At 37.2% G+C, this 72,089-nt stretch overlaps 2 protein-coding genes and 1 pseudogene across 2 annotated transcripts; all 3 read right to left on the bottom strand.

Moving 5' to 3' along the window:
- Window positions 1–17,889: 17,889 nt before the first annotated feature.
- LOC124373259 lies at window positions 17,890–21,818 on the bottom strand. The gene is made up of 2 exons (XM_046831644.1): window positions 21,372–21,818; window positions 17,890–19,285 (listed from the first exon to the last, which is right to left on the bottom strand). The coding sequence occupies exons 1-2, from the start codon at window positions 21,541–21,543 to the stop codon at window positions 18,468–18,470; spliced, it is 990 nt and encodes a 329-aa protein (XP_046687600.1). The 5' UTR covers window positions 21,544–21,818; the 3' UTR covers window positions 17,890–18,467.
- A 2,123-nt stretch (window positions 21,819–23,941) lies between these two features.
- LOC124373261 (keratin-associated protein 10-8-like) lies at window positions 23,942–25,989 on the bottom strand. The gene is made up of 2 exons (XM_046831645.1): window positions 25,925–25,989; window positions 23,942–24,899 (listed from the first exon to the last, which is right to left on the bottom strand). The coding sequence occupies exons 1-2, from the start codon at window positions 25,987–25,989 to the stop codon at window positions 23,942–23,944; spliced, it is 1,023 nt and encodes a 340-aa protein (XP_046687601.1).
- A 7,596-nt stretch (window positions 25,990–33,585) lies between these two features.
- On the bottom strand, window positions 33,586–65,398 carry LOC124373260 (annotated as a pseudogene).
- Between the last annotated feature and the right edge of the window lie 6,691 nt (window positions 65,399–72,089).

Raw genomic sequence — 72,089 nt, 5'->3', positions numbered from 1 at the left:
ACGATGACTCTCTCTTTCACATTGGCAAATCAAAATTTGAAGTTGAAGTTCAAGCTTTCGAAGAATTAAATTATGTACAACAATACTTTGAAAACATAAACTTTGAAAACTTAATTGTTCGAAAAACAAAATTACATAGTTTTTGGTGGAATGCCACTGACACCATTTCAGTAACCAGACCTACTGTTGATCGTTGGACGCCAAAGGTCCTGGATGAAGTTGACTGTACGAAACTCCTGGGAATACACCTCGATAGAGGGTTGACTTGGCGGGGGGGGGAACCATGTGGACAGTGTTTGTGCGAAAACTATCAAGTTAATATATTGTATCTCTTGGAGAGGGTCTTGCCGAATACTGTTTCAGGATCAAATAATAAAAAATTGCAAAATTACGGTTTGGTCCACCCACGTTTATCCTTCGGTATTATATTGTGGGGTGGCTGTTCAAATGGCGACTTCCACAAAACTTTTTGGTCTTACAGAAGAGAGCTATTCAGAATTGTTGCTAATATATTAAACTTTAGTGAGTCGTGTAGAAAATTAATTTAGGGAGCTCAAATATTACTAACAATTGCCATGTTTGTATATTACTGGATAACTTACTGGACATTGTCGGTTTTAAGAGCCAAATGGTTTCCAGATCGTGACAAACTACGATACAAGGGTATCGAGAAAAATGTCAGAACCTGCTCAGCATAGATTGGAGAAGATACGAGCAACTTCCTTCTCAAGCCGGCATAAAGTTTCTAAATGGGCTCCCTGAACAGAAATAAAATTAATAAATGATCTAAATCGGTTCAAAATTTTACATTGCAAACACTTTTTTAGTGTATTATTCATTTTATACAGTTGGCGAATTCGTGGGGACTCATCTCACTAGCTTCGCATGTTGCGGTAGTACAGGGGCGATGACATCCAAAGTTTTTTTTATTATATATTAATTTTACTGGCTTGACAACTTTTATTTGTTAACTAAAATCGAATATTGTTTACGATATTTTAAAACCTAAATCGGGTTGGCATAAGAGCATTTTATTATTTTAATGAAAATATACAATTATTATTATGTTGACGCATGCTATGCAAATGTTAAAATTGTTTATAGGCAATAAAAAGTATTATATTGTGATTGATGGAAATGTTCATTTACTACGCAATAATATTGCGATGCACGAAAACAGGATAGGTAGTAGGTATTTTAGAATGGTAAATATGATTTTCGTTTTGAATTAAAAATGGATTTCGCTCAAAGGTCTAGTTTCATGTATTTTGTTGACAAGTGGGCGGAAATATTGACAGAATTGTGATGGGCAAATAATGGTAAGGCAGCAGTCCGAAATCTTTGGGGCGGAAATGAATTCAAATCTGTTGAAATTCGAATAAAAATTCATGTGAATTTCAAATTGGAATTTTAAATGATTGTGTTTGAGGATGGTGGCGCCAGCCGGACTGTCTTCTGAAGTGGCCTTCGTGTTTTCCACGGGAACAAATGGTTGTCTCAGCATTGTGGTCCATGGACTTTACGAGATAAAAGCTGGAATTTTGCGAGATTACATTGTAATTGTTAAGATGTATTGGTATAGTTTACTATTTTGAAGTGAAATATTGACCAGGAGTTAATAATGTATGGACAGATAATGGTAAGCAGCAGTGTTGTTGAACTAATCTTTGGACGGAAAATGGAATTCAAAAAAATTGTGAATTCGAATAAAATTCATGTCCATTTCAAATTTGGGATTCACAAATGAGTGTTTGTGGATTTGGTGACGATGGCGTGGGGTCCGTCAATGCTGATCCTAGGGTTGCTAGGTCAACGGGCCAGCCAAACTGTCTCATGAAGTATTGGACCTTGTGTTTTCCCCGAGAACAATGTTATGTCTCAGCATTGTGCTTCGTTATTTACGAGATGTCTGGTGGCATTTGCCGAGGATTACAATTGTATATTGTTCAACTATTGTTACATTTGATTAGATCAGTGTCCATAAACACTAAGGGACGGTCTAGGGATAAAGAGGGGTAGGCCCCCTGAAAAAAGTACTACAAATTTATAAAAAGATCGTGAATGAAAATATATATATATATATATATATATATTTTAATAAGATAAATTGAAAAATAAGGAATTTTCGAAAAATTCTTACAGTTCAACTACAAGGGGAGTTAAACTTAGTAGTTAGTAGCGTGTATTGTTATGAGTACATATCCTGGAAATATTAGCATGGAAAACCGTTTTATTCTACTACTTCAAGTCTAGGGGCAGATTAGTAAATTTGTTATAGAGGGTGGATTGAGCTCTGGGCTGTGAACACGGTTCTAAACCGGATTCGAAACGGATCTTACTAGATTAGTTCGCTCTCCAGTTATCGCGGTTGGAAAAAAAAAAGACATAGTGAAACAAAACAGGACAGAGATTCATTATTTTTCCAGTCCCCTCAACGTGATAGGGCTGCCTGTTGCGCTAACCTACTAAGCCAGTAATGGGGAATCTATAAGCTTAATCTTGGACTGAAGTGGAATTTATTTTGATCTTGGCAAATACAATATTTACAAAAGTCTTTAAAACTAAAACAGTTGTAATTGTACACGTGAACGCGTAACTAAGGTGGGAGAGGTGTTGATTTCAAATGCTATGTTTGAGTTCAGCTCCAGTTCACCTTCCTCTTAGTGCAGCGTCTGGGAATCTGACACTGTCACAGACTTGATCCTGGGAATCTGTGGAAGTCATGTTTTCATCCGAGAGGACGTTAGTGATGAAAGAAGCTCAAAATGAACTATTTATATCTTTTCGACATTTATACATAAACCAGAGACTAAAAATATAGCTGTAATCTATGATTAGAAGATTGTATTCTCAGATTTAGTTGTCTCTTCAGGTTGCACTACGATGATTTTAGACACGAGCTTTACAAGTAACCGAGTTTTCAAACACAACGGAAGATATCAAATTGTTTGAAACCTAACGAGTTAACAAGAATACCTACATTAAACCTATATTTGTGTAGTCTGGGTGCCTCTGATGTTGAAACGATTGTAAAAGTTTATTTTTGGAGCTTCTTTGCGGCAGAGTTTCTTTTAAGTTTCTTTCACACCGAGCATGACTCTGAGAGACACGATATGAATTGTGATACACGTACGTTGTTCTTATGCCTCTCAACAGACAAATTACTACTCTACTACTTCTTCCGGGTCTACTTCCGGTCTAAAATTATGTGAAACTTGGGTACCGGTTTGTCTTATTTATTTATTTATTTACTTTAACTGTCCAACGGTCATCGAAAGACCCAATTTACCAAACGGGTTACAGGTTTTTTATATAGTCTCTCAAGATGAGTCCAGTACTTATCTAAACACAGAGGGGCCAAGCCAAAACATGCAATTGGGACTTTAAACTTAAATTGGTGTTAAAAGCCCTTTAGCTCCAAGCACCAAGCCAAACATGCAGGGAACAATACAGCCATACACTATGCAACAATAAACAATAATAAAGCTAATATGATTTACAATAAATATAACATATACTAGTAAAGGTAAAATAAAATCTACCATTTATTGTAAATAAATATTAACAGTATTAGAGTAACAAAATAGAATCTATAGAAATAACATAACAAAATTTTAACAAAACGATAAAAAAAAATAATATAACAATAAATTTCATAAATCAAAATATTTGAGGGATCATGATAAGTAAATAGAATTAGGAAAAAAAACACTAGATGAAACATGCACCATATGTTTATACTAATAAACTTACAGTTTTGATTGCCGAATACAGATTCCAATGGCAGTGCCCTTCCAGTCCAACAACTTCTTTTTGAAGGCCTCACTCACCTGTTAGCAAACAAAATTCAATGTCGTCCGGCTAATGCTGTTGGCCAGCCCGCTGGAGGCGATGGAAAGGTGCTGTGGAAACAAGTACTGGGTCGAATACCTGACGTCTAGCGAAAGGATGGGTGTGGCGCCAGGTGTCGAGGAAGTGTGCGGAAGTCCAGCTTGGACAAGTAGATCAGGGGCATCAATGTTCGAGTTAATCAGTCTTCCTCAGGAACAGTAGCGTCATTGATTATTCGTCTTGTGTTGAAGAGTGGCCATCAAGTTTAACTGAAGTCGCAGATCTTGAAATGGAGCAGTTGCGGTTTAGTCGAAGCCTGCAGCAGCACCCAACAAAAACGGTACGAAACGGGTCTTCGAACGTTCTCAAGGTCCATCCAATCTGGCCAATCAAGTAAGGGCTCCAAACAGGTGAAGAATATCTTCCTAGTAAGGGTGTTTGGTAGTCTGCCAGAAAGCATTACGGCACGGTTATATTTCATATTTCATCGTTCTAGGCCTATCAGGGATATTGAAAAACAAAAATATAGTTTATCTAGGGGATCACAACAACTCTATTTCCAATGCTCTAAGGAATAGGACGATCTGCATTAAAAGTATTTTTTGTCTTGTTGAGACAGTTAAGAGTTATAAAAGCACATTTTTTGTCAAATATCGTCCGTTGAAGCGGATATCAGGGAAGGTTTTACTCATTGTAGTGATTGCATCTCCATTTCAACCCCTTCGAGTGGTTGACCTTCATTAACATTTAATTTGTCTGTTGAGAGCATAAGACACGTACGTGTATCACAATTCATATCGTGTCTCAGAGTCATGCTCGTGTGAAGAAACTTAAAGAAACTCTGCCGCAAAGAAGCTCAAAATAAACTTTTACATCGTTTCAACATCAGAGGCACCCAGACTACAAAATATAGGTTAATGTAGGTATTCTTGTTAACTCGTTAGGTTCACAATTTGATATCTTCGTTGTGTTGAAAACTCGGTTACTTAAAGATCGTGTCTAAATCATCGTAGTGCACTGAAGAGACAACGAGAATACATCTTAATCTAGATTACACTATATTTTATAGTCTGGTTATGTATAATGTCGAAAAGATATAAATAGTTCATTTTGAGCTTCTTCATCACTAACGTCTCTTCGGATGAACATGACTCCAGATTCCAGGAGTCAAGTCTGTGACAGTGTCAGATTCCAGACGCTGCACTAAGAGGAAGGTGAACTGGAGCTGAACTCAACATAGCATTGAATCAACCCTTCCCACCTTAGTTACGTCACGTGTACAATACAACTGTTGTAGTTTTAAGACTTTTGTAAATTGTATTTGCCAAGATCAAATAAATTCCACTTCAGTCAGATTAGCTTATAATTCCCATTACTGGCTTAGTGTTAGCGCACGCAGCCTATCACGTGAGGGGCTGGAAAAATATGATCTCTGTCTGTTTGTTTCACTATGTCTTTTTTTCCACGCGATAACTGGAGAGCGAACTAATCTATAGACCGTTCGAATCCGGTTTAGAACCGTGTTCACACCCTCTAACAAATTACTATCTGCCCCTAGACTGAAGTAGTATAATAAACGGTTCCATGCTAATATTTCCAGATATGTACTCATAACAATACTGCTACTACTACTAATTTTACTCCCTTGTAGTTGACGTAGAATTTTTCAAAATTCCTTATTTTCAATTTATCTTATTAAAATATATATATATATATATATATATATATATATTATATATATATATATTTTCACGATCTTTTTATAAATTTGTAGTACTTTTCAGGGGGCCTACCCCTCTTATCCCCTCCTTAGTGTTATGGCACTGATCTAATAAATGTTTACAATTACAATGTAATCTCGCAAAATGCCACATACATCTCGTAAATAACGAAGCACAATGCTGAGACAACATTGTTCTCGGGGAAAACACAAGGCCACTTCAGAGACAGTTGGCTGGCCCACCATCCACAAACACTCATTTGAATCCCAATTTGAAATGGACATGAATTTTATTCGAATTCACAATTTGAATTCATTTCCGTCCAAAGATTTCACACTGCTGCTTACCATTATCTGTCCATACATCCTGTCAATATTTCACTTCAAAATAGTAAACTATACCAATACATCTTACAATTACAATGTAATCTCGCAAAATTCCACGTTTATCTCGTAAATCATGGACCACAATGCTGAGACAACATTGTTCCCGTGGAAAACACAAGGCCACTTCAGAGACAGTCGGCTGGCCCACCATCCTCAAACACTCATTTGAATTCCAATTTGAAATTCACATGAATTTTATTCGAATTCACAGATTTGAATTCATTTCCGCCCAAAGATTTCGGACTGCTGCTTACCATTATCTGCCCATACATTCTGTCAATATTTCACTTGTCAACAAAATAATAAACTAGACCTTTGACGAAATCATTTTTATTCAAAACGAAAATCATATTTACATTCTAAAATACCTACTACCAGCTGTTTCGCACGCAATATTATTGCGTAGTAAATGAACATTTCATCAATACAATATAATACTTTTTATTGCCAGAAACAATTTTAACATTGCATAGCATGCGTCACATAATAATAATTGTATATTCATTAAAATAATAAAATGTCTTATGCCAACGATTTAGTTTTTAAAATATCGTAAACAATATCGATTTTAGTTAACAATAAAAGTTGTCAAGCAGTAAAATTAATATATAATAAAAAATAACTTTGGATGTCAGCGCCCCTGTACTACCGCACATCGAAGCTAGTGAGATGGTCCACGAATTCGCCAACTGTATAAAATGAATAAGACACTAAAAAGTGTTGCAATGTAATTTTGAACCGATTTAGATCATTTATTAATTTTATTTCTTCAGGGAGCCCATTTAGAAACTTTATGCCGGCTTGAGAAGGAAGTTGCTCGTATCTTCTCAATCTATGCTGAGCAGGTCTGACATTTTCTCGATACCTTGTATCGTAGTTGTCACGATCTGGAAACCATTTGGCTCTTAAACCGACAATGTACAGTAGTATCCAGTATATACAAACATGGCAATGTTAGTATTTTGAGCTCCCTAAATTAATTTCTACACGACTCTCTAAAGTTTAATTTAGCAACAATTCTGATAGCTCTCTTCTGTAAGACAAAAAGTTTGTGGAAGTCGCCATTTGAACAGCCACCCCACAATATAATACCGAAGGATAAACGTGGGTGGACCAAACCGTAATTTGCAATTTTTATTATTTGATCTGAACAGTATTCGGCAAGACCTCTCAAGAGATAAATATTACTTGATAGTTTCGCACAAACACTGTCCACATGGTTCCTCCAAGTCAACCCTCTATCGAGGTGTATTCCCAGGAGTTTTCGTACAGTCAACTTCATCCAGGACCTTGTCGTCCAACATCACAGTAGGTCTGTACTGAAATGGTGCAGTGCTTCCACCAAAAACTATGTAATTTGTTTTCGAACAATTAAGTTTCAAGTTTATGTTTTCAAAGTATTGTGTACATAATTTAATTCTTCGTAAGCTTGAACTTCAACTTCAAATTTTGATTTGCATGTGAAAGAGAGAGTCATGTCATCTGCACATCTGCATATTGGACTATGTGTCCTTTATGAATCTTTGAATTCAAATTGTTTACGTACACCAGGAACAAAACTGGTCCGAGGATGGATCCCTGAGGGACCCTATATCTAAGACTGGCTGTACGTGAAAATGAATTTTGAACTGATACTTGTTGTTTTCTATCAGAGAGTTATGACTGAAGCCACTTCAGCCGCAAACCTCTAATACCGTTACTGTGCAATTTGTTGAGGAGAATGGTGTGATCCACACAATCGAAAGCCTTAGTCAAGTCAAGGAAAACCCTGGTGTGATCCACACAATCGAAAGCCTTAGTCAAGTCAAGGAAAACGTTGATCGTTACTGTTTTCTTGTCCAAGCTATCAACAATCAGCTCAATTAAGTGCGTGATTCCATCGATTGTGGATTTACCTTGTCTAAAGCCAAACTGATTTGGAGATAATATATTATTCTTCTCAAAGAAATTTAGCATCCTACTTAAGAAAAGTATTTCAAAATCCTTACTTAGCACTGGTAGGATTGAGATTGGCCGATAATTATTTACTTTCAACGGATCATGTTTCTTAAAAATTGGAATTACTACAGCTCTTTTCAGTGCTGTAGGAAACATGCCTTCTTGGAAAGATGTATTGATTATCATTGTCAGTGGTTTCAGCAGAGACATGTAAAATTGCTTGAAAAGCCTTGTCGACACGCCATTTACGTCAGTTGACTTCAACACCCTTAGAGAACGCATCACGCCAGCCACTTCCTCCTCTGTTACAGGAGTTAACGCCATTGATATGACGGGACTTGCTGTTTGACTCGTTTCAAAAGAACAGCTAAGATTTTGATTTGAAACATTAGAAAAATAGTCATTAAAAATGTTTGCCACATCTGAATGGTCCTTAATAATTTCCCGATTGATTTCAATTTCTATAGGTTTATTGGGTGCCTTAGGTTTGTGCTTATTAATTATACCCCAAGCGGATTTTTGAACATGTTTTGTTTCCTTAATTGCTTTATTAAATTCATAGGCTTTGGCCGCTTTAATAACCTTTCGATAGATTAATTTATACTTGTTTACAAAATCTCTGAATTCTACACTTGTTGATAGTTTTGATTGTTCCCAATACAACCGTAAATTATTTCTAGAAACAATTATTCCTGGAGTAATCCAATTAGTTTTTCTCTTTTCTCTTTATAATTAATTTTTTTAAATGGAAAATATACATTTTGATTGTAAACGAAGTAATAATTTAAATAATCGAACATTTCCCACGAGTTTTGGGTTTTTTTGAATTGCCAAAGTTCTCGACTCAACCGTTTGTTTAACAGGTTAATGTTAGAAGGACGTGTCTTCTATATAAAGTGACGTCTTGTGTTTTTTTAACCTGTTGACTGATTTTAATTAATTGCGCATCGTGGTCAGATATGGCAGTGGCTATAACGGACACGAACGTCCCGGGTATGTCGGTCACAACGTTATCTATAGCTGTCTGAGAACCACCAAACACTCTCGTTGGTGAATTCCACAACCAGCCCAGATTGAAGCTAGCCAGTAAATCTCGGAACTTTCTGGCACATCCTTTAAAAATGGAATATAAAACATTTATGTGATAAATTACAGCTCTAATTCGTTTCTGTTACTTATTGAACAACCGAATACTAAAGTAAAACGAACTCTTCTCAAACCTGGTTGTTTTATGCTGGAGAAAGCATAGTTTGTTTATTTCTTGTAATAATATCATGGAAGTCTGTTGTTTTAGGAATTCCACCAAGATTTTTACAAGTAGGAATGAGAACATCGTATATGAATCCAATCAACTAAAGTGGTGCAAACTATTTTTGTTGGGGGAGTACTTAGTTTATCTTAAACTCATAGACCTTTGAGATAACTTCTCGCAAGGCAGAGAAGTAGGCACACCACGAGCAATAACGTACATACAAAATAAGAAAATTATCAAAGTTTGTGATCATAGCCAAAGAAAATGGCTTAATAAAAAATAAGAAATTTTTAAAATACGTCCACGCGTTTACAAGTTATAACACCAGGAAACATTAGGCGCTATTTTTTTATTTAAAATTTAAGACATTTTTTCGATAAAAATTCAAGTTATTAAGTAAATGGCACATTTTTAATAATTATTTCCTTAAGAAAATAACATTGAATGTTAATTTAAATAAATTCATTCATAAAGTCACTCCTTCCAGTAATGTTTTTGTATTTAGTTACTGTCAAAAGTTCATTTTTTTAGCTACAAGCGTTACTGAGTGTTTTTTGTGCTTCAATACGAAATGTTCCAAAACTCTTAATTCCTACTACTAATAGTGGATTAGTAAAAAAGATTCAATTTTTCATGTCTTCAGAAATGATATCTTAAAGAGAAGTGAACAAAATTGTCTTTTCAAAATTCGAAAAATTCCAACTGAAAACCAGTTGGGTCACCTTAAAAATTCAGTTGTCAACCATGTCAAAGACCTTAAAAACCACTTAAAATACATGTAGGAATACCCATCATGCAATGAATTAAAGCACAATGCTTGAATTTGACCGTTAACCACAAAGTAACTAAGTTTTTATGTCGGTAGGAACGAAAAATGATACCGGACTACAGCGTTTTTCAACCAAACGGCATCTTTGAAAATTCATAACGATGACCACATTGAGTGTTGATCCCGTTAGGTTGTGGTTAAAATTCGAACAGAAAAATATGTACTTTTTAATCCGAGAGTAGTTCAAGCTGGTTGTCCAAACCTGTCTAAAACATGCGAGAAAGGAGACAGCTCACAAATTCTTGATTGATGCAGAGGCGACCTTGAGACCTTGCATAAGCTGCTGGAGAAGGTCATGGTTCGCCACGTGGCGCAAAGCTGCACTGATACAGTGTCTAGTGCGGCCTTGTGTGCTGGCAAGGTACTACCAGGGCAACAAACATGGGTTAGGTGAGTCAACACTCAGCTACGTACCACATGCATAAGCTGCTGGAGAAGGTCACGGTTCACCACGTGGCGCAAAGCTGCACTAATACAGTGGCTAAGCGGCCTTGTATGGTGGCAAGGTACTACCAGGACAATAAACATGGGTTAGGTGAGTCAACGCTCAGCTACGTACCACATGCATAAGCTGCTGGAGAAGGTCACGGTTCACCACGTGGCGCAAAGCTGCACTGATACAGTGTCTAGTGCGGCCTTGTGTGCTGGAAATGTACTACCAGGACAACAAACATGGGTTAGGTGAGTCAACGCTCAGCTACGTACCACATGCATAAGCTGCTGGAGAAGGTCACGGTTCACCACGTGGAGCAAAGCTGCACTGATACAGTGGCTAAGCGGCCTTGTGTGGTGGCAAGGTACTAACAGGACAACAAACATGGGTTAGGTGAGTCAACGCTCAGCTACGTACCACATGCATAAGCTGCTGGAGAAGGTCACGGTTCACCACGTGGAGCAAAGCTGCACTGATACAGTGGCTAAGCGGCCTTGTGTGGTGGCAAGGTACTAACAGGACAACAAACATGGGTTAGGTGAGTCAACGCTCAGCTACGTACCACATGCATAAGCTGCTGGAGAAGGTCACGGTTCACCACGTGGAGCAAAGCTGCACTGATACAGTGGCTAAGCGGCCTTGTATTGTGGCAAGGTACTACCAGGACAATAAACATGGGTTAGGTGAGTCAACACTCAGCTACGTACCACATGCATAAGCTTCTGGAGAAGGTCACGGTTCACCACGCGGCGCAAAGCTGCACTGATACAGTGGCTAAGCGGCCTTGTGTGGTGGCAAGGTACTACCAGGGCAACAAACATGGGTTAGGTGAGTCAACGCTCAGCTACGTACCACATGCATAAGCTGCTGGAGAAGTCAGTCACGGTTCACCACGCGGCGCAAAGCTGCACTGATACAGTGGCTAAGCGGCCTTGTGTGGTGGCAAGGTACTACCAGGGCAACAAACATGGGTTAGGTGAGTCAACGCTCAGCTACGTACCACATGCATAACCTGCTGGAGAAGTCAGTCACGGTTCACCACGCGGCGCAAAGCTGCACTGATACAGTGGCTAAGCGGCCTTGTGTGGTGGCAAGGTACTACCAGGACAACAAACATGGGTTAGGTGAGTCAACGCTCAGCTACGTACCACATGCATAAGCTGCTGGAGGTCACGGTTCACCACGTGGCGCAAAGCTGCACTGATACAGTGTCTATTGCGGCCTTGTTTGGCCTTCATTGTTTGATTGGTGCTTACTATCTGATCAAAATATTTATGCAATAGCACGCAGTTAAAACTGTCATTAGATGTTGTAAACTCTTCAAATGACGGGAAATTGGCTACTTGTTATTACACATCCATGATACTTTTAGAATCGGTAAACATTGGTTTACCTAAACCACACTACACTTTTAAGGTAGGTGTAAAATAATTATCCTTGCCGTGAAGTTCTGCAAAATGAAACAAAATTTCTGGATTTAAGAAATCTTTTGATTTTGGGTCACAAGCTTAGATACAAGCCATTTGGATGTCATTATCGGTAAACCTTATGTCCATTTCACATAATATGTTATCTAGAACATTAAAATACCCTGCTTTCAATGTTGTCATCACTTTTACTCTCTGAGTCAGATCTTCCTTTGCCAGTTGTCTTCATGAAGAAATAATCATCAAGATCAAGGCTTGTCGTGACTTCTGTTTCCGGCCGCTAGTGTCCTTTTTGTGACCAATCTCTCAGTTTTTGCATACTTGTACTGTTTCTTGGATAAATTCTTTAATTTCTTATCCGTTTGTGACTAGCCTAATGAACCTATTGTTACTCTTATGAGCTTAAGACATTTTCCTACATCTTTGGTGGAGGACTGAAGTTGTTTTGATAGGATATTAACAATCTGTAAGATACCTTCAAGGCTTACTGGAGTGAAAGCCAAGTCAACAGACTTTAATTGCATCAAAAGCTCCCTAGTCTCAGCAGCTTCTTTTAGCGTTGCCAAGCATTTATTACGGAGCCAATTTGGTTTCTAAATAACTGCACCCCTGTATACTTTGCTACCCCTCTAGTTTCGCTGTGTTGAGGTACTGTTATGACTTTTATCCCCGTTTTAGTCTACTTGGAAAATATGAACCTTTTCATTTCGAAGCGTAGATCAATATTGGGAAGCATAAATTGTCTCTAAAGAACCCGTACTTTCCCCATCCATTTGTACATTCTTAGCTACGTCAACCAAGACCAAGTTCTGTCAATGTGCATGACAATGCACGTACGAGCAAGGATTTTTAGTCATTTCTCTGTTTAATGACTGGAACCCATTAAATCCTTCCGATATAAAAGACACACCACCATATGACAGGCTTACACAATTCTCCAATACATAAATTGATGATATTATATACTCATTTGCTCCTTTCGTCCTTCATCTCGAGCTTCATCAACTATATGGATATATATTAAATCTAATATAGGGATAATATAAAATATATATATATATATATATATATATATATATATATATATATATAAATCTTCAATATAAATAGGAAGATATTAATAAACAATGTCTATATTTCGGCTTATACCGTCTTCAGGAAATTAGACATGATAAACAGGGCTATAAGATTACAACAAAAATCAACACGGAAAATGAAAATAAGGAATGAATTATGTAGAATGGTAAACATATAATTTTATTTTATAAATTAAATTTGTTGACTTAGTCATCTTAAATTTAATACATTTGGAAATTTAGATTTGGTGACGAGCTGATGGGCTTGTTCCATGGTTCTAAAACTGTTTGTACTTAAACTTTCTGATATTTTACTAATTGGTTTCACCGAATATGTTTCTTCAAAATTTAAATTATGTTTTAACCCATGGGCCACTACAGTTTGCTGTCTTTTTATGCTTATATGCATACCTGTGCCCTATCATCCTTGTTCTAAGAGAATGTATTATTGAGCCAATATAATCTTTAGGGAATAACTTACACTGAATTTGATAAACAATATTTTTTTATTCTCATAATGTCTTCAAATATACTGTACGAATTTTGTGTAGAACTACTTGTAAATGTTTTTGAAGTAGAGCACATGTCGCATACTAAACACCTGGGTTTATTGCAAGAATGTGATCCAACTGTCACGTTTTCTTATTCTGTGTGCTTAGGTAATTTGGGCGAACTAAAAATAATATCTTTCAAAACTGGTGGTTTTATAAATCTTATTTTGGGAATGTATTTTAAAATGTTAGTTGCAGCAGAGCTGTCCAATAAACCGCATGCTACTCGAAGAATACTGTTAATTTTATACAGTCCTAGGTGGTATTTGGTTAAAAACTTTGGACCATTATTGTCAAATTTAGTTTTATTTGTTCCAATTGATAGTGATTTAGTGTTCAGTTTGTTGTTTAGAAGTTTGCGAGGATAACCCCTTTTAAAAAACGCTGATAATAAATTATCAATATATTGTTTTAAGTGATATTTTTCACTGCATAAATTTTGGGCTCTTTTTCCTAAACTCTTTGGAATGGCTTTTTTGACACGGGACGGATGACAACTGTCATAATGCAGGTATTGAAATGTGTTTGTGCTTTTTTATTGATTTTAGTTTTTAACTTCTGATTTTCAATAAAAATATCTATATCCAGAAATCTCACAATTGAATCAGATATCTCCCACGTAAACTTTAAGTTGCGAAAGTGTTTAGTGATTGTTAAAAATTGTGTAAATGTTAATTACTATATGTTCATATCATGGAGATATCGTCAATGTAACGTTTCCAAAATATTGGTTTTTTTGTGGTTTTTCATTTTTTATACCTTTAGCTGTATGCTTGGTATATCCCGGCATGTTTTTGATATTGGCATTAAACTGGCTATTTTCCAAACAAAGTAAATTCGTCAATTCTTTAAAATTGTCACGATTACTACGTTACCTACTTTCTGGGTATTGCTCATTTACACCATCTAAGTCGTTATTATCACCTAAATTGTCATCTTGATTTCGTTCTTAAATTGAACCTCCCTGTGTCCTCTCAAAGCAATGTCTTGACGAGCACAAAATATCACGGTACTTATAAGTGTTTTAAATGTGTTTCTATATTTTTGAGTCGTATGTTCATCGATTTTAATGGAAACAGGTCCAGTTTTCTGTGAATCCAACCACCCCTTGTACTAGGATAGTTAAGTTTATGAGAGTTGGAGTGTTGTACGTGTTTGTCTACCATTTTAGCTACGAGTATATTTTCCCAGTAATCCTTTCCTGTGAGAGTAATGTCGGCAGAATAAACTAAATAAAGCGTCTTTTCCACCCGAGTATTCTATCTATCCACTAATGTTTATCATACCAGTTGCTCTGGAAAGACCGATTTCGTCTAGGAAAATTAAGCTTTAGTTGATTTTGTCCATTATTAGCATGTACACTAAGGCCATTTGGTCGTTTCAGTTGATTTTGATTAGATGTGGAAGGTTCATCTTCGTTAAGTTTTTTTACGAATATTAGTGTCTTCTAATTTAGAGTTATCAACACTAAAACTACTGGAAGACTCACCATTATCACAAGTATATGATTATTCGTTGTTTGTCTTTGAAGAATCCTTTTTAAACTTTTCCATGACACAGAACTTTAGACTAATTTATAGAAGAAATAAACATAACCAAGACGAGAAGCGTATATTTACGTAACAGTAGTTTTAGGTTATGAAACTCCGATCTCCTGTCACTGTTCTTGTACTAACAGCTGTTTCCCGCTAGGCATTAAGTTTCTATCACTGACTGTTGCCAGACGTTACTACAAGCAGTGTTGCCACCCTGTTTCAAACAGTTTAAATGAATCACTCAAAACTCGCACATGAAAATGTTGCACACTTTTATAACAAGGATTTGACATAAATTGGGTAAAAAATCAAAAAAGTTGGGTAAGCCCGGGCCTCGTAGCAAAACAAACCAAAACGTGAAGGTCATGCGTCATCTAGACTAGTTTTTAAAGCTAGACTAGTTAAGGAGGAAGTTAGGGTTGAATTAATTAATTTCAGGTATTACAATTTAAAAATTTATTATTGTTTAGCCTCAGTAGTAATGTGTCGAACTTTGCTTGCTTTACCTTTTTAATGACGTGGTTTTCAATACAACCACTCAAATAAGTTTTTTTTCTTGACATAAAGCAAATGTTATAGATTTTCATAATTCCCTCTGTCTACCTCAAATTGCTGTAAATCGTGATTTTTATCGTTTTAAATTCTCATAATGAGCACCAAAATAAAACATACACAAACAATACTGAAGTGCGTGTTTGTAAAGTCAATTTAATCTATATATGAGTTATGCATCAAAAGCTCTCAAAGATACTCAAAACGTAATGGAAATCACAGAAAATATTAGTTTATTAATTAAACGTCAAATTTGGACTGAACAGCCAGTCTGGTAGGTACTTAAAGATGCACTACCTTCGAAAATGTTTTTTTATTTATAAGTAAAAAGGAATAAATAATTTCGTTCAGTAAGTGATCTTCAGCCTTTTTCATACGGACGTGATTGCAAAATTGCATAAGCTTTCTACTTTCAATGCCTGTGTCGTAAAGTGCTATGGATTTAATACAATAAATAATTTTCTAAACTCAAAACCACACTTCCTTAATCACTCTGAATATGAACTCTAATTGTATATTTACGCAAATAACAAATATTTAAAAACTCGGCGGCCACCTTCTATTTTACCTTTCTAGTTAGATGTAATAATAGTTTCTTTCATCACTATTTACTCTAATGGCTAGATTAGTTTTCCGTAAATGTGGAAATGTATGTGGTTTCCCAAAGAAGTGAGAAAAAAACTTGCTCACACACTGAAATTTAACGTTATTAACCCTAATAACCCGATAACATTAGCATTTAAATTATTATGTCCGCTGAATTGTGCTTTTAAACTGTGATTAAATTGTCAGGCATTAGAACCGATCTTGATTCTTCGCCTTCAGGCGCATCTGATCGATTTGCAAGGTCGTCAAAGGGGATCTGATGGGAAAGTTTTCCGAAGTTTCTGAAGACCTAATCGTTATCGATTTTACTGCAGAATCATCATTGCTTTAGTAAACTTTTTGCTGTAGTTAGTTAAGTGTATAGTCTATCGTGATGTGTTATTTTTATATATATATATATATATATATATATATATAATATATATATATATATATATATATATTATTTCTTAGGCACGACTATAGACTAAATAATGGTTCTTAATCACTGCAAGAAGTCTATTTTTATTTCATACATTAGTTTAAATTCGGTTAGACATATTTTTTTACAGGTGTTGTTTGATTATTACAGCATACGAGAAAGGTTCATCGAGTAACGGCAGTAGACGCATTCTGGGAGCAATTCTGTGAACTACGTTAAAGTATGAGACATATCATTGCAAGACTGGCCTTGTGGGCAGTCACCGCACCCCAATTCCTAACTTCGCCTATAATAAAGACATTTTTCATTTTATTTCATAGTGTAAACACGTGTTAACTTCAATCGTGAAAGTAAAGGATTGAGTAAATACAATTGAGTAGTGAAGATGAGCAATACCGATGGCTCGATTGTTGAATTCAATCGATTATTCAACCTCTAGTTATTCTTCTGTAACAGCTGGCAACGCATTTAGGCTGGTACTATACGGACGCTAAATGCGTCGCGTTAATGCGTCGCGTTAACGCCAAAGTTCGGCGCATAAGTTGGACTACTAGTCCAGACTATACGGACGCAAAATGCGTCGCGCTGTTTTTGCGTCAACGCCCCGCTGGCCAGACTATACAAGCGCAGAAACCGCCACGTTGCTTCCCAGATCACTTTATTCCAAGTTGCCAATATGGATGCAGTGCAGATCGGTGCTGTAGGGTTTCAGTGTCTACTAGAGATGTATTTGGAAAAGACCAAAAGGCAGGATAGACGTTGGGGTACCCATCCCGTTCTAAGCAGCAGATTGACAACAGGTGCGTTTCATTTGATGTTTGAGAAGCACAGACAATATGAAGACAAATTTTACCAATATTACAGGATGTCTGTTAGCTCATTTGATGAACTTTTACATCTTGTCAGTGACGGTCTGATGAAGAAAGATACCAACATGAAAAGGAGTATTGAGCCAGCTGAAAGACTTGCTATAACCATCAGGTAAGCCGTTTATGGGTTAAATCGAAGGGTAGATCCATGTCAAGTGTTCCAGCAGTGGTTGCTTGACATTTTCAGAAACATTAATATTTGGTAGATCCATTTTGAAATGGGGACCCTATTTGTTTTGCCCGCTAGCTGTTTTTCGCCTTTGCAAGCATCCCCCCAAATATAAGGAACTGACCTACCAAATAAAATTTTTTCTGAGATTATCAAGCAACCAATATTGTTTTCCTGGACCTTGGGATGGATTGACCCTGAAGTGGTTTTAAACATTTAGTGTATATTATTATTTTTTCCTTCTAGAATAATGTTTGTTTGAAGTAAGGGTTATATAAAAAACGCAAAAACAGTTCTGGAATATGTATTAGTTTTAGTTTAATGATTCTTTTAACATAGTATTATAAATATTTCTATCAGGTGTACAATATGTAACATCGGATATTGATAAAAAATACAAATAAGAGCCTCGTTCAGTTTAAATTGCAGTCAGACACTTACAAACACAATAGGTACGTTGTAATCATTTTGTGATACATTATAATCACTAGGTTAACATATTTTGGTAAACTTAATGTAACTGATTTTTATGTATTGATTACGGAACAACATTAAATTTCATTTACCTCAAATTGCTCTGAAAGTTAGCAGACCAATTTTGACCGAGTTATAAAATACAACCTTTTTCTATATATTTGTAATGAAGGAACAATGTAAGCCTATAACATTTTCCAATAGTTATATTAGGTTAGTCTTTTGTAAACAGATAACCTACAAACAATAGTAAACTAACCACATATTACAAAATATGAACTACTATTAAGTAAGTAAAGAATTGTATGACCAAGAAGTTTCAGTTCTGCACAAACACACTGGGAAGTTAATTACAAAATTGTCATTATTCCACAGTTAATCGGAATACTACTTCTTACTACTTCTTCTTACTAGAAGATGGTTCAATTCCCGGGTTCACGGAAAAATGTACAAATTCTGATATGTTAAATGGTTGGTTTTGAGTGTTGTCACTGGAAGTGGCATTAGAGCATTCGGTGTTTTCGTCATAGTCACCGATTATTGATGGTGTGGTCGGAGTCGGAGTTGTGTATGGTGAATTTAGGCCCGAGAACATTAATGGTGACGCAGATGTGTAGTCCATCATTTGGGTACGCACTGGCACTGGTTCCTGAACTCGTGTTTGGTTCATAATAGCATTTCGGAACACTTCAGTTAGTTGCATCCTAACATCAAAGGCAGCAAGTGGTGGTAGGCTGTCCATAACAGGAAGAAAGGACATTAAAAATGCCTTGTTCCCAGATTTATCTGAGCTGTTAGCTGAGGAAGTGTACGCTCTTTGAATGGCGATGCTTTCTTGCATCAATGATGTAATGTTTTTTGAAGCTGATGTCAAAGTTCTCTCAATATTAGTTCTTTTTGACACACGTTCTTGTCTCTTCTGACGTTCAACTAGTGACGAATTTGAAACGCTGTCAGCACGGTCATTGTCATCTGCATTAGTTGTTTCTACTGTTTCTACTGCTTCTTGTTCAGATATAATGTGTTCAAGGGGTGGAATATTTGATACGTTCTTGTCATTGGGCTTCATGTAAGGTGTCAAAAAAGACAGTTGGTCAAAGAAAATGTATTTCTTTTTTTTTGTTGCTGGAGCTCCAGTCTCATTTTTCTTTAAAATACGTAGTTCCCGAACGAAATTGTCACGCAAAGTCTTCCATTTTTTCATCATATCTTTGCCTAAAACAAACGGAGCACTTTTAGAATCATATAACTGTATACTTGTCACAGGTTTAAAGCAGGTAATTATAATATAACATTTCTTGTTTGATTATAGTGTATTAGGGACATATTAGGGTCATTCCTTGTAAAATCATCAGAGTGTGGTTTCTTGACTGTTTTATTTTATTTTAATATTTTTATCACGACTTCTACCGCACTTCAGGAGATCAACACAATTAAAGAAAAGATTATACTATACTAAAAGGTTATACTAAAATCCCCTTCTGTTCTGACGTTATTTTACAAGAATTAAGTAAATTGTTTTATAATGTAAGACTTAAAAGCGTGTAAATCTACACATCTACAAAGACGGCAGTATCAATGTCTTATATTAGATAGTTATATTATGTTTCGCTTATATTTACGTTATATATTTTAGGTATTTGGGCTGTGGAATGAACTTCAGTGACCTTGAATTCGAATATCAAGTATCAAGAAAAACAATACGTCTCGTTGTTGAGGAGACCTGTGAAACAATTTCGGGAAAACTGCAGTCAACTGAAATGCCAATCCCTACAAGTGATGAATGGCTTTTGAAGGCAACGGAATATGAGAAGTTAACCAACTTCCCAAATTGTGTTGGTGCCATTGACGGCAAACACGTGCGGATACAATGTCCACCAAGTTCAGGTTCACTATACTACAACTTCAGGAAGTATTTTTCACTTGTATTGTTTGCAGTCAGCGACGCACAGTGCAACTTCACTGCAATAGATATTGGTGCATATGGCCGGGAGGGCGATTCCACAATCTTCAAAAACTCAAACTTTTACAAAAGACTGAATGCCGGCCAACTGAACCTCCCAACAGAGAAACCGCTTTCACCAGAAGGCCCCACAGTACCTTTCGTATTTCTTGGCGATGAAGCTTTTGGTTTAACTACACGTGTGATGCGCCCTTACCCACAGAAGAAACTCACAAAAGAGAGAAGTGTATATAACTATAGGCACTGCAGAGCCAGACGTACAGTTGAATGCGCATTTGGAATTATGAGCAACAAATGGCGAGTAATGCATTCCTGTATCCTGGTGAACCCGATCTTTGCAACGAAAATCATTCAGTCTTGCTGTGTATTGCATAATTATGTAAAAAGGCGGGATGGTTACATTTTTGAAGAATCGCTTACATGTGACATGGATTGCTTGGTCGGAGCAGCAGTAGGAAGTGGTCGTAGTAACGGACTTGTAGTAAGGGACTTGTTCTGTGAGTATTTCAATGGACCAGGAGCCTTAAACTGGCAAAATCAATATGCCTAAGCACAATCACTTGAAAAAGTAGGACTTAGTAAAAAGAAGAAAAAGTAAACTTAGAAAAAGTATAACAATATTATTTCCTATGTAATAAAATTTAAAATAAAAAGTTTTGTAATTGACTACTTTGAATACATCCTGTTATGTTATTGTAGCTCCTCTCAAATTAGACATTTGTATCATAATCTAGTGTCAGTTCTATAAACAGTATTGATCAACTCGTGAATAGGTTTAGTGAAGGTTGGCAAGGAAGAACAGTGACCTTGGACGACTCATAGCGCAGAAATAGACTTTTCACCCCTCCCCTTTCTACCAACCTACCGCCGGCGCGACGGCGACGCCGGCGCCGGTGCCGTCTGGGCTAGCCATGCGTCGTAACTTCGATATCTACAGCAGTAGATTTTTAAGTGCCAAAAACTGTGATCATGTACGCAATGGCACAATTAAATTACTAATGTTCTTTACAATACGTTACAAATAACATACGTTTAACATACATTTCAATATTTAAACCTTTTACGTCAAATAACCACACAATTAAACAAATAACCATATAATCAAACCGTAATTTAAGGAAAGAGATGATTTCAAAACGGTGTTAAGTTATTATCACAACAAAGTTGTAATTTCATTTTTGTCTTAATATACTTCCCATATTTATGTGCGGTACTATTATTAATTATTGTCTTCGTTACTATTGTAAAACAACAAAGATAGTTAGTTGTACTTGGTGCTTAGAAAAAATATGTTTACATCATTACACCTTTGTTTATAAATATATCAAACTTAGTTACCTGCTTCGTCCTTCATTTGGGGAGTCATTTCCTCCCAGTTGTCGTGCACAGCTGCTCCTACCTCCATCCAGCACTGAGCTTTAACATTTCTGTTTGAATATTCTTTTGACTGGACGTCATAAAGTGGAGGTCGCTTCTCTACTTCTAAGATGAACTTCTCAGTATCAAACATGTTGATGACTCTCACACAGAAGCACAATAACTACTCACTCAAGACTGCGACTGCGGGCCACGCATCTAGCGTCCGTATAGTCCGGCCCTAGCGTTGCGCAGCGCTATCTACGTCGCGCTGCTAACGTTTTTCCAGGGCTGGTCGCGTAAAAATGCGTCGACGCCGAGTTGGAGGGCAGCGTGCCGCGTAGACTGCGCTCGTATAGTCGCTCAAATTGACTTGCATTGCCATCCAAAATTAAAAATAGCGCAGCGTATTTAACGCGACGCATTTAGCGTCCGTATAGTACCAGCCTTAGGCTGGTACTATAGTACGACGCATGTCTCGTACTATCATACTATGTTAGATGTCCTGACATTGACGTACATAGGTGGAACTGACTTAGTTATTAGAGTTTAACTGTTATTTCTTCTTAACTGTTATTGCCAGTGGCGCAACGAGGAGTATGGGGGTAGGGTTAAACCCCCTCCCGAGCACAGAAAAAAAATCTATATAAAGAGTATTGCGCAATCAATGCCTGTATCTGGTTGGTTAACTTCTGATTTTCGGTAAAAGTTATTAGTAATCCTATAAACAAGGCTAAATAAATGTGTTATTTTACGTCAAATTAAGTACAATTTCAGCGTATTTTATTTTCTTTAGTATTGTTCTTCTTATGTTTACAGTCTTTATATACAATTTACCTTGGGTTAAAACTACAAATCCATAAAATATAGGTTGTGCAGGAGATGGCCGACAGGGTTGAAATACTGCCGATCCTAACCCTATGCACAGGTGTGAAACTACCTTGACCACCCTTGTGGTTTAATTTACACATAACATGACAGTCTTGTAAAGATAGAGTGGTGTGCTACTCTAGTATCTTGAACGCCTTACTTCATTATACACTCATTAATTGGCTAACCACACATGCTATTGTAGGCTTTTGCGGCCCTGCTAAGTTTACTTCATTTAAATATTAGAGTAGCAGAAAATGGCATTTAATTTTTTATTTCATTCTTCTTCATTTCATTTTTTTCTTTCATCCACCGATAGTTAGATGGCCAAATCTCTTCTAGAAGAAATTTCTGGCAGCGCTCCTGTTTTAAACTGACACTGTGACCTCTTCAAAGTTCACAACCTGGTTACAATTTATTGAATCTGAAAGGAATTGCAATTTATAACATATGCATTTATCAGATTTTAATTATGATTTGTTATACCGATTTTCGTTTCCTATTATTATTTTTCAATGTGGTGATGAAACCAATCATTATATTAATTTACATCCATGAATAAGAGTTTCTACCGACTGTACTGTACGATATTAATTTTCTAAGGTAAATTAATTATTTTTTATGATTATTAATACAAATCCTGGGATAGCAAGCTACAACTGGCTTTCTTTTGAGTGTTGGACTAAAGGTTACAAGGCTCTTTTTGCAAAAAAGGACCAATACTTTTTTATTTAACACAGTTGGAGTACACCACATGTCATGTAACAGGCTCGTGAAGCTCAATGTAAAATTTCAAGTCTTTAGCTCATTTCATTATAGGCAGATAGAATGAAAAAAAACACACACCAATGAAATCTTTACATCCCGCAGCAAATAAAATAAAAATTGTGTCAGCCTCCAGAGTGATAGGCTTCAATGATGCTCAGCCAAATTGCATGGTTTACATCCACCATCATAGAACTCATTCTTGTCAAGATGAATGAAACAACTTCTATAGAAATGAAGTTTCATGTAAAGTTTCAAGTGTACATATGAAATGCGAGTATTTCTTTAGTTATCTTGCCACATGATACATTTACATTTTTTATTAAATTTGGTTTAATATTACTACTTAAATAATAAAAGTTTACACATCAAGTCAACACAAAATTATGTTAGATGAATTGGATTAATAAAGCTACATGTGTCACTGTTAAAATCTCCTATATACTGAGCTTGTTTACAAATGTATTTATTCTGGTATATACTTGTTGCCATCCTAATTACCCTTAACATCGATAAAAATATATTCACTGAAGTCCAGCCAAATCCCATGACGTGAAATTCACCATAATCAAACTCAAATGCACAACTGCGTCTATAGTCTATAGTCCAGCCAAATCCCATGACGTGAAATTCACCATAATCAAACTCAAATGCAGAACTGCGTCTATAGTTCAGTTCGTTTTCAAGATATTGCTAAAGCTCAGCCAATGATTGTCTCCAATAAAGAATTTATAACCAGTTGATAAGTTTTACTTGATAAAACAGGGTTGTTTTATTACATTCGTGCACAGCCAATAAAAAACTACGATAAACCATAAACCTACCAGCAGTGATTGACAACAAGATCTATAGCTGAAGCATTGAGAACAATTCCAAGAACCACTTCTCAGATTCATACTCGAATTATAGTTCGAGAACTACTGCTGACACAATGCTGAACTCTTTGAAACACATACGACAAGTGGACGTACTGCTGACTTCTTAGAGACAGATGGGACAGGTGGACACACTGCTGACTTCTTAGAGACACATGGGACAGGTGGACACAATGCTGACTTCTTAGAGACACATGGGACAGGTGGACACAATGCTGACTTCTTAGAGACACATGGGACAGGTGGACACAACGCTGACTTCTTAGAGACACATGGGACAGATGGACACAATGCTGACTTCTTAGAGACACATGGGGCAGGTGGACACAATGCTGACTTCTTAGAGACACATGGGACTGGTGGACACACTGCTGACTTCTTAGAGACACATGGGACAGGTGGACACAATGCTGACTTCTTAGAGACACATGGGACTGGTGGACACAATGCTGACTTCTTAGAGACACATGGGACTGGTGGACACACTGCTGACTTCTTAGAGACACATGGGACTGGTGGACACAATGCTGACTTCTTAGAGACACATGGGACTGGTGGACACAATGCTGACTTCTTAGACACATGGGACTGGTGGACACACTGCTGACTTCTTAGAGACACATGGGACTGGTGGACACACTGCTGACTTCTTAGAGACACATGGGACTGGTGGACACACTGCTGACTTCTTAGAGACACATGGGACTGGTGGACACACTGCTGACTTCTTAGAGACACATGGGACTGGTGGACACACTGCTGACTTCTTAGAGACACATGGGACTGGTGGACACACTGCTGACTTCTTAGAGACACATGGGACTGGTGGACACACTGCTGACTTCTTAGAGACACATGGGACTGGTGGACACACTGCTGACTTCTTAGAGACACATGGGACTGGTGGACACACTGCTGACTTCTTAGAGACACATGGGACTGGTGGACACACTGCTGACTTCTTAGAGACACATGGGACTGGTGGACACACTGCTGACTTCTTAGAGACACATGGGACTAGTGGACACACTGCTGACCTCGAGAGACACATGGGACTAGTGGACACACTGCTGACCTCGAGAGACACATGGGACTAGTGGACACACTGCTGACCTCGAGAGACACATGGGACTAGTGGACACACTGCTGACCTCGAGAGACACATGGGACTAGTGGACACACTGCTGACCTCGAGAGACACATGGGACTAGTGGACACACTGCTGACCTCGAGAGACACATGGGACTAGTGGACACACTGCTGATCTTGAGAGACACATGGGACTAGTGGACACACTGCTGACCTCGAGAGACACATGGGACTAGTGGACACACTGCTGACCTCGAGAGACACATGGGACTAGTGGACACACTGCTGACCTCGAGAGACACATGGGACTAGTGGACACACTGCTGACCTCGAGAGACACATGGGACTAGTGGACACACTGCTGACCTCGAGAGACACATGGGACTAGTGGACACACTGCTGACCTCGAGAGACACATGGGACTAGTGGACACACTGCTGACCTCGAGAGACACATGGGACTAGTGGACACACTGCTGACCTCGAGAGACACATGGGACTAGTGGACACACTGCTGACCTCGAGAGACACATGGGACTAGTGGACACACTGCTGACCTCGAGAGACACATGGGACTAGTGGACACACTGCTGACCTCGAGAGACACATGGGACTAGTGGACACACTGCTGACCTCGAGAGACACATGGGACTAGTGGACACACTGCTGATCTCGAGAGACACATGGGACTAGTAGACACACTGCTGACCTCGAGAGACACATGGGACTAGTGGACACACTGCTGATCTCGAGAGACACATGGGACTAGTGGACTCACTGCTGACCTCGAGAGACACATGGGACTAGTGGACACACTGCTGACCTCGAGAGACACATGGGACTAGTGGACACACTGCTGACCTCGAGAGACACATGGGACTAGTGGACACACTGCTGACCTCGAGAGACACATGGGACTAGTGGACACACTGCTGACCTCGAGAGACACATGGGACTAGTGAACACACTGCTGACCTCGAGACACATGGGACTGGTGGACATACTGCTGACCTCTATTAACGTATATGTGACACAATACTGTCCTCTAAACGTGGAATAGGTACGGTTAATTTTTTTGACTGGTTTTTGTGTATATTTTAATAATTTAATACTGTTCTACTCTCTTCATTGTTATTGACAACACAGTAGTTTTTAGAGAGATACAAATTAAACTGTAATTTTTTAACAATAATTTTGAATTTATGATGTCTATTCAAAAGGTATTTTGATAAAGGACTGGCACCACAATATCTAATCACACATCTTTCATCATGAGTTCACCTTATGTTTCTAATAGTTACTAAATATCAAATTACATAGGGCCAACAATGCGCCTAATATGCTCTTTGAGACTTTTATTTATTCCCAATAATAAACTGAATGGACGCCGATTTCATGGGCGGAGGACAATTTTTGAGGTTCAAAACGCGACTAAAACTAAGGGCATAAAATGCATGAGGTTTAAAATATTAATCCGGGGGGAAAGCCAACATTGTTTCCCTACAGCCAGTTTGTTGGCCATCCACCCATCACTTCTATAATAATTGTAATAATTTCCTATAGTTTCTAAAGCTTATCTACCTGTTTTTCTTTACCTTCATTGAATTATGCAGGTGCATTGATGTATGATACAAAATACGAGTTGTATTCCTCGTCTGGGGAGGGAGGGTAACAAAGTCTCCGGTGAGGTGGACTTCTTCAGCACCACTCCGGCTGCCTTCAAGAAGTGCCTAAGACTAATAATCTTTCCACCACAGACATAATGTGAATACTCCTATAACTTTATTTAATAGTTCTTGTTGTTCCTACTTAATATTTTTGTTTATTGCCATTTGTTATTTATTACTAGTGTTGTTAAGCTCGACTGTTTGATTTTTCTTTAATATGTTCAGTTCTCATATCGTAATTGCACTGTTAATCTATTGTTATCTTACTTCATACTTTATTATCTGTTACTTGTTACTGTCTATAGTTTATATTGTTACCCTACTCATGTTATTATTAGTATCTTTGTTATTTATGAAAACATTGTTAACTCTTTTATTTATATGGTGACTTTTACAGCTATTCTGGCCGTTTGTCGCAGTCAATACGCCATTGTCTCTTGCATAGCCATGCATCCTCTTCAATGTTTCTTCTTTGCATGGCTTTCTCTATTCCATCTTTCCACCTTAACCTAGGTCTTCCTCTTTTCCTATTCCTTGTTGGTCTCCAATTCCATACTTTTATATTTAACTCTTTTATATTATTATATTTTGTTCAAGCACGCTATCTTTACCATAATATAATCAATTGTAAAAATGGGTTTCCATTAGAAATAAAATAAATAAATAAAAATAAAATTCATGTTATTGATTCATATACTGTTTAGCAGGAGCATGAACTAAATAAAGACATCATAGAAGGCAATCATTTTTTATAGTTGAATTGATTACAAAATAGGACTGGGACCGGTGGAGGGGGGCGCAGTCGACGGCTGAGAGCAGCCAATCAGCTTCGAGTAAACCGCACAGCGTTGCCGTTTTCATATCCGCACGTCACTCAGTCTCAGTCTCTGCCTAGTAACAGACTCGTGCGTTTCACTTTGTAGTCTAGTGTTCTGTGCAACTGTAGTGGTGTTACCGTTGTTTAACAGTCCTTTTCAGGACTTAGCTGTGACTTAGACCTACAGTAGTGTAACAAACTATTTTGTACTTTCATAACCTTCGTACTGGTAGTTAATGATTATATTTACATCATGAATGCAGAAAACCAAACTGTGAAACGTCGTGGGCGTTCGCGCATTCATCTTAAGCGTTTACATTATCAGAACGTAGGACGTGGTGTACCTCTGCGCACTCAAGCCAGAAAACTTGTTTTCACTGCCAAAGAATATTTCCAGCAGGAAAAAACAAACAATGGGCCACTCTTACCCGTTGCCAAAGTTGTAGAACGAACTGCAGCGGCCCTGGGCATAAATAAAAATACCGTTGTAAAAATGTGTTCAAAGGAGAAGAAAAACATTGATGAGGGAGGAAGTGGAGAAGTACATACCCCAAACAAAAAGAAACTTCCACGTCAGAAACGAGTTACAAACCTGGATAATTTCCAAAAAGATGCAATCCGTCGTCATGTGTATGCATACTATAGGAGAAAGCAATATCCAACTTTAAAAAAACTAATTCAATCATTGAAGGATGCCGATTTATTTAACAGCTGCAAATCTTCTCTTTCACTTGTTTTAAAACAACTTGGCTTCAAGTACAAGTCAGTTGGGAACGGAAAGTACTTTTTGAAAGACCAGATGTAGGTTTCTTCGTCAAATGAAGAACTTAAATTTAGATGAAGTAGTCTGGATTGACAAGACATGGGTTAACACAAACCTCTCCCCAACAAACGCTTGGACAGATGACTCTGTTCATTTTTGATGGTGGAATGGCTACAGAAATCCAACATCCCATTTGAAGCAGACATGAAGAAAGAAAAAATAAACCGAATATATTTTGAATTCTATTTCCGCATGCAAATACGACAAAACTATACACTTAAAAATCATATTCTAAATCATTTTTATGAATACTGGTTTAAAATTACATCACAATTATTATCTACCCAATTGTAATGATATTTAAAATAAAATTTGCAACCAAATATTTATGTCATTATTTAAATAAATATTTACGTGAGTTTGTTTCATTTATGAACACCAAAACGAAAAGTATGAGCACAACAAGTTCATACAAGGTCATGAGTGAACTTGATCATAATTTCGTGTAAATGACCAAAAGTTACTCAAAAATATTAACCATAATGAAGAAATTAATAGAATAATAATATAATCAATTGAAGACTCAATAAAGGGTCAGTGAAACGCGCGTGGCTACCAGATCTGCTGTACCCTGTAACGCCAAGCGATATCAACGTGGCAACGCCGCTCCCTCTCCTATGCCGAGCGCCAGTCCTATTTTGTAATCAATTCAACTATAGTAATTTTTGTATATACCATAAAACCTTTCTATTTCCTTCTGTCTTTTATGTATACACCATGTATCTAATCTCAATTTATTGTATATTGAGTTCTTTAAAGATATATTTCATTTAATACACTACAGTGATAATTTTTAAGTTTATACTAGCTGTTACCCGTGGCTTTGCACGCAATCTTCAGAACCGAAGTCCTTATATTACTTAGTAAAAATAATTATGATGTAATATGATGGGAGTCCTATAAAAATTTAAAAACGTAAGTAGGCATACATCAGGTAGATATTATTTAAGTTCATGGTAAATAGTATCAGAGTTTAACTTAATTATTATATCATGTTTGGCACGTGTAGGAGCTTTTCTGGTTCTAATTAATTATATTCATAATGTCACAACTGAATCTGTCTTGTCATCCCGAACAAGAAAACACAAATCTCGGATCACACAGGTCTCCTCGGAAACTTACTTCAGTCAAAAAGCGTATATTTCCAGTCCATGTCATATATTTCAGGTTAAGATATTTCCAGTACCATAGTATAGTTTGCCTTGTTGTTCTGACGAAGTAAAAATATATATACTTACGTAGGACCGAAATGCCTACTTCTGTTGAAGACCGTTTAAATTCACTTACCTACTATGTCACAGTTTAGCTTGCCATATTGCCTCGATCAAAATACTATATACGTTCGATTATCTAGTTCTCAGAAATCTATTTTGGTCAATATTGTGTAGACATAATTGAGTTTGCCTTGTACTGATGAAGAAAATACACACATAAGTAGGACTGAAAAGCCTATTACAACCTAGGAGGAAGTCCTACCTACTTCTTATGTACTTTCGGTATTAGGGGGAAATCCTTATCAAGGTTATGCAACATTCCAAAATAATCGTTATTAACGCTTTGCGTTACACTTGTTTTTTGGACTGTAGCCAAGGAAAGAATGAATCTTTGAGTCATGTTAGTATTCATTTCTCTGTTTTTCCATAAACCAATGTTAAAATGTAATATCATATTGTCAAAGGAGCCCACCAGTTTATAGTAACTTATGTGAAAACATTCATAACTTTGTTCATTAAGGTTAGTTTTATAACAGTATTTAATGCATCAGATGATTTTAATTCGTCACTGGCGCAATCTGGAGTAAAATTTATATATTAATGTTTTATTTACTATCTGCATTACACTACCGATCAAGCACTGTTTACTTATCTTATATATATAAAAATGAATGTTTGTATGTTTGTCCTTTATGGAATCGTGAACTATTGGACCGATCATGATGAAAATTTGTACGTATATGTATTTTTCCACGGAGAAGGTTTATAAGCTATGCCCATCCCTTTCCCGATTCAGGATTCCGCCCCACTGGTTACAGAAATACCCATAAGAAATGCATTGCAGCAAACATATGTTAACGTCTTTTCAAATTTTTAATCAGCTGTTCTTTGTAAACATATATTACACTTATAGTTTTAAAGCATAGAGTAAGCTTAAGAGAAACGACAAATTTTGTTTAAACTGTTTTTGCAATCACTGTTAAACATAGACTTTACTATCCAGATAATACAATTCAAATTTGACGTAAAAATTCACCTTTAACTGCAATATTTATTTAATATAAACCATGCTCATGCTTGATCAGAAGAGTAATGCAGATATCATAATTACTATCTTACGTTGGCTACAAATATAAAGAATGTTATAAAATCAACCTTAGTTGTTTTTTTTGACAGAAGTATGGTTCTCAAAACTCCGTGTGTACATATTCTCTCGATCGAGACAACAAAGCAAGCTCAATCGTGGCATCGGAGATATAACTAATTTAATCTAAAATTTATTATAGTAAAAAAAAAAATTTACTAAGTAATATAAGGACTTCGGTTCTTAAGATTTGCGTGCGAAGCCGTGGGTAACAGCTAGATAGAGGCAGGAATATGGTACATACCTTCATAATACGCCCAAGAGGCTCACGATGGAACGACTATCAATTATCTCAGCAATGTTTAGAATGTGATAGAAAAAGAATAAGTGAATATAGTGTACTGTTTTCAACGGGAAATTGCGTGCGAAGCCGCGGGCAACTTTTGCAAAAAATTATTGAAATGCGCAGCAAAGCGCGCCGGGCCCGCTAGTTATTGATAAAATTTAAATGTAAACAAATGTTTCAGAAATTTTGTCGAACTATAGCTGTCAACAGCTGTTAAGTGCCAGTTTAATTTGAATTATGAAACATTAAACTACAATTTTTTCTGAATTCCAAAATATCCCAGGTAACTTTTTCTTCATACAAACCTTCCTGGGATTTCAATGGACACTTTACAAAAAGGATTAACCGAATCGGTCCAGCCGTTATCGAGATTAGCGCTTACCAACACATTTCGCCATTTATTTTTATTTATAAGATAAGAAGATTATGGCCCAACAACTGTTATTTCAAATGTTTTCTCATTAAAAAACCCTGTTTTTGAAATTACACTGTTTTTGGTTACTGCCTCCCTAAACTGATATTGTAGTACTTTACTTCATTCCATCTTCAGTTTGATTCAGTTGTAAAAGCTACAACCTGGTTATAACGTTGTGATACGTCATGATAAGTGTTTGTCAATAAATATAAGATACAAGCTGAATTACTTGGTTTAGTACACATCATCATGCATTTAAAATGACACTGCACACACATTTCCAATTTACACACAAGATCACGCATTACAGTGAACATTTTCACTATTGAGATAGTTCAATTGCGGTAGCCGACTTATGTGCACTGTTCTAGCCCAATCACTCCGTAACAATATCTACTCGAAAAAGAAATTCAGCTTGTATCTTTTATTTTTTATGACATGATCATAGTTTTTTGTTTAAAGTTTGTTTTTGACGATGGAAGGATTGTGAAGAAATTAAGATTATTCTGGATATTTTCCATCTTTGAGTGATACAATATCAATATTGTATTACTGAATGATGTCCAATATCCGGAATAATCCTTTTTCCTTTTCATGTTCTCTTCCTTCAATGTTCTCATCAACATTATAAATTTAATCTGCTAATAAATTCTCCAACTTTTACAAAATCTTCAAACTCTTCCTTGAATTTATCGGCTGCCTCAACATTGCCAGACAAGCTTTTGCCAGTTACAGTAAGTTGGTGAATACCATGGTATTTTTTCCACCTTTCGAGGCAGTAATAAATATTGGATCAAACCTGGCAAATTCAAACTAAGAACCTTTCGCTGTACAATGAGACCTGATAATGGTAAACCACCTTACCTTTCTGCACAAAACCAAACGAGTAATGCTTCATTCAGCGGTTCATTTTTAGCTATCTCTGCTTTGCACTTATTATCCAAACTGTCTTTAGACAAAATTTTAAAACAAAACTCTCCAATGTTTTTCTATTTTTCTTCCAGGCTAAGACCGTAAAGTTCCAACTCCGTAATCAGATGCAATTAATTTTGATGGCTCACCTTTATCAATTTGTCCAAAAATTTCCGAGCCGTTTTTCTATAGTTACAACATTTTGCATTTTGTTGCTACTGCTTAAAAACACAGAACTGCAACAAAAGTTGTAGTTGTTATCTGCAGTTCATTTATAACAGATAAAAGCTACTGGCGTTATAAATGAACGCACACACACAAACTGAACTGGCACAATATTTTAGTGAAAAGAATCAGGACACGTAAACTGTAAAGTGACAACTTGAACTGAGCAGGTAGGCTATTCCTTCCCTCACCCCACGTTGTTGTGCTTCCGGCTGACTCATTGACTTCCTCGTCTACTGATAAACAAACATCCGACCTCCCGCGTTTTCAGTCTGGGCGGACAATAAAACCTAATTTACAATTTTCCTGAACTGATCTGGGTTACCCAGAGACCCGACAAAAGGAGGTCCGACTTAACGATGTTGCACTATACTTGGAAAGACAGACGAAGACACTATACAGAAAAGACGATTGGGGGCTGTTGGTAAATTACATATTTATATAATTCACCAACAGGAAAGAATTCAGATTAGCGGTAATTACTTATAGTATGTGGTAACCAAAGTACACATTTTGAAAGAACTTACTTAGAAATTACAATAAATGTTAAGCACTAATGACCCAAACTGATAAAACATATAATACATGTTTCTATGATTTTGTTGATTTTATGAAAATGTACAGAAAAAAAGCAATGCTTAGATTAGTAAAGCTTAGATAAGCATTGTATACATTTATATGCATTGTAGCCAATGATTCAAAATGTGATAATATAAAGAATCAGTATCTGGTTTGGAGAAAAGTAGACTAATGATCAATGGTTTAGTGCAATTTTCAGTGTTTTTCACAATCGTTGGAATTCTACACCAAACCAGCAAAATCTGTTTTTAGACTTGACGTGAATCAAACTGGGCAGTTATCAAAAATAATGTAACTCACAAACGCCATAATCAATTTGTAATCAAACTTACCTACATTTCTACTACTTTAAAAAACATTGAAAAACTCATATAAAAAAAACTTTAAAACATCAAAATTCATTATTCTACCAATGAGTGCTTTCAAGAATGTGTTCTTAAGTGTATCAAGTTTTGTATCTAAATATACTTAAAGCAATAAAGTACAATAGACATTTTAAGAACCCAGTAACACAAGTTTCATCAAGTATATTTATTTAATAAGAACAATAATAAAATATAAAAAACAATAACAATTAATAGTTTGACTTTAACAAAGTTTATCATCTGAGGTAGTACTGCCAAGAATATGAAACCGTTCACAGATCCAGTTTTCCAGTCAACATTTTCATTAGGCATTTAACCCTTTAACATAGGGCAAGGGTAGCATCTGCTACAGCAGGACATTTTTGGACAAAATTAGTATGAACACTCAAAGGTATAGTAAAGCCTCAATATTTTACCTGGCTAGTTTTGGTCAGATCTCATGATTTTTTCACCACATTCTCATAATGAAATTTGCAATAAATCTAATACAATAGTTTTGTTACATAATTATTTTGAATGCTTTTAATAAAATTGTCCATCCAGCAATCAATTTCACTATCCTGAGCTGTTTTTGACAAATTATCTTAGCTTTCAGATGACATATCACAATATAAAACACTTAGAAAAAATAAATAAATAAATTTTATTATCATAAATAATCTAGAAATACATCTCAGTAAGACAATATCACCGCTTTGTTTACTCACGCCATCATAACTGCATGTTATATGGACGCCAAACCACATAAAGCATCCATATAACGCCATAACGTTGACCTAAGAGGTTAAGTACTTATGTTGATATAACTGCTTTATTTAATAATGATGTAAAGATAAAATTAGAAAAATAACAAATATTCTACCAGTTTTAAATATCACAAACTTCTCTTACAGTACATTTCAACCATCCTGTTTTATGAAAAATTCCACAATTTTAATTCTTAGCTTGGATGGAATAGCCTACCATAAGTGTAATAAATACCTCCAGTTTCTAAGTAATTAGCAACATAACAACAATCTATCACAGATAGTTTTTAAGAGGAACAATCCTTGAAGGTTCTACTCTTTCTCTACAAAGAGGACACTGGTTTTGTGTCTGGAGCCACTCGAGGATGCATGACCAACAGAAGAGGTGTCCGCAAGGTGTGGCACTCACATTTCTCCTTTCTTCGAGGCACAAGGGGCATTTCCGTGCCGAAGCACACTGGGACGCAGGTTCCTCCACAGCGGCGAACTCACTCGTCTTCGGTGTGAAGAACCACTTCCAGCTTGCATGCATGGACGTGCCTATCAGATGAATAGCTGTAACGATGCCGAGTAGTTTGAACCCGTACATTGACTGGTAATCTTTCAACCATCTGCGTACAAGTACCTATAGGAGAATCCAGATTATTTGTAAAGCATGTTTGATGAGAAAGTACATGCTTAAAATAATATTTTTAACATTTTTATTTTATTAACTAGCAAATTCAAACTAACAAAAAAAAGTATAAATTTGTGAGAAAACCCTTTTTCTTACAATAAAAATGCAATTTAGCTTAAATGTGTAAAAATTCACCTATATTAGTGGGATTTGCAGAAATTTACTTGTTGAAACAAACCGTTATTCACCATTTATGACTAACTACAATAAAATTTCCTTTTCTCTGTCTAACTGTTTTGAACCCATACAAACAGCAACCAGTTGTTCGTAACATCTCAGTTCAACATGCTTTGTTGATGTTTTCAACTAAACTACAAAAATCTTACATTACTGTTCAAATTAACTACTGATTTTATATTGTGAAGAATAGTTACAGTTCCATGAAGTTAATTGTTTGGTCTGAAAAGAACTGCAAGTGTGACCAGAATAAATAACGTAGGCTTATGAACAACTTATCATGAGATATTTGTATCTAAAAACTTTGGCGTTAGGTTAATTTCTTTAAAATCGTTCCAGATAAAAAAAACCTAAAGCTTTCACAACCACAAATAAAAAATGACAATCAATTTTATACATCCCTCTCATTGACCTTAAAACTATAATACAAATGACGATAATAAACCAAGCAGTAATGAAGATAAAAATGTGTTTGAGGGATCTGCCGGAGGACCTTTGAGTATGGAATAATCCCCAGATAAAGAAAAATCCAAGGACACATCTCCAGAAAATTTATTAAAATAATGCACTAAAAACAGCCATTTCATCTATTAAAAAATTTTAATAGTTCTATGGAAACAGCTATTAGTACTATTACATTGCTAATGTTAAGACAATTTATATGATATATCTTAAAAGATTTGTTACTGTGTTATTATATAGAGTTAGTATATGAACCGGCGATACTGAATAATGTTCTTACAAAACCAAGAGGCTTATATCAATCCAAATATTTTAACGTTTTAATTGTCTATTTTCATGTTATCTATATACATAAAAGCTAAATGCCTTTGACTGATTCATTAGGAAATATCCAAAAGTATATTTGTGCTCGCTAAGAAACAGAGCTAAAAATCTTGTAGCCTAATCAGGGAAATATGTGAAAAACTATGTTTTTAATTCGAAATTTTGTTTACATTCACAGTTGTTAGAATATTAAAATTAACATTTGGGTTCCAAACAGATTCTATAGATAAGGTCAAGTTGAGATTTTGCTAGTATATATATAGTAATAATACGCCAAGAATTTGCAGAACTAGATTTGTATGAATCTCACGTAAACAAACTTGAACAGGTTATTTTAAGTCAGCTTCGCTCTCTAGCATTATATATATTCCAGTGAAACTGCGCGATCAAAACATAAGCAAACTGAACGAAAACGGGCAAAAAGGGGAGGAAGTATGTAAAAATACTTTTAAGTTTGCTCAAAATGTTAAAGAAAAACAAATGAAGCGTCTAACTAAAATGTATCGTGACCTGGCATTGTATGTAGACTGGTGGGCCTCATGGTGTGTTTCCGGGGTGCACAAAAAGCCCTTGAGGCTTAAGTGCATGGCAATAGGCCGCCCCAAAGGGGAAAAAAAACATGGCAATGCTGGAAAAGTAGCAAAAAACGTTACGAGTTTTTCAGTCAGCACAATTTGTTGTCCAATTTCTCCAAAATTTTTCAGAACAGAATGCAATTTTGTTGCTTTGTAGAGCAAGCACTGTTTAATGCTAATCTCCAGTTGTTGCCTTCCAACGAAACTAAACGTTCTGTGTACGACAAATACACTGCGTCTTTTACCAATGATATGAATGAAAACCCAGTTTCCTATAGAATTTTTTTAAATATTTGGAGGGAGGCCTGTGGATACATTGTTGTGATGAAACCAAGATCTGATATATGTGAGGCGTGTAAAAAACAATACACATCAGGTGCACAAATGGTACAAGCAACAGTTCAGGAGAAAATGCAGAACTTGCAAAAAATGAGTAGTCACCTTGAACTTGTGTTGCAAGAAAGAGGGTTTTACCACAAAACTATTAAAGAGTCACGTGGTAGTTTTGAGACAGATGTGAATCTAAGATGTGAACCTAATAGTGCTGCTCTTAAGAAATTGAAATGTTTGAATTCTAACAGACCAGATTTTTGATATAACTCAGAATCAAAAGGATCTTCGTAAACAGGTTACCGATCTGTTGGCCGAGAACGCTAGACTAACCTCAATTTTGACCGATCATTCAGAAGTGATTAGCAATATCTTAACTAGTAATAGTAGTCGGACCTCTTATTCTAGTGCTTTAAAATCAATCTCCTAAAAACACAAGTTCATTATATTTGGTAAATAATTCAAATAGGACTGATGATGAAACTAACATTAGTGAGGTTATTAATGATGAATTTGATTTGACTCCAGTGGTCAACTCTGACATCTCTTCATGCATAAGCAGACGAAATTCTGTTCCGTCAAACAGCTTTTTGAGGGAAATAACTATTCCAAAGAGGAAGGAAAAAGTTTCTAAGCCTGCAGAAGATCCAATTGGTCGTGTTAATGGGCAAACACCTGTGAGGCTTCATGACAATACTCAGTCTCCTAACTCTAAGCAAGGCAGTTCTGTTCCAGTCCCCAATTCCTATTCTACTGTTGTTTGGGGTAAACGGTCACTATCAGAATCAGGGACAATTACGAAGATGAGTAAAGTTGAATCCGATCGTACGGATTTCAAAGTAGTTCAAGCCAAAAGAAAGCGTGGTGTAAATATTGGTTTCAATAAACTGCAAAAACCGAAATCGCGCTGATTTTATTATTACGGGTCGTGCAACAAGAAATGACCAACTCAAAGTTGTCGAGAAGAGTAGGTTTCTGTTTGTATCCAGGTTTGATGAGGATGTTGACTGTATGGCCGTGAAAAGATATATTAATGAAGGTGCAAACGGTAACTATGAAGTTACGAAACTTAAGAACAGGTACCCTGGTTATAGTTCTTTTAAGGTTAGTGTTTCCCGTTACCCTCTGGGATAAAGTGTACAATGCAGATTTCTGGCCAGTTGGGACTTATGTGGCTCGTTTTCGATATAATCAGAAGAATAATTCTCATAATGTTCCTAGTGAGTCTTTTTTGGAATCAAACCATGGTGCGAGTTTGGTAACTTAGGCCTACCAAAGTTTGCAGTTAAGGTGAGTGATCCTAGTCCTTCTCAATCTATATCTGGTTTGAAATTGGATGTAAATTTTGTGCACATAAACACTCAGTCAATTAAAAATAAAGTTAACGAGCTGGATGCTTTCCTTGAGGATGTCAATTGTGACATACTTTGCATTAATGAACACTGGTGTGTAGACGATGAAATATTGCTCTATCAACCAGCAGGTTTTTCTACTAGCTGCTAGTTATTGTAGGCCTACTTCATTTGGCGGAGTGGCAATATTTGTTAAAAACACTTTTTTTACATGCGTTTGAAGTTGTTGACATCCATTGCCTGTGTGAAATTAAGCAATTTGAAGTGGCTGTGATAGTTTTTTTTTCCTACTTTGAGCTTACTGGACTGTGTCTGTATATCGTACACCCGATTCGTCAGTCGACATCTTTACGGAGAAGCTGGCTAATCTTATTGACTTTTTTAAATAAATACAGAAATTTCAAGATGATAATTGCTGGCGATATAAACATGGATCCAAAAAGTGACGACCCTAAAGTGCAAAACTTTGTTAATATTCTACGATCTCTTGATTTTGTCTGTTTAAATTTCCAGCCCACCCGTCCTATAACCTCCTGTCTTGATAATTTTATCACTAAACCTACACCCCTCAATGCTCACCTGTGAAATTATCCAACCTCATCTTTCTGACCATTGTGCACTACTTTTAAATTATAATATGCAACACCTAACCTCATCTTCTGAACCTTTTCAAAATATTCACTGTACATTTGATACACATAGGCTTTTGAGCAAACCTTGTCTAGATAGACTTAAGCATAGGTTAAGATCTGTAACCTGGGATAGCATTTTTTTAACAGTAACTAATATTGAGTTAGCTTTTCAAACTTTTCTGCAAGTTTTATCTGATTGTTTAAATGAATCATGCCCTCTAAAAAAGAAAAGTCTTGTCAACCATAGTAGGCCTAGATATAAGTCTAAAAGCTTAAAGTTGAACTGGTACACTCCTCTGCTAAGGGAAATAAGGCTATTGCTAGACTTAAGTCATGAAAAAGGAAGGACTGATCCTCAGTGTATGGCAATTCATGGTAGGCTTAAGAAAATGTATAGGCAGGAAATTATTTTGGCTAAAAAAAGAGCAAATGAAAAGTTTATTTTTGAGTCACACAATAAATGTAAAGCTGCATGGAAAGTTATAAACGCTGAAACAGGTCGTGTGCCTAACAAAGCCAAAGAAAAAATCCCAATAACAGCTGATGATTTTAATAGCTTTTTTATTAATGTTGTTAATGTGTTAAAAAATAACTGTGATATTTTAGATGTAGCAAGTTCTGTTGATATGTTGAAATCGTCAGGTATTAAAACCCCCTGGCTTATCTAGTTTTAAGTGGACAGTTGTAAATAGTAGAGATGTATATAGTTCTTGTGTGTAGGTTAAGTAATTCCAGATCAGAAGATGTCTATGGACTTTCTAACTTTGTGTTAAAGGAAATATTAGATGCTATAATCTATCCTTTAACACAGCTGATAAACTGGGTGCTTACTGATGGAATATATTATCCACAGTGCCTTAAAATAACAATAACAGTACCTATACATAAGAAGGGTGACAAAATGAATTTAAACAATTACCGGCCTATTGCCCTAGTACCCGTTATATCAAAGTTAATAGAGACTATTGTGAAAAACCAATTGGAATATTACTTTGAGTACAATAATTTGATTTCTTCATCTCAGTATGGGTTTAGGAAAAATCTTTCAACTGTTAAAGCTGTAGAAAATATTTGTATCTTATGTATTGAATAGCTTTGAAAATAAGGAAGAAACAGCTGCTGTGTTATTGGATTTAAGTAAGGCATTTGACGTTGTACCTCATGATGAACTCATTCAAAAATTGAAATATTATGGTCTGGAGAACAATGCTTTGTCTTTGATTATGTCTTATTTGAGCAATAGACTTCAGCTTGTCAAAGTAGGTGACCAGAGATCAGGACTTAAGAGGGTGGCAAGCGGGGTTCCCCAGGGCTCAGTCTTGGGCCCCTTCTTGTTTACTGTCTTCATTAATGATCTCCCTAAATTTGTCCCTGGTAAGGTTGTCTTGTATGCTGATGATACTACTCTGTTATCATCAGACAGAGACTCAAAATTAAATGATGTCGTTATGGGCTATATGAGGGAAAGGTCCTATCTCTGGTTCTCTGCTAATAAATTAACTGTGAATAATAACAAGACCGAGGAAATTGTCTTTAGTTTACGTAATTCTGTAAATAAGTCTGTAAAACTACTTGGTATCAATTTAGACTCAAAGCTTAGCTGGGGAATCCATACAAACCATTTATGTATTAGATTGGCAAGAGTAATATTTCTACTAAAAAAACTAAAATTGTATACAAGTCTTAATCTTGTCATTAGTGCATATTACGCTTTCTTTAATGTACACCTTCTGTATGGGGTTTTACTGTGGGGCAACTCTAGTGGAGCCAAGACTGTGTTTAAGTGGCAAAAGAAAGCCATACGCTGCATAGTAGGAATTAGCGACAATGAGTCCTGTAGGCCATTTTTTGAAGAACTGGGTATACTTACGCTTCCATGTATATATATATTACACAGTTTAGTTTTTGTTAAGGAAAAATCTCGACTCTTTCAATGTTAGAAGCTTTAACCATGAACACAACACTAGAATTAAAAATACAATTGATGTGCAATATGCTAGGTTAAGTAAAACTCAACAGAACTATGCAATAACCGGAGCTAGGCTATTCAATAAGTTACCATTAAGTGCTAGATCAATTTCTGTTGGTAGGTTTAAGAATGTTGTTGCAGAGTGGCTCAAGAGAAAAACATTTTATTCTGTAGATGAGATTTTTTATGCTAATTTTAGTGACTTACAATTTTTAAACTTTTAACATAGATATAGATTGTATTTATTTTAGGCTCTGTAGGCCTACTTAGTGATATTTTTAATATCATATTTGACTTTGTCAATACAATTTTGTAATTGTTGGACGACAATAAAATGATTCTGATTCTGATTCTGAAAGTAGTGCACTACAGTTTTGATATGGCACAGCAAGTCCATATTCCAAGTGTCCCGATGCAACCAGGTCCTTGCACCTTTTTCATGACTACCTTAGTAAATTCAGCCATGGTAAGGATACAATGTATGTTCACGCAGACAATTGTGTGGGACGAAATAAAAACAATATAATGATAGGTTACCTAACCTGGAGAGTTTTTCATGATATGAATAAGAATATTGTTCTGTCAGTCATGCCAGTTGGACACACCAAATTTTCTTGCCACTGGGGATTTGGCCTTCTGAAGAAAATGTTCAGAACGTGTCATGTATCTTCAGTGAGTGATTTAACTGAAACCATTGAACAGTCAACGCCAATATCAAAATTTAATTCAGCTGTGTCTGTTTGTAATAAAGCTGGTATGTCTCATGTCCCGATACTTGACTGGTTAAGTTTTCTTGCAGAGTAAGGATGTAAAAAAGTCCCTCGTTTAACAAGTTACAATCACTTTGAATTTCTAAATTCAAAGAAAGGAGTAGTGAATTGCAAAACTACTCTTGATGGAAATATTTGTTGTACACAATATATTTCCAACTACAACTGATGAGACAGAACTTCGTACACTGGAAGGTTTCCCAAATGGATTGACTCTGCAGAGGAAACAATACCTTTTCAAAAATATCCGTCAGTATTGCGGAAAGAACAGTTTCAGTATATTATTTGCCCAGAAGTTCCTGACAATGCCAGTCAAGAAGAGGAAGGGAATCCAAATGGGCCGGCAGAAAATGCAGCACAAGTGAAGGAGACTACAAAAGCCAGACGCAACAAGCGGAAGCGCTCAGTCTAAGCAATATAAGAGTAAATTTGCCAAAACATTGTAATTGTCTTAAAGTTAAGTATTTTTTCAACGTTATTTCGTTGGATTAAGTAACTATATGTTTTATTTTCCTTATTCTATAAAGTATAAAAAAATAATTTGTGTGTCTGAGCTCTTAAATATGGAAATTAAAGATTTTGTAAAAGATTGAACTTTTAAATGAGTTTTTCTCAATAACCTAGTTTCCGAGTGTTTATATAACAACTTGCCATAACTTTGTCAAATTGCATCGTATCAAAATATGTTTAGTGTCAAAAATGTTCAGAATTTTTGCTGTATTCGGATATAACAATTACTCAATTTTTAATTTTACTGCTTTTTATTTTACTTTTTCTGCAACAGACTGCCCAATTCAATCAAAGATGCTCCAACACCAAAGGCATTTAAGACTCGCCTAAAACACTTCTTGGTGTCTCAAGCATTTTATAATGAGTTTTTTGGCTTTCAACTGGGAGGCTGCCTAACTAGAAGACTGACCCCGCTGTTCAAAGTGGGTTGCATTGGCGATGAATGAAAGAGGTGTGATTGTAAAGATTGTATGTCTGTATGTAAATTATAGCATGAATGACTGAAATTTTAGGATATCATTATTAATTGACGTTTGCCATACGATGTAATTATTATCTCAGCAATAAAACAGATTTGATTTGAAAATTTCCAACATAAGGGCCCTTTTCGCTTTCCGCATCACATATAAACAGTGTGTTATTTATTCAAAATATTTTACATCAAACTAAAAGTAACAAATTTTACTATTTCTCTAGAGTCTAGGTAAATGTGGACCCTCTAGACCTCCTTAACCACACTGAAACCAAGTACTAGTAAACAAATTAATGCAATTAACTACATTTGATACTTTACAAAAATATATTCAATGTATGGAGCACAATACTGTCTGGGGCTAGTTGATGATTTGAAGTCATGTTCTTCAAGTGCTCCCATTCTTCCTCCCATCGTTGGCATAGAAAGAAGGTGTGGTATACTGAGTCCACCTCTCCACAGTACCAGCAACCATCGTCATCTATCAGGTGAAATCTCTTCAGATAGCTGCCATGTAGTAAAAACGGAGTCATGTAAAAGTCGATTTCTCCATGCTTTCTCTCTGTCCAACTTCTTGTGTCCTTGATGAGAGTTTTGTGTCCTGTGCGCCGTTCCTGCAGTATTCCCTTGCCATCTTTCCTGCCATGCGCTGAAAAGATCATCTCTGTTTCCTTGCCTATTATGGTTCTTATAATTCCTATTTCGTTCTTCAGCTTTTAGGTCGATGGGTGCAATTCCTTCAATACTTGTGCTGCCTCAGCTGATACTGTTCGGTGTGTACTGGAGACTCGTAAGGCATTGGTTACTTATGGGAGGTAGAAAACGAACTGATTGTTATAATGACATTTTTAATTTTTACAGTCAATCAAATAAAGTCTGTTATTTCTCATCATATAGTTATTTTAAGTCCCTGATGAGAAAACTCTTTCAAAAATAGTTGCCCCCGAATAATAACAAAGTACCATACTTTGCATGACACTTCATTTCTATATAGATAACAAAGAATTTGATGGAGGTATATATCCCTCCATGGAATTTAGATGAACACCAGTGTAGCCTAACTATCTGCAAGATATCTCTAGAAAGAATTGAGCTATAGACGATCTTTCCATAACTTCATTTCTGCATAGACAAGATTGAGTTCAATGATGATATATTTCCCTCCAAGGGGTTTGGTTGAGTGCCAGTGTAGCCTAACTATCTGCAAGAAATCTCTAGAAAGAATTGAGCTATAGACGATATTTCCATAACTTCATTTTCTGCATAGACAAGATTGAGTTCAATGATGATATATTTCCCTCCAAGGGGTTTGGTTGAGTGCCAGTGTAGCCTAACTATCTGCAAGATATCTCTAGAAAGAATTGAGCTATAGACGATCTTTACATAACCTCATTTCTGCATAGACAAGATTGAGTTCAATGATGATATATTTCCCCCCAAGGGGTTTGGTTGAGTGCCAGTGTAGCCTAACTATCCGCACGATATCTCTAGAAAGAATTGAGCTATAGACGATCTTTACATAACCTCATTTCTGCATAGACAAGATTGAGTTCAATGATGATATATTTCCCTCCAAGGGGTTTGGTTGAGTGCCAGTGTAGCCTAACTATCCGCACGATATCTCTAGAAAGAATTGAGCTATAGACGATCTTTACATAACCTCATTTCTGCATAGACAAGATTGAGTTCAATGATGATATATTTCCCTCCAAGGGGTTTGGTTGAGTGCCAGTGTAGCCTAACTATCCGCACGATATCTCTAGAAAGAATTGAGCTATAGACGATCTTTACATAACCTCATTTCTGCATAGACAAGATTGAGTTCAATGATGATATATTTCCCTCCAAGGGGTTTGGTTGAGTGCCAGTGTAGCCTAACTATCCGCAAGATATCTCTAGAAAGAATTGAGCTATAGACGATCTTTACATAACCTCATTTCTGCATAGACAAGATTGAGTTCAATGATGATATATTTCCCTCCAAGGGGTTTGGTTGAGTGCCAGTGTAGCCTAACTATCTGCAAGATATCTCTAGAAAGAATTGAGCTATAGACGATCTTTACATAACCTCATTTCTGCATAGACAAGATTGAGTTCAATGATGATATATTTCCCTCCAAGGGGTTTGGTTGAGTGCCAGTGTAGCCTAACTATCTGCAAGATATCTCTAGAAAGAATTGAGCTATAGACGATCTTTACATAACCTCATTTCTGCATAGACAAGATTGAGTTCAATGATGATATATTTCCCTCCAAGGGGTTTGGTTGAGTGCCAGTGTAGCCTAACTATCTGCAAGATATCTCTAGAAAGAATTGAGCTATAGACGATCTTTACATAACCTCATTTCTGCATAGACAAGATTGAGTTCAATGATGATATATTTCCCTCCAAGGGGTTTGGTTGAGTGCCAGTGTAGCCTAACTATCTGCAAGATATCTCTAGAAAGAATTGAGCTATAGACGATCTTTACATAACCTCATTTCTGCATAGACAAGATTGAGTTCAATGATGATATATTTCCCTCCAAGGGGTTTGGTTGAGTGCCAGTGTAGCCTAACTATCCGCACGATATCTCTAGAAAGAATTGAGCTATAGACGATCTTTACATAACCTCATTTCTGCATAGACAAGATTGAGTTCAATGATGATATATTTCCCTCCAGGGGGTTTGGTTGAGTGCCAGTGTAGCCTAACTATCTGCAAGATATCTCTAGAAAGAATTGAGCTATAGACGATCTTTACATAACCTCATTTCTGCATAGACAAGATTGAGTTCAATGATGATATATTTCCCTCCAAGGGGTTTGGTTGAGTGCCAGTGTAGCCTAACTATCTGCAAGATATCTCTAGAAAGAATTGAGCTATAGACGATCTTTACATAACCTCATTTCTGCATAGACAAGATTGAGTTCAATGATGATATATTTCCCTCCAAGGGGTTTGGTTGAGTGCCAGTGTAGCCTAACTATCTGCAAGATATCTCTAGAAAGAATTGAGCTATAGACGATCTTTACATGACCTCATTTCTGCATAGACAAGATTGAGTTCAATGATGATATATTTCCCTCCAAGGGGTTTGGTTGAGTGCCAGTGTAGCCTAACTATCCACACGATATCTCTAGAAAGAATTGAGCTATAGACGATATTTACATAACCTCATTTCTGCATAGACAAGATTGAGTTCAATGATGATGTATTTCCCTCCAAGGGGTTTGGTTGAGTGCCAGTGTAGCCTAACTATCTGCAAGATATCTCTAGAAAGAATTGAGCTATAGACGATATTTACATAACCTCATTTCTGCATAAACAAGATTGAGTTCAATGATGATATATTTCCCTCTAAGGGGTTTGGTTGAGTGCCAGTGTAGCCTAACTATCCGCAAGACACATGAAGAAAAAGAATTGAGTTCTTTAATTAAAATATTGCATGTAACTTACCAAAAGCTTATATTATTATCCTATACACAACACTCTGAATTGACATGATGAACAATGCACATATGTTTTCTTTGATGATACAAACTGCTTAGCTTGTTATAAGTACCTAGTCTTTTATCATTTGAGAAATAAATTCAGACTTCTCTGTAAAAACATATATTGTTTGGGTCTGAAGGCACGAAAAATCACAATTTAAATATGTAGATTTCGTTATATTGTATTGAAATATAAATATACTACTGCTTATTTAAATATATACGACACAATGCTTCTTTAAGTAATAGTCAAAAGAAAATTATGGATCACATGATTAAGAAATCTGTTATTCTTCTTATTCACTTATTAATAGAGGTATCTATAAATTTGAACTTTATGTAATCAAGTAGATATACTGCTGCTCTCAGCAATCTACTTCCAACACCCTTCAGGTTTATGAAGAATCAACGTGAAATTACAAGCAAGCATCTCTTAAACAAACAAACCTGCTTAAACAATATTATGGCTGCCCAGGACTGAATCTTATCTACTTTTATAGTATTCAGTTTAAACCAAGTACGTCCCGTACTCACATATTGTATACTGGTGAAGCGCTTGCTAATCTGGTAGTAAAGGCCACCGCAGTAGAACAGCGCTCTGTGGCAGCGCTCCAGAAATGGCAATATGGCTTTCAATGTTCTGATTGTCTCAGAAATTTCCTTCTTTGCTTGTGGTTGAAGATTCGGATTCGACTGAACAAACTTGTCCAACTTGTTCAGTCCGAAAAGTGAGAAGTACGCTCCCAAAATTATCCAGGACCAACATAAGTAACCGGTTCTGAAAACAAGCAACGTCTTTAAATTGTAACGTATAGTCAATAACATAGGAATAACCTGTTAGTAGGCTGTTGTTATGCTATGTGATTGTACATTATTGTAGTATCACTGGGCGTAAATGTAGCTACATAAATCAGTTTAGTTAACTGCAACATGATTTGGAGTACACTCATTGTTCCCATAACAGGATTTGGAGTACACTCATTGTTCCCATAACAGGATTTGGAGTACACTCATTGTTCCCATAACAGGATGAGTAAGTAAATGTACAAAATTACACGATACGTTTGAACGTTTTCCATAAGCAAATTATACAAACATACCAAACACTCATGTAATAAGTGGTGGCCACAGGAAGATATTCCAATCCTCTGATTCATTTTCAAATAAATAATTGGACTTTTGGAAAAGTTTAAAGAGCAGTATTTAACCTAACAAATCCAAAGAATAAAACTGTTTTTATAAGTATCAATTATATAAATCGGGTTTCTCTGCAACATTCCACGATATTTTTTAGAATATCTCTGTTGATTTTAGTAACACTTGAAATATTGCAGGCAGATTGAAGGAATAATAAATTAAAAGTCCGGAACTTTTATAGTAACAACTTTTAGAATGTAATATGATGGAGCCTTATGATGATTTAAAGCCGAAATAGGCATGTTTTAGGTATATATTATTCTAGTGTTAATAATATCAGAGTGTAAAAGAAATTAGGCTCGGTCGAAGGAAAAGAAACCTTTTCCACCAGCGGAGCTTGAATGGTATACAGAAGACTCTAAAACAAAAAGTGGCACAGGTGCCAGAATTGTGGTAGTGAGACCATGTAGGGAGCTGATGGTCCCTATGGGTCGTTATTCCAGTCTTTCAGGCAGAAGTCACAGCCATTACGGAATGTGCACTTGAGAAGCTTCGTCTGCAGTATATGAGCAAGACAATTAGCATTTTCACAGATAGACAGGCAGCATTAAAGACGTTGGACTCTTGTATGTTCACCTCCAAACTTGTCTAAGATTGCTATCAAATCGTTTCTTCCCTTGGCAGAATCAACAATGTGACTGTTTTTTTTTGGGGGGGGGTTTCTGAACATGAGGGGGATCTCTGGGAATGAACGAGCTAATACCCTGGCCAACTTGGACTCAGTGTCCAACACGACGGGACTACAACTGTTCTGTGGTATTTCTAGGTGTAAATTCTTTGGGGCTGTCTCGAATTGGGTTCACGCTGAACATCAGAGAAAATGAAGACTGCATCCGGGTCTGAGAATGAGCGGAATGGTCCTGCAGTCACCTTCCCCTAAAGTGGTATCGGGCCTTCTCTCCTTAAGTAGATCTGTGTGTTCTCAGGTTTTGGGTCCAATTACGGGACACGGTCACCTGAGGAAGCATATTCACAGAGTCAGCATTCTTCGAGAGGATCCGCTCTGCAGAATGTGTGACAAACAGGAGGAGACTGATTGTCCTGCAATTGCAAGGGAGTAGTACGCCACCTTTGGTAGTCTGGACAAGGGTGGTGAATTTCTCCACGAGGACCTGATCAGTTGTTTACAGCGGTTTGTAGAACTGCTGAAACCATAGACTGGTCGGCCTCATGGTATACTTCCGGGGTGTGCAAAGGCCCCTTGAGACTTGGCATAGCAATAGGCCGCCCCTTAGAAGAAGAAAAAGATCAGGTAATAAAGAATGAATGGTAAAAATAAACGTCACGTGGTGCATTTGAAAAAGCACTGGACTTCAGTACACGTTGTCTGTAAGAAGATTTATCTCCTGTGTAACTAATACGAGGGGTATCCAAAAAGTAAGTTTTCCATTAATTATGAAAAAGTTAAAAAGACTCAAAAAAATATAACTGAAACACATTTATTCAACTTTTTACATCATACCTTATTTTTCTACATAGTTACCATCCCTTTCTAAGCACTCTTGGTATCTAGGAAGTAGTTTTTTTATTCCAGCATCACAAAATTCACCCGCCAAATTTTTAAGCCAAGTATCCACCTCATTTTGAAGGTCATCGCTGTTTGCAAATCGCCGACCGCCAAGGTGTCTTCAGCTCCGGAAACAGATGAAAATCGCTAGGCGCAAGATCTGGTGAGTATGTAGGATGACCAAAAACATCCCACTTAAATTTCCTCAAAAGTTCCATTGTTGCACGAGCAGCGTGTGGTCGGGCGTTATCTTGAATAAGCAGAACCGTGTGCGACAAAAGTCCGCGCCGTTTATTCTGTATTGCCCGCCAAAGTCTGGTGAGAACTTCACAATACCTTTCTGCATTTATGGTTTCGCCACGAGGAAGATAGTCAATCAATAACACTCCACGGCAGTCCCAAAAAACTGTAGCCATTACCTTTCCTGCCGACTCAAAAACTTTGGCTTTTTGAGGAGCTGCCTCTCCTTTTTTTTGCCACACCATACTCTGGCGTTTGGTCTCTGGAGTTGAGTGGTGAATCCATGTTTCATCACCAGTGACTATTCTACTAAAAAGGTTTTCATCTTCATCGTCAAACAATCGCAAGAAAGACTGGGCAGCAGCCATTCGTTGTTGTTTATGGGCATTGCTCAATAAGCGAGGCACCCATCTTGCACACACTTTTGCAAGCTGAAGATCTTCTGTCATGATATTGTGCACAGATGACCGGCTAACTTCAACACTTGACGGCAGTTTATCCATAATTTCTCGAGAGTCACTCGCTTATCATTGTCAATAACTGCTCGTACAGCATTAATGAAGTCAGGTTGCCGAGAATTGGCCGGTCGGCCACTACGCTCATCGTCATGAACATTTTCTCTTCCTTCCAAAAACATTGCACGCCAACGACAGACCATCTGAACGGACATAACATGTTCACCATACACTTGACACAACTGACGATGAATTTCAACGGCAGTTTCGTTTTTGGCGGTCAAGAAACGAATAACACTACGGACTTCGCAACTGGCGGCAGAACGCAGTGGAGTCTCCATGATGTTTGGGCAGCAACTGACTGAGAAGCGTGACAATGGGCCAGTGACCGGCGCACCTGTTGCCAACCGAACCGCGCTACATATCCCCGCCCACAGCTGCACGCTGTGTTTTTTTTTTTTTTTTTTTTTTTTCCCCTGGGGCGGCCTACTGCCATGCACTTAAGCCTCAAGGGCCTTTTGCGCACACCCCGGAAACACAATGAGGACTACCAGTCTACAACTTCAGCAGTTCAACAAATCGCCGAAAACAACCTATCAAGTCCTCCTGGGAAAACTCGCCACCCCTGTTCAAACTACCAAAGATGGCATACCGCTCTCTTGCTATTGCTGGGCAATCAAAGAGCAGGTGCTCAGCAGTCTCCTCCTGCTCATTACACCTTCCACAGAGCGGATCCTCCTGAAGGATGCCAACTCTGTGTAGGGTGCTTCTTCAGGTGACCATGCCCCGTAATGAGACCAATGACCTTAGAAGACATTGATCTGTTTAATGAGAGAAGGTCCGAGGCCACCTTGGGGGAAGGTGACTGTAATACCATTCTACTCACTCTCAAACCCGGATGCAACCTCCACCTTCTCCCATGCTCCGCGCGAATCCATTTCGAGACAACCCTAGAGGATTCACACCCTGGAACACCGCAGAATGGTTGAGGGCCCGTCATAATTGTTGCTGAGCCCTGGTTGGCCAGGGCATCAGCTCTTTCGTTCCCAAGAATCCCCTCATGACCAGGAACCCAACAGACGGTTACATTGTTGATTCTGGCAAGGGAGGAAACGGTCTGATAGCAATCCCAAACCAGTTTGGATTTGATTGCAGAGGAATCCAGCGCCTTCAGTGCTGCCTGACTGTCTGTGAAAATGTTTAATCGCCTTGCCCCTTGTTACGTACGCGTCTTACACGCTGTGTTACAGAACAGGGAAACTTACTTTTTGGATACCCCTCGTACAATGAGATAATATTAATTATTGGAGGAGCTCTTAACCGGGTGACGTAAACACCAACATTATTGAAAAAGTCGCAGGGAATTTCAACTTAGATCAAGAATTAGCTGGATGTGAAGAGACGTTTGTGAAAGTAAAGATTTTGGTTGAAGAATTTTCCAAAAACTTAAGGGCAGTGAATATCTCACATCACTAGTTGCTTACTGTGTTTACATGGAGGGCTTGAAACAATCACATTACTTCAGGGCAATAATGAAACTTTAGCATCTATGAGAAGTATCCGAGATAAAAAGTTGTCAGTAAAGGACCCCACTACTCCTGCTGACAACCAAATTGTTATATTTATAAATGATATAACTGCTGAAGCTATGACCATTTTGCGATGCCCTTGCATGAGTTTATTTATTACTGCCAGGTGAGATTTTATTTAGAGTAGATTGATTCTCCAATATGGTCCTTACATACTAAACCGGTAACAGGGTGGCATGCATTAAACTTTACAATGTACAGTAGAGTCCCGTTAATCCGACCTAATTGGGACCGAGCCCTATTCGGATTATGTGATTGTTCGGATTAGCCAGAATTACAGAAAAATACGGTTTTAAACTTGAGAATGGGTCTATTTTGTTATAGAATTATCAACATTGTTTATTAGAACATGTTTTCTGACTGTTGCATTGTATTTCTTGACAAATAAACGTGTTTGCGAATACTAAGCACATTTACCGTATTTAGTGTGAGAGTACTTACTGTTAAGCAATGTGAGCGTACTGGATATTGTACGGGTCCACGCGCTACGGGACGATGAGAACCTGGGTGATAAAGGAGAGTTGGTGCCACACGCAGACGGTGCAGCAGCGCTTAACCTTGCACTACGATACTTAGAGCAACATGCTACTGTTACACCTGCCGATATCATGTTTATGACACAATGGCGAAACTACCCGTCATCCAATAGACTCTCTTCAGTGCGACAGAAGACAATAACTTAATTTATGTCATTTTAAAAATTAATATTGTAATCAGTATATCAGTACTGTACGTCCAATTTCTTTTTTTTATTTCACTTCTTAATACAGTAATTTAACTCATACTATTAACCTATAAGTTTCAATTTGGTACTGTATTTAACTTCATTATTTATGTACTGTACCGTACACAATTTGTCCTTAATAAAAATACTGTATGTCTATTTAATTGAAGTTTTCTTTGTTTATGTACGAAATAATGCACCCATTTTCATTTTTTTAAGTAATTAGTTCCTATAACTATTCATTATCGTTATAAATAATTTCTCCTGGACCTGTTCGGATTAACCGACGTTCGGATTACACGTGTTCGGATTAGCGGGACTCCACTGTACTTATACTTATACTACACACATATATATATTAATTCTGAGTTACACAAATTAATTACTTACAAGAAATCTGGGCACAGCAGTTTTAGTAGAGTCTACTTGAACAATACCAGTGTATTCTTCCCCGAGAGTTTGGAGTCCTGAGAGTGTAGTTGCCCACCCCCATATAAAAAATGCCCAACAGGTATGGTCCTTAACTGCATCCACAGTTGAGTGCCTAAAACATTATTGGAGCTTACATAAAACAACATTGACAACTTAACAAGGCATTTCAGAGCAGTTGAAAAGTGGTGTTCATCGGGATCAAATTCTAAATTTTACTATTAAATTTTTAATTATAATTCTTATTTACCTGAATAAGACTTAAAATATTATTCTGACATTGTTAGAATACATGTAAGTAGCAACAGCTAAAAATAACATCATACATAATTTAATCTTAGCAAAATACCAGATAAATAATGAATTTCATTACATTCCACACAGAAAACTAAATGCTTGGTATTCTTTTTTCCAAATAGAGCTTACCTTCATAAATAAACAGTAGCTTTGGATAATTGCTTAACATGAGATTAAATATTTAAAGAATACTTTCTACATGCGTAGGCTGGTAGACAAGTGATACAGATAAATGCTACAGAAGTATACAGACTTCATATTGTCCATTTTGTAGTTTATAAAAGGCGTCCACTGTTTTGTACTATTATTAGGGATAGTAACAAAAAAATTAGAGTTTCTCCTAACACTCAGTTTGTGGTCGAGATAAGAAATAATCACAAATCATTGTACACAATTCCATCCCATATGAGAAATAATTAGAATTTTAGAGGAACATACTGTAGTAGTTTATGTTACTACTTTAATAAAGAATATCTATATTAGTAATCAACAAAAGGAAACACAGAATAAATAGAAGGTTAGAGCAGAAAATCCTGGTATTTGATTGGTTGAGTATGAGATTCAGGGAATCTTGTACTAATTGTGGAAAAAGCCATTCCGTTAAAATGTACGAGAAAACTTATTCTAGATATTGTTTGTTGTGCAAAGAAGAATGGGCCATACAATTGGTTGTGTGTAACAGAAAAAACTCGTTAACTTTTTGTGAATCAAGCACACGCGTGATATAGGTGTGGGGCTTCTCCAAGTCTCATATTCCGACATTATGTTTGTTCACTTTTCCAAACAATAGAGCGCTTATTTCTGGTACAGTAGTATCTTCATTAAAACAACTGATTGATTGGTTGATGTGAAAATGTAACACACAAAGTGCTTTCTTGTAATCAAGGTTACTCATGATATAATTTACATTGTTGACAATATCAAACAGCCGACAACAAACATTATGAGTTTCTCTTTTCAATGGTGCCAAGAATGGTGCACATTCTTAAGATATTAGTCGAGGATGAGTTAAATCATAAACATCGCTTGCACAGTTTTGTTTACACTGCAGCTATTTTACCTGTTCTACAACTATATTTTATTTTCGTGTTTAGGCATATACAAGTGTCGCAGTCTAAGCATAAAAGCCGCGCTTCGAACAGGTCAGTCAAGTGAACGAGTGATCCGGATCAGAGTGTTTCAAAAGACCCGTTCAACTCGAATGTTTTGTTCACTTTTTCCAACCTACTGAATAAATTTGAATTTTTTTCAAATCAGATATATTATTTTTCATAATTGTTAAAACTTATGATCAAGTTCATTTTAAAACCCTTATCCATGAAAAATAGCCTAACTTCATATGGAAACTAACTAAAACTATAAAGTTTATGCATTAAAAAACTAGTTCCCCAAAATTGTTCAGTCGTTCCTTTTGTTCACTGCTAACCGATTAACAATAAAACCGTAATCTTATAAATCAACGGAGGGAGTAGGGAGTCTGAATATTATGGAAAGTGATGGGAAGTTAATCGGTTGGATATAAAATATCTTTTTATTCATAAAAATAAATTATTTTCAAACGGAGCAATGTCTCTGTTTAATTTTTTGTAATTTATTTCAAACATTTGTAAGGGAATAACCTTACTTATGATAAATTAAAGGCATATCAATCAACCAAGCCCATTGATTATAAGTATTAAACATTTAAAATTATTTAGTAATGTATCTGGTAACTTACAATACAATTTTTTGAATCAGTTTAATAGATAGGCTATATTTACATTTACTAGATTCCTGAAACGATACATTTATTGTTATATATCTATCCATTCACTGTACTATATGCTGTTTCTTTCTTCCTCTATTCAAACAATTTTTTTACAAGCGGATCCTTTTTTTCACTCGGTCATTGCATTCATTCATTCATTTTGTTCGGTCGGTCAACACGATGACCAGTATAACACGCTCAAGCGGGAAGGCTCAGTAACTGTGTACTGACTGGTTCGACTGAACGAATCGCAGCAGTGAACAAGATCGACTGAGGATACTGGAAGAGGGCGGCATAACAGCGACGGAGGGGTATCTACTCCCTCCTGCGTGAACTCAAATCACCCAGGATCTTTTTGTAAACGGTTTGCCTATAACAGTGTAATTGCTTAAAATTGTATGAAAATCAGTGTTTTAATGGGATTTGAATGTGTAACAGGTAAAGTAAATGAAATACGAGATGTGTTCAAAAAGTATCGCGAATTTTGTGTATTTTCAAAAATTATTTATTTATTTGTGAATATCTATTTTGTCCCCTTCAAATTAATCCCCCTGGGATATTATACACTTGTGCCAAACGTTTTTTCCAATCTTCGAAGCACTTCAAAAAATCGTTTTTTTTTGTATCTTGTTCAGCTCCTCCTTCGATGCCGTCTCTATCTCGTCAATCGTGACGTAGCATCGTCCTTTCATGGGCCTCTTCAGTTTCGGGAACAAGAAAAAAGTCACAGGGGGCCAGATCTGGGGAATACAGTGGCTGCTGTATCGTTAGTGTGTTGTTTTTGGCCAAGAAGTCGCGTACAAGCAGCGATGTGTGAGCAGGGGCGTTATCGTGGTGCATAAGCCAATTTTTGTTTTTTCCACAAATTCGGGCGTTTCTGGCGGATTGCTTCGTGCAAATTGCGCATAACTTGCAGGTAATATTCCTTATTCACTGTTCTACCTTGTGTGGCAAGAACTCATGATGCACCACGCCCCTGCAATCAAAGAAAACTGTAAGCATAACTTTCACATTCGACCGAACTTGGCGTGCTTTTTTCGGTCTTGGTTCGTGCGGCAGCTTCCATTGAGATGATTGAACTTTGGTTTCCACGTCATAACCATAAACCCACGATTCGTCACCAGTTATGACCCTCTGGAGCAAATTCGGGTCGTCTGCGGACAGACTCCAAACATCTCATTAGCAATACTATGCTGTTTTTTGATCGAAATTGAGCAATTTTGGTACAAAGTTTTTCGGCGGCCCGTCTCATGCCCAAATTATTGATTAAAATCGAATGGCACGAGCCAATGGATATGCCTAGGTCCTCAGCAATTTATCTAGCGGTGATTCGACAATTGGCCAATACCATTTTCTTTACTTCATCCATTTTTTTGTCTGTTGTTGAAGTGCTCGGGCGGTCCAGCACGCTCTTCGTCGTTCACTTCTCCTCGGCTTTCTGAAAACATTTTGTACCACCGATAAACGTTGCTTTTGTCCAAAGTAGCTTCTCCGTATGCCACAGTAAACATTCGGAATGCATCCGTGCACTTAATTTCGTTTTTCAAACAAAATTTTGATACAGGTTCTTTATTCCATTTTTTGTGAATAGGTAAAAATCGAAGACGAACCAAAACACGTGCAAGCAAAGCAGCTGTCAACAATTAACTGAACATTCAAAATGGCCGAAATTTTCAACATAAGTGAGAGACATATGTGCCAACATAAACGCCACAAAAAAATCAAAATTCGAATATACGTATCCCGCGAAAATTCAAAATTTATGATACTTTTTGAACACACCTCGTATTAACAGTAAATATTATTTTATAACCGTTCAGAAATTTTATGGAAATGGGTTTATTAACTTCTTTTTATAAATGTCAAAAATCAAGTATGATATTATATAGCTTCTGTTAGGATTTAATTAGACAAATTAATGTTATAAAATAAATTAAAGTAGACTAATTAATAACATTACATTAATGGGTTACAATATACAGTTGACAAAATGCTATAAATCCTTACCTCCACATTTTCAGTAAAACATCAAGCCACAACTTTTGGAGTCTATCACTATAAATATCATCTTTTTGCTTTGCTCGAACAATTTCTGCTGGTCCACCCGAGGTAAAGTTCTTCATTGTTTTGGATCAGTTCTCATTAAATTTCTGTAATAAGAACAATATGTTGAAAACCAAAAATATTAAAACTAGGCTGAGTGTACTTTAATACAGTAACAAATAAGTATGAATCACTATGTTATTATATGAATTATATTATAAAAAGGTAATAGTAGGGTACCTAAAACTTGTTAAATGTTCGATTTACATCAAAGATTAAGTAGTTGGCCTTGGACATTGTAATTTTCAGCCATAGCCAACCTCAATGAATCTGTTACCTCAAAACCAGGCTACTTCTGCAACTTGCAAAACCAAACATGACATGTAATCCATTTACCACCTGAATGTCAATGACACACAAGTTAGTACAATCTTTACAGACTCACAGCGTCATAATTTCATTATCAAAATAACTGCTGTTATTTCACTGATGAACCAGCATCATACAAAGCAGCAGTGACCATGCTGTATAAAGCATTGTGATGCTATCACATGAATTCAATTGCAACTTACGCGGATTACGCGAGCAGAAATTTCTGACACGTGGCTACCGGCGTGGATCATATAAAGTCATACTTTAGCCATGCATATGCTTGTTGTCAAATTCTGCGTCTCTCAAAATGTTCTTCTAGCAGTAATATTAAGAATAAAAGAGTGAAATAACTTATAATAATATAAGTAATAATATAATATAATAATATACTTACTTAATAAGTAAGTAATATAATAATTATAATAATATAATAACTTGAAATAACCTAAATAATCTATATCAACAGCTGTAAAAACTCTAAAATAACACACGTAAGATAATATTTCAATTTTATATAAGTAATTCTGATTATTAAAAATGGCAGTCAATTTTAGAAAACTACACGACGTTGCTTTTTCGTGGCTTCAACATGTTGGACTTGTACCGAAAAAACCCATTATGTGAAATTTGTGGGAAAGAAACAACTGTAACTGTGAGAGGAGTAAATATGGTCGTCTTCAGTTTTCCTAATTTTGGTTATAATAATTTGTTTGATCACTGTAAATATTAACCCTTTGGATGCCAACGCCCAAGGCTGCTGCCGCCCTACCCCATCACGCTAGCACCCGAACCAACTGTACTAGCCAAAACCGCCAGCCCTGATTTGAGGTTTTTGTAACCTATTACGCTTTGCTCTGTATTATCCTTAGTTTTTATGTTAATTGAATGTTTTTTTTTTATTTTGAAGGAAATTATATGTGCTATCGAATAGTGTTATTATAAATAGCATTTAGAATAGAACTCCATTGTTTATGATATGGTAATGCCTAACCAAAACATTTGTTTACATAAAAATTTCACTTCAGGCCAAAATATTGGTACGAAAAAAAAATATTTTTTACCTATCGGTGATATTTTTATTCGTTAGATATTATATATAAGACTTCCCTCAGGGGCGGTCTTACTTTCAAGGCCGTACGGGTAGTGGCGACCCCGAGGTACCCTAGCTAATGCTCCAGATCCCTTCTCTTCTTGTTCTGGAGGCCTATGGCTGGCACACTTCTCTATGTGTTAGCCTATCTCTCTTCTTCACTCTCTTCTATCTGAGGTAAAGTTCCTCAACTCTTCGATCTAGTTTTCCCTTTCATTTCTCCCACTAGGGGCCAAGCCACGGTGGAACAGCGTAGGCCAGGGCTGAATGGCTGGTGGCAAACCAGTCTATACTATGCGGACTCTGGACACCGGCGACCCTCCAGTTTAAAAGCAGCTTACCCAGGCATGCGGGGCTCTGTCTGGGCGGACCTTCCATTCCCTAGCTTCTCGTGGGAACAACATGGAAAGAAACAAACACAAAAAACAAAACAAACCAACCCTTGAAACAGCTCCTGAAGCTGTTTTCTAACCTACCTCTTCCTGCTGAGGTAGCTCCTGAAGCTACCTCGCACATACCACCACCTGGCAACACAACTCAAGAGGTTGTTATGCCAACATCCCTACCTTCTCCTCAACAAAGTGCCTTAGGAACACAGGAGGTTCCATTGCACACTGAAGCTCCCATACATGGCAAGGCTTTATCTGAGGAAGGCAGTACAAGCGCTGAGGAAGTAAAATCCCTTCAAGATATAGAAGATCAGCTCCTCAACAGCCCAAGCACTCCCATGTCTACAGGTACGCTGGATGATGCCACAGAGCAACTCGGCAACCTCAGAATGAAGAGGCCCAATCTCACCACTGCTCAAAGAAGAGAAGCACTAAAGGCTAAACTTCTTGAAAAGGGTGAAGCTTTTGACCCTTCCAAGTGGAGGAGGGGGAAAAAGAAGAAGAAAAAGAATCCCGAACGGCAGGAGGTCTCAACTCCGGGCCCAACTGCGGGTACCAAGGCGGGGGTGGGGTCGGCCAAACGCCCCAGAGGCACCTTGGTCACCCCGCCCTCCGCTGAGGGACCCGCAAAGAAGGCTAGGAGGGAAACCCAAAAGCCCGAAGCCCACGATCCCGAGGCCTCTGGTAGCACACCCAAGGCTACCTACAGAGAGGTCGCAGCGATTAAAATGGCCATAGCCCTCGAAGGCTACCCGGAAGCGAAGCTTAGTGCAGAGCAAGGAGAAGCCATCGAGGACGCAATTATGGAAGAAATCCAACCCCTGGAGGATGGTTTCCGTTCCATCGTTTGCGGGCACCTACCTAGAGAAAGGTGTTTTAATTGCTTCCTGCATCAACGAACACACCAAACGTTGGCTGGAAGAAGTTATCCAAAGAATAAAACCTCTGGGAGATGATATCTCTCTGAGAGTGGGTCTGCGTAAGGACATCTTGAGGTCCACCAGGGTGTTTTTCAGAGCTCACCCGAAGCTTCTGAAGAAGACACCTGAAAAGGTACTTGAGATGTTCAATAAGCAGAACCCCAACCTGAATGTAAACGAGTGGAAAATCCTTCCATCCAAGCCAGACCCGAAAGGTTACGGATTCGTCTGCTTCCTGGACGAGGTCTGCTACAAGGCTGTGAAGGCTTCCAACTGTAGAGCCAACTTAGGACTCTGGCAGGTCTCAATTGTCTCCTCGACAGTCAAGGACAATGCCACGAGTTCTACAAATCAACCTCCAGCACAGTAGGGCTGCCTCGGCAGCCTTCTGCCAGTTCTTCCTCCAGGAGGGATTTGATCTGGCACTGATTCAAGAACCATGGCTTCACCAAGGGAGAGTGGCGGGCCTAAATGAAACCAAAGGTAAGTTAATTTACTGTACCTCTCTAAGGAATGTCAGAACCTGCATCCTGTTGAGGAGAGGCTTGGATTTTCTAACCCTCAACGAATTCTGCTCCAGAGATCTCACTGTGGGCACACTGACCTGGAAGAATGGAGGTATAGTGCAGAGCACAATTGTAGGCTCCGTATACTTGCCATATGATGCCAGGGAACTCCCTCCATCAAGAGACCTAGAGCTCCTGGTGGAAGAAGCACAAGCCAGACGTCAACAACTTCTTCTAGGTTGTGACGCCAACGCCCATCACTCTGCTGGATGGGGCAGCACCAACACTAACCCTAGAGGTGAGGCACTTTTACAATTTCTTCTAAGTAGGGACCTATTTATATGTAATAAAGGTAACCGCCCTACGTTCGCAACACGAATTAGACAAGAAGTTTATTGACATAACAATCTGCACACAAGGAATACTTGGAATGGTTGATAAGTGGCACGTAAGCGAAGAGGCCTCATTATCGGATCACAGGTATATCCTCTTTAACTTGCAAGATGAGGCTGCAGAGGTCCTCTATCGTAATCCCAGGAGGACTGACTGGTTGGGATATAAGTCTGACCTTCAGTCACAGTTGGGATCGGTAGGCGGAAGGGTGCGATGCTTCACAGACATAGATCAGATAGCTTTTGACCTGCAGAATGCTATAATCAATAGCTTCCATGACAATTGCCCATTGCGACGGGGGAAGAGTCGAACCAATAGTAAGTGGTGGACTGCAGACCTCGCTCGCAAAAGGGCTAATGTCAGGAAGCTGTACAATCAATGCAAAAGGAGCCGTATCTGGGAGTCCTATCATAGAGCTCTAACAGAATACAGCCTAGCAATTAAAAAAGTAAAACAAAGTTCCTGGAGGCAGTTTTACACAGAAGGTAAATGAGTTAAGCGCGGCAGCTAGACTGCAGCGCTTGCTAGCCTCAAGTCCAACCGGTCACTTGGGATCTTTAAGGTCCCAGGGAGGTCAACACACTTCCGGGTCTAGTGATAGCCTCAAACTTCTCCTTGAGACTCACTTCCCTGATTGTATCTTTGAGAATGACGACACTGGAACGTCTGGTAATCACGAGGCAGGCTCACGGCCAAGAGCTTGTCGTGGTAGCTGGGCCATTGCCAGAAGGATTGTCACTCTCTCTAAAGCCAAATGGGCAATTTCTAAATTTGCCCCTTTCAAATCTGCAGGAGGGGATGGAATCTTTCCGGCCCTGCTTCAACAAGGGCCGGAGAATCTCCTTACCCTTCTATGTGAACTATTCAGGGCGAGCCTAGCCTATGGGTACATACCACAAGCCTGGCGTCTCAACAGGGTGGTCTTCATCCCTAAAAAAGGGAGGGAGAGCGGACTACTCTGTCCCTAAATCTTTTCGTCCCATCAGTTTATCTTCGTTTCTACTGAAAACATTAGAAAGACTGGTGGAGAGGCACCTGAGAAAGGGAGTTCTCTCAGACACTCCCCTTCATCGCAACCAACATGCATACCAGCAAGGCAAATCCTGTGAATCAGCACTACACCAATTAGTCAGTAGGATTGAGGATAGCCTGTCCGCCAAGGAATTGGCATTGTGCACCTTCATAGACATTGAAGGAGCTTTCGACAATGCCAAATTCACTGCAATGGTAAGTGGAGCACAGCGACGTGGCCTCGAGCCAGCTCTGTGCCGGTGGCTTAGGGCCATGCTGTGCTCCAGACGGATCAGGGCCGATCTCAATGAAGTATCGCTTGTGATCACACCCACAAGGGGATGTCCTCAAGGAGGCATCCTGTCACCTCTACTGTGGAATCTAGTAGTAGATGGTCTACTTGAGGACCTTACTAACAAACGGAATCTATGTCCAAGGATATGCAGACGACATAGTCCTTATGGTACAGGGAAAATACACAAATGTTGTTGTTGATATCATGAATACCAACCTTCAACATGTACACAACTGGTGTCAGGGAGAGGGACTGAAAGTAAATCCCTCTAAGACAGTAGTTGTACCATTCACTAGGAAAAAGAACCTAGAGTCTCTTTCTAGGCTGAAACTCTCGCATCCACTCAGCTGGAGTGGTCAAAGACAGTCAAATATTTAGGACTGACTCTAGACCATAAGCTTACGTGGAATGATCATCTTAATAATATCCTGCACAAAGCAAAGTGGGCGCTCATGACGTCCAGGAGACTTGCAGGAATCTCATGGGGCGTAAAACCCCATATAGCACTATGGCTTTACAAAGCAGTTGTAAGGTCCTCAAATCACTTATGGTTCATTAGTCTGGTGGACAAAGGTGAATCAGGTAACTGCCAAAGCCAAGTTTGAAAGCTTACAAAGGCTTGGCACAATCTTTGTAACCGGAGCATTCAGGAGCAGTCCCTCAGCGACCCTCGAGGTGGCTTTAGGACTTCTACCTCTTGATGTTCATATAAAAGCTGAAGCGCGTAAGTCAGCTTATCGGCTGATGGTTGCTGGCTTGTGGAGGAATGGCGCGTCTAACGCGAGCCATGGCGCCATCACTGAAGCTGTAAACCCAAGCGCTATTCTCAAAATGGTCTCCGACACAATGAGAACGGAGTTCGTATTCAATAAGCCATTCTCTGTTGACTTCTACTCCAGAGATGAGTGGAAATCGCAAGATAACATCCCAACAATAAGAAAGAGCTTTGTCTGGTACACGGATGGCTCGCTTATTAAGGGTAGAACTGGATATGGAGTGTTTTAGTCAATCCCCTAGAACTGCCCTTAGCGGCAGTTTGGGTCGGAACTGCTCCATATTTCAAGCCGAAATCTATGGTATCCTAGCCTGTGCCAACCTAGGCCTCACCAGAAGGTACCAGGAAATGAACATCTGTATAATGTCAGACAGTCAGGCAGCTCTTAAAGCTCTTGACTCCAACAGCATTTCATCCAAGCTTGTGTGGGAGTGCTTTAAACACTCTCTGCAAGCTTGGATCACGCAACTGTGTGTGTCTTGGTTGGGTACCGGGCCACACAGGCATAGGTGGCAACGAATGCGCCGACAGGCTTGCCAAAAAGCGGAGCAAGCATGCCCATACACCGGTCCAGAACCGAGTTGTGGTATAAGCAAGTCAGCCGCTTATCAAAGTATAAACAAATGGTCCAGGAAGACACACCGCTTGCGGTGGCAGAGTCACCAAGGACAAGCACTCGGCAAAAGACTGCTTGCCGATTCTAGCTCCGGATTCACCAGATGGCTGATGGGGCTGGGGAGGGATCGGGTTAAGCAAGTGATTGCCTTGATCACTGGACACGGCCACTTCAGGAAACACCTAAACACTCTAGGTTTACGAAATGAGGACTCGGAGTGTAGACTCTGCAATAAGTCTGAAGAGACTGCAAAACACATAATACTGGACTGTGAGAGACTGGGAGCAAGGAGAAGGGCTCTTTTCGGTGATAAACAACCAGGCGACGAACCAGATGCTAGTATCGGGGAAAAGCTTCTTAGCCTAATTAAGGGCACGAAGATAGGCTTACCCCTCTAACATCAAAGGGGCACACAATAAGCTCAGGTTGACGTGTGAGGATCTAGGAATCCACCCCAATATCCCAAAGGAAAAAAAAAAAAAAAAAAAGAAAAATATATAAGACTGCTCACAAAAATTCAGAATTGAAAGTTGAAAAATAGTTTCACAAAAAAAATACTTTTAATTAGTGTTGATATTAGAAAAATTACTGTAACTAGAATTAATTTTACAGTAGGAAATATGTTGTACATACTTACATCTAGTATTAAAATAAGAGCATATTCTCACTACTATAAGTCTATATCATAGATTTTCTTCAAAAAAGTAAGAAAAATCTTTGTCAAAAAAATAAAAATAATTATTTACAAATATATATATATATATATATATATATATATATATATATTTTGTCCCCGACACTTCTAACATGTGTGTTTAGGGAAACACAATGGGTGGGACACATTATTTACAATTTGTGCAAAAACATCTTGTTTTTCTTCTTTTTTCCACCTTGAACTGTACTTAGTCTACTGCACCCAGAACAATTTCGTTCCTTGGAATTGGGCAATTTGTCAAGCGGTTCATCACCCACGCGCTGCACTTGAACTGGCACTTGGTCACCAAGCCCACTCGGCTGCAAGTCCTTCAAGCAGTGCAATTGTAAAATCGAGCCTTGATACAGGATTGTCCGTGTTGTTTTTTATATAAGATATATAACTTAAATTTAAAATCATTCGTAAAAAAATGTGAAAGTTACCTAGATACTAGCCCATTTCTCGGATGAAACAGACTACTATAAACAAACATCTGAATCAATCGGACGTTGGCGCTTTTTGCCTGGACCTCGGCAGTCCGATCGATCGAACGTTGGCGTTTTTCGATTAGACTTCGACGGTCCGATCAACCGGACGTTGGCGTCCAAAGGGTTTAAATTCATATTTTAATTTAAAACATATGATTGTTATTGAGGACTATAGGTACTTTTATATCGATTGATAGTCTAGGATAGGATTTGAGATGTGAATATTAGGTATCGATGACTATATTCTTTGATATAAAAAACCGGGGTCCGCTTATCGTACCCTACCCAGGACTATATATACTTTTATATCAATTGACGAGTCCAGGATTTCAGATGCGTATATTAGATATCGATGATTATATTCTTTGATATAAAAACCAGGTCCACTTATCTTACCCTACCCTTTTTGCTTACATTATACAGTAATATATGCTGCCTGGTCCAAAAAGGAAATACTCAGTTAACCTAAACGGAGTGGCTATATGCCCGGTCACCGGTCTTAGTTTTCAAAGGACGGGAATGACTATGACGTCACAGACTGTGACGCCAAAGGTTTTGAAGTAGCTCTAGCACTGTGCATTGTTATTAAAATGGCGGGTTGTAGAAAGTTTAGTTTCTTTTGACCAGTTGAAAGCTTTTATCAATAATAAAGAAAATACGGACCATATTCAATTAAGAATAAGTGATTCGAGGTTTGCTATATACTTTAAACTGTACCAATATCCCTTCTATAAGAACCTACTGTCCTGATAAAGTCCGATAATAATAATAAAACTATTTTTAATTGGTAAATGGAAGAATTAATTTTCAAATATCTCAAGACGAGAGACTAATTTCCCTCTTACCACTTACATACAATATACAATGAAATCATAACCATTTGAGTGTTATTAGTAAATAAAACAAATGTTCCAGTTATTTTATGCTATTAAATGACATACATATTTAATATGACAAAAATTATTTATAATTAATTATGATTTCTCTCTTAATGACTATTAATTGAAACATTCCAGTAAAATTGCGAGAAACAAAACTATATCTTAATAAACTACTACGAAGTGTAGATTGTGGTACATGGTTAATTTTTTAGTTGTATATTTTTATTCTTTTTTAATTTATTTAAGCGTACACTTTTATTACATTAACGTTCAATACATTAGCAATGCATAATATGCAATTAATAAAATAGTCTACAAATTGTGTTTTTTATATATTTCTAAGGCACTGGTGTTAATGTGACAGTTATGGCTGCCCTTTCGTTACGTCACGGTGACGTCACCACTCATCGCCCGTCTGTCTAATCTACAGACGGTAGCCGGCCATATAGCCACAGCGTAACCTAAATCTACTAGGTATTAGGAATCTGTCACCTCCTAGGCCTACTTCAGACTAACACAGAAATTTACACTTGTAACTTGCTCATCTCATATACTACTCAGTTCACTTCCATATTCTTGACTGGAAAGTTAAAGCTTGATATAATTTCTGTATCTATGGTGTATTTATTGTTGATTTATAAAAATTATGAGTCAACATAACCTAATTCTCACTACCTGTGTCTAATATACTAAGTTACTATTAGTTAATTTCAAAACAATAATAAATAAAAAAAACATAAACACATTTATCATGAATTTAAAATTATTGTCTAATACGATTGATTACCATACCTTCCACTTTAAGTAACTTGTCAATTTTCATTAAGTTACGTTCATAAAACCAGGATCGTGAGCCGAACAGTCAACAGACAGTAAGTCAAAGATGAGCTCCTCAGGTAACACACCACCGTGAAGTTAACGTCCCTTTATCGTCCACACCGTAAAGTTATCGTCCGTTTGTATTCCGTGCATCAATGTTGCAGTTATTACTCTGAAGGCGCTCACAAAAATTCAAAAACTAAGATATATTTTATGAAGCTAAATATTATAAAGAGATCTTACACAAAATCTACACAGATTTTCGTATTTATTATTTTCAAGAAAAGTTTCCCGTTAAAATGCACAATATATAAAAAATCCCAAATATAATAACACAGCCGTAGAAAATGTATGTTAAATGGGCCACAACATTCTCTACTAAAAGCCGCTCCTGAGACTAAACCAAACAAGTGCCCGCAATGAACCTTTGTACACAGATGCTGTGTATGCTGAATTTTAATATACCAACGTCAAAAAGGTGGTGTCAGTCGTCAGAGGTCCTATAGTCTAAATTACATGCACCGTAAGACGTGTGTTCACGAATAAAAGTCACTCCTGAGATTAACCCAAACAAGTGCCCACATTAAAACTTTTGTACACAGATCTGGTCTTCGACCGTCAAAAAACCATTTTGGGTAATCAGAATTTGTAATGAATTTGAATTTGTTCGTGTTTTGTACTTATTTAAGTAATACATTACCTTTTTAGCAGACAATGCTCGTACTTGCTTTCCATGTAGTCAGGAAATTTTAAAATAATGAGTACTACAACAAAAAGTAAGATTATATATTTTATATACACAAACCTTTTTTTTTAGCTGGTGAAAAAATACATTGCTGCACGAACGCTTGGTCTTACCGTAACCAAGCGAACAAGTGTGGGGTTCTCCACCAGATAGTATTCTGATGGCATACCCACTAAAAAACACCACTTTCTTCTTTTGTCTTCTTTTCTTCTCTGGACTCTAGAACTCAACGGGTACAAACTTAAAAGATAATACCAACGAATATGTTATTACAATTCCTTAAAACATATGTTATGTATTTTAAATTTATATTACAAATACCCAACACCAACAAATTTTACTCTGCCATGCAACTATGGACCTATTCTACGAACATCGATAGCAGAAACTGTTACAGAAATGTCTATATACATGTATGATACAGTATGTGAATGAATTTAAAGGCCATGATTTAAGCAAAACAATTAAAATATTCGTGGATGGAAATGTTTACGCTAACACATGTATGGGATAAGAAGGGCCATATGTACACTGCGCTCTGTCAGTTATGAAACAATTCCCATACAATAAACAATGACGAAAAATATGGCTGTAAAACATTTTACAATTTCTAAAAATTACTTTTTGTTAATTAATGTTTTACTTAATTCAAGACCTGTAAAGAGTATTTTTATAAATAATCTAAATATACGTTCAATCTAAATATCAATCTGAGGGACAAGTGTGTCCCTTTACCACTACAATAAACCATGTTGTCATGGAGAGGAGAACATGTTGCTCATGACAGCTACACTTCCTTCGTGTGGTCACTACCATCGTCTAAGCATATTCTGGTTGTAGAAGGATTCTTTTCTAAAGATATGAGGTGATTGAAAGTAGGGTATAGTATATTTCGGGGTTAAGTATGGCGTATGAGGTAGTTAGTTTGTAGGGTTAGGGTTCTTGATAATAATTACAATAATTCATATAAAACTAATGGTTAGCTACTAATTTCACTACCAACAACTTCAGGGAACATCTCATTATATTTTGTAGGACCTAATAATTTTTTTCAAACAGTAGTTGTTTGCAAGTTCTATTTGGATCTCTTCAATTCGTTGGCTTCTGTCTATCAATATACTGTGCTTAACGATATTGGCAGCTACTCAATCCACCACAATGCCGTTATGCACTTTTCTTTGCGTTGGGCGGGACCTAATATTTTTTTGCTATACCGTGGTTGATGTTAATTCTATATACAGGTTAATTTATTTCTTTCCTTGGTTTTCTGTCTATCAATATATTGTGCTTAACGATATTGGCAGCTACTCAATTCACCACCAAAACGTTAAGAACATTTTGTTTGCGTCGAGCGGGACTAAATATTTTTTTTTAACAGTGGCATTTAATTTAGATGATAGGAACCTCTGACGGCCGACACCACCTTTTTGACGTTGGTATAATTAGCTTACAGAGCATCTGTGTACAAAGTTTCATTGCGGGGACTTGTTTGGTTTGGTCTTCAGGAGTGACTTTTAGTCGAGAACGCCCTTCTAATGGTGCATTTAATTTAGACGATGGGATCTCTGACGACCGATACCCACCTTTTTTAAAAGCTGATATATTAAAATTCAGGTTATTGAGCATCTGTGTACAAAGTTTCATTGCGGGCACTTGATTAGTTTAGTCTCAGGAGTGACTTTTATTCGTGAACGCACGTCTTACGGTGCATTTAATTTAGACGATAGGACATCTGACGGCCGACACCACCTTTTTTGACGTTTGTATATTAAAATTCAGCTTACAGAGCATCTGTGTACAAATGTTTCATTGCGGGCACTTGTTTGGTTTAGTCTTAGTAGTGGCTTTTAGTAGAGAACGTCCATTCCGTTACATTTCTACGTTTGAGTTATTATATTTGGGATTTTTATTTATAATAAATTTAATGGGAAACCTTTTGTGGAAAATAATAAATACTAAAAACTGTGTAGATTTTGTAACTATTTGTATACAATTTACCTTAATTTTTGAATTTTTGTCAGCCCCTTCAGATTGATGACTGCAAACATTGAAGCACAGAATACAGACGGACGATAACTTTACGGTGATGACCACGGATACTAGACTTGTTCTAGTATTGTGGACGATAAAGTGACGTTAACTTCACGGCAGTGAGACCTGTTAGGTTATGAGAGTGACAGTGACAGACCAGTGAGTTTTTTTAATAGTAAAGTTCGTCGAAGTGGAAGATAAGCAAATATATTAGGTAATAATTTATACACTATTTCATAATCGTGGAAAATGTGTTTATGTTTCTGTTAATATATTTATAATTGTTTCAATTTTGCAAGATATTTGTTAATTGTACATCAATAGGTTGAGTTTACACTTGAGTAATTTTTGGGAGTAAAAGATTGCTCCATGGTCTATTTTGTGAATAAGGATAACAATTTTTATCTCAGTTTCGCTGGCTGTTGTGACTGTCAATGCAAACTGTTCACACATGATAGTAATATCAGCAATGTTTAAAATTGGAATTTTAGTGTCACACTAAATTAGTACAGCTCTGCAGTTTTTCCAAATAACTCTGACACCAAGTCCACAACACCTTTCAGTAAGGATCTCTTTATACCAAACTATGTGGTACTGAAGGAGTCAGCCATATGAACCTAGGCTAGAGCATGCACATATCAACTTTCCCTCTCCACTCCGTGCTAGAGCATGTGGTAATAGTAAGTGCCAAACAAAATGTAGTGCTTACTTAACTTTTTACAACCAAAACTTAAAAAAAAATAATATTGAACTATTTCTCAAAACTTAACTGACCACCATTTTTATAGATAGGGATATAGCCTACGAGCGAGTCTCAATGATGATAGGACAGGTAGACAGCCTAAGCAACGGCATTGGTTGTTTACTAACTGTTCATGGTCTCGCCGTGAGGGGGGTTGTTTGTGGGTGGTTGGGGATGGCACTGCAGACAAGAATACTCCAAGCTTCCCGCTAACCAGCTCCTTTAGTACTTTAGCATTATCTGGAAACCTCTTTTTGGGGGGTTTATATTATCTAGGATCTAAAAAGGACTACATTAATGGAATGAACAAATTTTATTTGACTTATTGTGAAAATTACTTGTTATTATGTCGATCCGTTCTTGTTTTCCTACCTTGCAAAAGGAAGCGATGTTGGCGAGGAGGGTACTATGTCTCTATCTACTATTGCCGAGCGGGAAAATCACGAATTTGACGTTATCAACGTATTCTGCTCACCCTCCTGAACAAAAAATATATATAGTATTAGGGGGGGCAAATGACAAATAACATGATTTTTAGGGGGTATATTCATAAGTAGTTTAGTTTCTAATGTTTTAATGTTCAGTTTGTGTGCTGTGTCTGGATAATTCTGTTTACTTGAATATTATCTGCGGCTGGGACTGGTAACGGCCTGATAGCGTATCTGTTATCTGAGCTCTCTGGGGCATGAGGTCACTGCTTCACAAGATATCGTGTTCAGTAGGTTGGTTTAAATGAGTGCATGACAATTATGAATTAACAATCCAGTAGTTCGACCAACCGTAATGAATTGTGTGTCGGAGTGTTTTGTAGGGCACGTAAAGAGTTTGTTTTTAACCGAAACGAGATTATTTCCTTTTTAATAGAACATGGAATTTTTAATAATGAGTGTATTTGTTTTTGTCGTGCGGTCGCGTGTTGTTTTTTAAACCGGGAGGACTTTGTTGTTTCGTTGCAATAGAAAAATTCGAAAAAGCAGTAAAAAAAAGTTTTAATTGTTGTAATTTTTAAAAATCGGCTTGGGCAACGTTCATTTTTTGAAAGAAAGAAACACGCTTAGACTTAGAGACATATTTTGGTTTTAGGTTTGGTGACTACGTTGCTGCACCTAAAAGCCACAGAAACAACGCTATATTTCGTTGGAGTTTGGCGTTTCTGCAAATTGTGTGGTGGACTGGTATTCTTTCTGCCGCAAAGTGTATTTTCATCACATTTCAACGTCTTCGAAGAAAATTGGCGGTCCTCTGACAGTCGTTGAAATTGATGAGTCTAAATTTGGAAGGAGAAAATACAATCGTGGCAGAAAGAATTCAGGGACAGTGGGTTTTTGGGGGAATCGAAAGGCAGAGCAGAGATTCCTTCCTTGTTTCTGTTGAACAACGCGATAGCGTCGCTCTGCTCGACATAATTAAACAATGGGTTCTGCCAGGTACGACAATTGTTAGTGACTTGGAGGGCCTACAACTGTCTCGGTGACGAGGGATTTAGGCACCTCTCCGTGAATCATTCAATTAAATTTTGTTGACCCTGACACCAGGTGCAACATACGAACACCATTGAGAGACGAGAGAAGTCAGGGCCAACATCTCTCGGTATGATGTCCGGAGTGGACCATTTTGTCGGGTAGTTACCTGGCAGAATTCCTTTTCAAGGCAAAATATCCCCACCCACATACTAGGCTCCACCACTTTTTTGTTGCTGCTGCTCAGCTATATCTGCCAACACACTAATGGTTACGTTTTCTCTGTTAATATCCATTTATATATTTTATATTAGAGTTTTTTCATGATTTATTCAGTTTTTTTTACTTTACATAATTGCCTTTGCATTACATTTCTATTTATATTTCTGATCAGCCCCTCTAGAATTTGATATTTTACTGATAGATACTAATCGAGGGATGTTTTTCTTTTGTTGACATCAGCCGAAAGCCCGCGCTGATGGCCGGAGGCCACTCGTCTAATTTGATAACAAACTAATTAATTTGTAGCTCTAAATTTAAGAAAACACATTGTTCATTTGGATCAAAATTCTGCCTCATTTCAGTATTATTTTTCATTTACGTTTGCAAATAATGGTGACGCATCCGATGACGTCATCACAAGGTTGAATCATGGTCGCAAAAGGTCACGTAACTGTCGCCCGCCCGACGTGAATGTACAACATGGAAATATTGCTCTGCGCGTGAACAGTTGGTCCATTTTTTATGTTCTAGAATTTCGTTATTTCTCATTTCCACCCCATCAAGCCTTATAATTTTTTTGTTCTATAGGAACGATTCCAATAAGTTAATAACGCGAAACTTGTATTTTTACGTGCTCCGGCCGTTAATATGATAATTTACCAGCTATATAATTAGGGTAAATACTTATATACGTATTACAAATATAAAAAGTTACGTATATACGTATCACAAATATAAAAAAGTTACGTATATACGTATTACAAATATAAAAAGTTAAGTTTCTATCTGGAAAGATGTTTTTCTTTTTTTGCCATCCATCATTTTGTAAGAGTGTTTCTTACCGAGGTCGTAAAATAATTGTATTATTAGAAAGAACTGTACTTACGTATTATCACCACTGAAGCAAAAATGTAATACCAAGAAACTGTTTAAAAAGATAATGGCCTCTGGATAATTCCAAAGTACCATTATTAGTATTTTTAAAATATAAAAACATAGCTGAACTATAAGTACTATATCTTTAAATATTTACAATGTTATTCGCTTTGACATTTTGATTTTGTAATATTCGGTAGTTTATATAGTCATAACGTATTAACGCCACTGCAGCAAAAATTCTGCAAAACTAAGAGACATAGAGAAACAGTAAGACATTATTTGGATTCTTATTTTATTAGAGTTCATATGGCGACAGCATCAGTTGAAAGAAAATAAAGACAGTTTTGAATCTTTTTTGAATTCTTTATCAGTACATTTTCTATCTAAATCCTAAAGAATACTTTGCTTTTAAATAAAGTTTTTTTTGGATTTCTAAAGTGTTTTTTATGGTCAAATAATGTGTTTTTATTTTATATTTTGTCGACAAAGATTTAGGTTTAGATTGTCTGCACTTGATAACCATTAATTTTTGCTGTCGTGGCATTAATACGTAAGTACCGAAAGAACAGATTTACTGTAAAAATTACATTCATTATGACTATTTGTTCTTGTTTGCTGCTTTCCCAAAAG

Source organism: Homalodisca vitripennis, unplaced genomic scaffold (assembly GCF_021130785.1).
Source record: "Homalodisca vitripennis isolate AUS2020 unplaced genomic scaffold, UT_GWSS_2.1 ScUCBcl_5162;HRSCAF=11768, whole genome shotgun sequence".
Lineage (NCBI taxonomy): Eukaryota > Metazoa > Arthropoda > Insecta > Hemiptera > Cicadellidae > Homalodisca > Homalodisca vitripennis.
Note: the sequence above shows the minus strand (reverse complement) of the source record. Positions and strands in the feature narration are given on the sequence as shown.

What these genes read in the sequence shown, in the direction of transcription:
- LOC124373261 (XM_046831645.1), bottom strand. Translation starts at nt 25,989, where the DNA reads ATGTCCACCAGTCCCATGTGTCTCGAGGTCAGCAGTGTGTTCACTAGT. An exon ending in AGTCCCATGTGTCTCTCGAG is followed by an intron (nt 24,900 to 25,924) that starts GTCAGCAGTGTG and finishes TGTGTCTCTAAG; the next exon opens with AAGTCAGCAGTGTGTCCACC.
- LOC124373259 (XM_046831644.1), bottom strand. Translation starts at nt 21,543, where the DNA reads ATGTTTGATACTGAGAAGTTCATCTTAGAAGTAGAGAAGCGACCTCCA. An exon ending in CCAAATGAAGGACGAAGCAG is followed by an intron (nt 19,286 to 21,371) that starts GTAACTAAGTTT and finishes CGTTTGTTTTAG; the next exon opens with GCAAAGATATGATGAAAAAA.